Source organism: Sinohyriopsis cumingii, chromosome 6, assembly GCF_028554795.1.
Source record: "Sinohyriopsis cumingii isolate HCF-2022 chromosome 6, ASM2855479v2, whole genome shotgun sequence".
Lineage (NCBI taxonomy): Eukaryota > Metazoa > Mollusca > Bivalvia > Unionida > Unionidae > Sinohyriopsis > Sinohyriopsis cumingii.
The window spans coordinates 50,024,209-50,096,297 of NC_142966.1; the positions used below are offsets into that span (position 1 = coordinate 50,024,209).

Consider the following 72,089-nt stretch of genomic DNA (forward strand, 5'->3'; position numbering starts at 1 on the left):
GACTCGGGAATAACTAATAAATCTGTCTTCATTCCTACAACAACTAAGAAAAATTTAAACTGTACATCCTTTGGTCTAAAAAAGAAAGGCTTGCAACTTATCAATATCAATATAAGACACATCTTACCAAAGATTGATGAACTAAGACTAACGATACAAAATGAACCCAACCTTGCAGTAATTGGACTATGCGAAACGTTTCTAGATTGTAATGTATCTGACAGTGCTATCTCTATTAGCAACTTTTCTTTGGAAAGACGAGATCGATCACAAGGCATAGGAGGTGGGATAGTCATTGACGTTTCAAATAACTTAACATACAAGAGAAAAACAGATTTTGAAAATTCTATTATCGAATCAATATGGATCGAGTTGTTTCCTCAATAGCAAATCACTCTATATCTGCTCAGCATACCGACCCCCAAACTCCCTCTCCTCATGGACTGACCAATTTGAACACGAGTTAGAGGCTGCTTTATCTTCCAACAATGAAGTAATTATCATGGGAGACTTTAATATTGACCTCATCTCTGATACAAACACTAAATGGCTACATATGATACAACTGCACGACCTTACACAGGTAATATATGCTCCAACAAGAGTAACAGCCTGTACTTCTACTCTGATCGACCACATCTATACTACCCATCCAACCAATCTCTACGAGATAAACGTACCATGTTTCCCTATTAGTGATCACTATCCTATATGTACAACTCGTAAGCATCAGAGCGCAAAGAAAAACAACTTACACTCCTACATGCAATAAAAGATGTTTCAAAAACTTTTCTGAAAATGAATTTCTCTCCGAACTATCACAAAACATTAACGCAATATATTTCCCTAACATAGACCCAGATTATGACTTGTCTAACTGGAATCACTGTTTTCTTACTATCCTAAATAAACATGCCCCCATACGCATCAAGAGAATTAAACGATCAAAACAACCAGAATGGTATACTAATGAAATTGCAGAGGCACAACGCAAACGAAACTACTACCATAAACATAAAGACTTCACAAACTATCGTTTATGGCGAAACAAAGTCAAATCAATCATTGTAAAACACAAACGCTCCTTTTTCAAAGAAGCCATCACATCAAAGTCCGATAACAGATCCATCTGGAATAACTTACGAAATCTGACTTCAACGAAACTTGCGCCTCTAGCTCTATGTGAAATTATAGTCGATGGCACTAAATATATTAAAGAGATCGATATTGCAAACCAGCTGAACCATTATTTTACTAATATCTCCCAAACGCTTGACAGGTCTAAGAATACAGAGCCTAATTTAGACAAACTTACTAAATTCGTGAATGTAAGGGTACCCGATTATGTTAGTTTCAACATTCTCTTAATAAAAATAAATGACACTTTTGATATTATAAATAAACTTGACACAAACAAATCAGCTGGTCTAGATGGAATTCACCCAAAACTCTGAAAATGTCGGCTTTATCAATCTCAGAGTCGTTGAAAGAAATAATCAACTGTAGTATCACTTCCAATAAATTCCCGGAGTCATTGAAGTTAGCAAAAGTATTCGCAATTTATAAGGGAAATGAAAAGAATGACCCATCCAACTATCGACCCATATCTGTTCTATCCGTACTTTCAAAAATTATGGAAAAACATGTCAGCAAGCATATTTTCAGATATCTTGACAAGTACCAACTCCTCCATAGATCACAATCAGGTTTTCGAAAGAATCATTCATGTCAGACTGCAATGACAAAACTTATAGACCAATGGCTACTAGCAGTAGAATCAGGTGAACTTACTGGTGCAATCTTCATTGATTTTAAAAAAGCATTCGATTTGGTTAACCATTCGGTGCTCATTAAAAAACTTTCAGCCTACAAGTTTTCTCCAAACTCAGTTGCCTGGTTCACGTCGTATCTTACAAACAGACACCAGGTTGTTTGCACGGGTAAACATATATGCGAACCAAGTCATATCTTAAGTGGTGTTCCTCAAGGATCTATATTAGGGCCTCTTCTTTTTCTACTATTTATCAACGACCAAGCCTTGTATCCAGTGCACGCTAACACAGATCTTTTCACTGACGATTCGACATTGCATTTACCTGATAAATCTCTAGACTCCATTAAAAATAAACTTCAAACTGACCTCAAAAATATATCAGTTTGGTGTCATCAAAACAAAATGCATATTAACATCTCTAAAACGAAATGTTTGACAATTGGAACAAGGCAGCGTCTATCCACTAACATGGATTTACTTCTAACTCAAAATGACTTAGACGTATCTATTGTCAAAAATCAAAAACTTCTTGGTATCTACATTGATCAACACCTCAGCTGGAATGCGCATATCGATCACTTATGTGCAATGGTAGTCAAAAGAATAACTCTATCAAAATTGCTTTCAAAATTTCTACCTCCACAATTACTTGGAATTTATTTTTCGGGTTATATACTACCACTGATAGATTACGGCTGTACCATATGGGGAAACACATCAAATTATAATCTGTCCAGAATTGATAGACTCCAGAAAAGGGCAGCCCGAATAATACTGAAACTTCCTGTTATGACTCCCTCAAATATTTTGTTTTCACGTCTGAAATGGCTACCTATACAAAAACGTATTCTTTATTTTAAAGGAATCATGACATACAAGTCTTTAAACGGTCTTTCTCCAGACCATATCTCTAACAGAATTGAACTAAGATCATCAAATACTGATCGTAATCTCCGATCGACGACTAACAACAATCTTAAGATTCCTTGGTCGAAAACCAATCATTACAAAAGCTCATTTTCTGTATCAGCACCTACTGTATGGAATTCCTTACCAATGAAGATACGTACTTCAACATCCCTTGCTTCTTTTAAATTATCATTAAAGAAATTCTTTGTAGACCAGCTGGAATGATATATTAAAAGCTCTGAATAGAAAACTTTAAAATCATATCCATAATTGATATATATTTGTATGTTCTCCAGTATAGTCACACATAGTCATTCATGTCAATTATGTACAAATGAGTGCGACGATATATGGTTATGTGCATGAACTTCTATTTTTATTATTTTATTACAAAAACTGAGGACCACATGGCAGATGGGTCAGTCATGACCAAATGTGTTATCCTCGTTAAAGATAGTTTATTATTATTATTATTATTATTATTATTATTATTAAAGGGAAATAACCTTTTCTAGCTTACACGGTGATTGACTTTCAAAAAAAATATTTTTGTTCGTTTGCATCTTGACAAATCAAAATTTCTATATTTTAAGCTTCTAAACATAACGAGAGCGAAGAGAAATATCCATAATTTTAAAATTATGATTAGTAATAAATCACTTAAAGACTAAAACAGAATTCCCACGTAAGTAAATTTACTCCTCTGCTTTGCAATCTGAAACAATTTTGTTCTACGTGTGGTTAACTTAACCTACGAGAAGAAATGCTACATTGGTGTAAGTGTTAAATGTACAGGTAAATTTTACTCTGCTTTAAATTTTTAAAAAAATATAATTTACGACAATTAACATCAATATATTATTTAGTATGTATTTATAAATTTGTTTTCCTTGATAAGACTAAATGTAGTGACTATAATCTGTGTACTAAGTTCTAGAAAAAACTTTCAACTTTTGTATCCATTCTAATTCAGCATTATACATAAATTAATTCCTACTTTTTATTTCCCTTGAAAAACAAATGAATCGATCGAATAAACGGAAAAACGACAAAACAAACAAGCAAACAAATTGAATCGGTTGAGCAAATACATGTAGTGAATTTAAAAAGAAATGTAGTGACTCAAACAGGAAATCACCATTAAGTGAACTTGAGAATGTCTAAATGATTTCTGAAACGGAATTTTAGGCATTAATTTTGTAGGTGGTTTTTGTGTGCACATTTTGTATAGGTAAAGTTAACTGTCCTTTCTTAACTACAAAACACAATAAAAGTAGAATTTAATGTAACTGGCATAAAGTATGTAATTATATATAAATACTTGGATCACCAGTTGAAAGGGAAGTTTGCTTATTGAAATTAATTTTGCGTGATATTTTTAAAAGAAATTTCAAAGAATGTATCAATATTTCGTTAACATTTACACTGCCTTTGAACACCTGTTATTGTAATTCAACTGTTATATAACAGAAAAAACTGTATTGATCGTATGGAGAAATAAATTGATAAAAAAGAAGCTGCATTGAATGAAATTTCACCATAGATTAACAACTATAAAATAAGTAACATAAAGCGTATACTCGTGTGTGTGTGTGTGTGTGTGTGTGTGTGTTTCTACACAGGGGTTATTTTATCGTTGCACTGGTCAGACGGATTCGAATCAAGAAAAAGTATTAGGTAAACAATTTCCTTGTCATCTTCAGGTGATATAAATTTTGTAGACTGAAATGTTAAAGTTTTTATATGTTTTCATTAGTTATACTCGGTGTGCTTTTCCAGATTCTCTGTACCTTTCATAATCTTTCTTATACAGATAGGTGATTTCAACTGCAACAAAACGACACTTGTCACAATTCGTCTTTTCTCTAAATATGTTATAATACTGCTCTCACTTCATTATTAGTACATCGTCTGAACATTGCATTTTTCAAAGGAACTCTTTCTCTTTACGTATAAATATAGATTTAAATACATTTGCAATAATTATTCAGAAGAGTTTATGTTAATAATAATAAAGCATCACACGCATCAACATTGACTTCTACCTTCCAGTGTGCATGCCTGTACAATTCACATGACAGAGCAGGTAAAAAGCGTCGAATTTAAATGGCAAGTTGTCTGATTTTTATTTTAACATTAACAAAGGTAAATCACTGCTGGTCTTGACAGGAGGCATTAAGTTCTGTTTCTATCGATTAAAAGGTTATACTAATATGTTTTGTTTATTTCCCGACGCTATCTACTAAATTAGATGAACATTGACCGAAGCACAATCAACCTTTGAAACTAATGACAGGTTCAATTTGACTAGCACACCCTAGTCGTTCGATGGAACAATCATATTTTAAAACCAGCTCCAGCCAAATTGGCGGTTAGTCCAACCCACATGAAAGAATTCTTGATTGAGGTTAGTTTTTCTTTTTGTTCCATGAAATTTACGACTGTCACGACATTTGGATTATTTCACTTATGCAGCATTTTAAGAATGCGCCTGCTGGTACATTTGTTTCTCGTAACTTCTCTGATTCTTATTGTTTATAAGCATCATTTCATTATTTGCTAAAAATAAATGTAGACACCAGTCAGTTCTGATTGTTCCTACAAGGGACCTTGGTGGCAAAGTGGTCTTGTTGTTATAGGTTTTAACGCTATTTTTCAGCACTGGATAGGCTATACATGGCGGCCAGTATTAATGGTGGAAGAAGAACCCGTGAAAACCCGGAAAGAACCACCGACCCACGAGAAGATACCGGCAATCTTTCTCACGTACCCACATTGGCCGAGGCCGAGACTCGAACCCACGCAGACAGCGGTGAGCAAAGTGGTCTTGATCACTCTTCTTTACTGATCGCGCATACATCTCACATCTGTAAGCTTGTGTTCGAGTCTCAGTTCAACCAACATGGGTGAGTGAGAAAGCTTTCCATTGGGTTAACGTGGGCCTGTGATTCCTCCTGTCGTCTTTCTCCACCAAATTTATTGATCCACCATATAATACTCACATGTGCTGAAAAATGGCGTTACGCCCAACAAAAACCTATCAAACCTACACATGACAGTTATAATTCAATTTATTACTGTGTTATTTTTCTGACTCTGTCTTATTGAAATGTGGTGTATTGAAGTGTTAACGCAGCGGTTTGTTACCCTGAATGACATGCTATTCGGATACATTTCTGAATATGTGAGAAAGCTTGACAGAAGCCTCGCTTGGGTCGGTGGTTCTTCTCGGAATTTTCCTATCTTCTTCCTCCACAAAATTTACTGACCGTCATGCTCTATATATCATTTGCTGACAAATGGCGTTAAATCGTCATAAACAACAATAATAGCTTCACATACGTTTAAATCTTAACAAAAGTCATTGGAGCTTATTATGATTCAATCCTACATGCGGTGCATTTTTAATTAAATAAAGACAAGTTACTCGGTGCCGAAGTACCATACAGGATCATTACTATCCGATACAGATATGGCACACCGTTCACTTGGGCGAGTCCAGATTTCAATAAATGATTAGAATAGAAGTGATCTGAGTTTATGCTAAATTGACCATTTTCTGCTGAGAATTTTATCTATTTTTTGTCCTTAAATAAAATCAGTTCTTCTTCCTGAGCAGATGTATAAACAGCCTTCAAATGCAATATCTTTCTAGCTTTTGAAAAAAAAATTGTCGGTATTTTTAAACATTGTTACATGGACGGGATGGGGATAGTCTAAATTAAATTAATTTAATTTAAAAATGCATGCTTTGTTAATCGATATATCACATGCTACTGATAACATATCGATATAGCTGTAATATAAAATGAAGCATTGCTATTAAAAATATGTCCCAGAATCCTTTGGATTTTATGATCATTAACAGAGCGACGTTCATAATTTCATCTGCCTGTTGAGTCTATAACGATAAAGGTACCTAAGGTTGTGTCAGTAAAGATAAATGTACCATAGGTTGAGTCGGTAAAAATAAAAGTACATAGGTTGACTCGGTAAAGATAAAAGTACCATAGGTTGAGTCGGTAAAGATAAAAGTATATATGTTGAGTCAGTAAAGATAAAAGTACCATAGGTTGAGTGGGTAAAAATAAAGGTACCATAGGTTCATCATTTTAGAGTAATGAGTTTGCTATAGGTAAATGTGTGTTCCATTTATCGTAATTTATATCCTTTCTTTTCATTTATATCAACATCAGTCTATTCGAATTTGTACTTAGTTGTATTCCATTGGAGTACTGTATTTATTACAATGTTGCTATAAATCTGATTTAAATGACATTATATGGTCCATGGCTGATGTACATGCATGCAAAGTGAAATATAGCCCATGGCTGATGTACATGCATGCAAAGTGAGATATCGTCCATGACTGATGTACATGCATGCAAAGTGAGATATCGTCCATGGCTGATGTATATGCATGCAAAGTGAGATATCGTCCATGGCTGATGTACATGCATGCAAAGTAAGATATCGTCCATGGCTGATGTACATGCATGCAAAGTAAGATGTCGTCCATGGCTGATGTACATGCATGCAAAGTAAGATATCGTCCATGGCTGATGTGCATGCATGCAAAGTGAGATATCGTCCATGACTGATGTACAGGCATGCAAAGTGAGACATTGTCCGTGGCTGATGTACACACATGCAAAGTAAGATATCGTCCATGGCTGATGTACATGCCTGCAAAGTGAGATATCGTCCATGGCTGATGTACACGTATGCAAAGTAAGATATCGTCCATGGCTGATGTACGCGCAAAGTGGGATATCGTCCATGGCTAATGCACACGCAAAGTGGGATATCGTCCATGGCTGATGTACACGCAAAGTGGGATATCGTCCATGGCTGATGTACACGCAAAGTGGGATATCGTCCATGGCTGATGTACACGCAAAGTGGGATATCGTCCATGGCTGATGTACACGCAAAGTGGGATACTAATTGTGTACCTTGTATGTTACGTGTAATAAATGTTTGTCAGTGTCATGACTAGCCTTCCAAAGTCTAAACTTCTAGAAGAATTGCTTATTGGGATTTTGATGAAAGAGCTGATCATTTTCTCTTTCGTATTTCTCACATAGACCGAAAATAAATGCAAGAAAACATAAACCAATACATGCTCACAATATATCATCGTTGTAAATAGTACCCGTGATTTACAAGTTAGGGGCCCCGAGTGGCCGAGTGGTCTAAAGCGCTCACCGTTCCGGATCACTGCCATCTCACCTCTGTCTGCGTATGTTCGAGTCCAAGGCTCGGCTAGCGTGGGTACGTGGGAAAGCCTGCCAGTAGCTTCTCGTGGGTCGGTGGTTCTTTCCTGGATTTTCCAGGGTTCTTCCTCCACCAGTTATACTGGCCGCCATATATGGCCTATCTTGTGCTGAAAAATGGCGTTAAACCCTAAAACAACAACAACAACAACAACAATTTACAAGTTAAAAGCGAAATACTAATTCACATCGATACAGTTCATCATTTTAATTGGTCATCAACCTGGGAGATAGCTCGGATAAAAATGTTCAATCACCTGCCGTTTAAACTCATTAATGTCTCAATAAATTACGCTGTAACAGTGTTCTAAGTAGTTGTACTTGGAGAAATTATTTGATTTTATCAGTTAACTGGGCGACAGTGAGGGCCTGTTCCGGATAATGGCAATCACACGGACAATGACACGGTCTTCGTAAATTATTATTATAGAAATGCTACCTGTGTCAGATACTTCAAAGATATCTCATATCATGTATCAAAAATCACCTCAAGTTCGAGATGAATGTACCGTGTATATGTGAGTTTATTTCAACTTTTGGAAATCTAAACATTTCTATTGCAAATATTAATAATATGAACACGAAGAAGAAATTAGTAGTAATGGATGTGGTACTACTACTACTACTATTACTACTACTACTACTACTACTAATAATAATAATAATAATAATAATAATAAAACAAATACAAGAAGGAGGGGGAGAAGAGATTACATTATTCTCGTACGAAAGCTTCCTCACAACGCTAGTCATACTAACTCTTCTGGCGATATTGCTTTATTTTTTTATGCACCTTCAATATTGTATCCACAGTGATTTGATTCTTGGAAGTGCTGTAGTCCCCAAAAATATATATAACACATCACAACCTCGACTGTGTCAGTGACCTATTTTACAAAGGCGTATGTCAGTACTGCCTTCGGCTATGTCCGTTTGTGCTGTTTCAGAAAGTTTATGCTTAAATTACTTCCTAACATACATGTCATGCGAAAGTTTGAACTGTTATTATGAGTTCTAAAGTCTCAAAAATCAACACTCAAAAAGCTTTATTATTTATAAATTTGCACACACACACACACACACACACACACACACACAACTATATGTAAAGTCCTGTGTGACGTAGTGGTAGGTGTGTAGCAGCATGAACTAAACTGACATTAATTGTTCTGCAGTTACTATGAGTCGCTAGGTATTACTAATTATTAAATATTAAAGAAAAATTAATCTTCTTAGCTTGTCAGCGCTTTGAGAATCGTCATTCAATAAAATCTGAATCAAAGATAATGAAGCTATGAAATAGACCTTCGTAAATGCTGCTTTCACAAAGGTTAAATAGGTATTTATGAAGTGACGGCGTCATTTATGATGCATTCAAGTAGACTACTAATATATTTAATGTTTGTCATATGCATTCACAACCCTCCGCGATATATTATAGCCACTATAATAATAAATTAACGCTCTTCTCGGCATAATTACAAAACCTAACATCGGTCTTTATGTAAAGCAATTAATGTTTGTCAAACTTAGCGTCAGCATATCGTGATTGAGGAAAACACTGATTTCACAAACTGATGGTAATAAAGGTTCCATAGAGCACCGTTCAGCATTTGGACAGCTCCTGATCTTATCGGACTGTCGGATGGTCTGGAAACTACATCTACCATTAAATTGTGTATTTATTATGTCAAGATGATGTGATACCGTTTCTTGACTACTCTTTACAGTGGAGGTGATTTTCCACCAAGTGGCTGTCGTCAGTCTTCCACGATTAAAAAGGAAAATATTACAACTTTGAAGATTTTGATCAAAATTACTTTCACTCAAGAGTTCTGGTTCATTTGTTAGCGCAGGAGACGTTGTAAATCTTAACAAGATATTGCTATTGTGCGTTTCATTTGTGAGTTAGACTTTTTGAAAAGAAATGAATTTACAACAAATCTTGATAAAGAATCATTGCAAGAGAACTAATTGCTTGAATCATCTTAGAGAAATGATATGTGTCTGATTCCAGTTGTGACTGTATTAGTTAAATAAACGGTGCCAACATCTCATCACGGCAATTACTAATACCAAGCACATCCCATTTAGATGGAACGACGTCGGCAAACGTAATTCTTGTTAGTGAATTAAAATAAAAATCTACTGTCGATATGTCTCATTTGTTACACGCGTCATGATACAATATGCATCACCCCGTGAATGAAATCCTCTGCACCTGTGTCCCCAGTGGCAGCGTGCGAAATCTGCCAGTGTAACAATAGAATATGCACTGGCCTCGCTTGTTCATGAAGGATTGATCTTTTAATATTTGATTGAGATGTCTAAATTTTAGACAAACGCTGTAAATATAAAGGTCCTGGAAGACATGATGTGACATTGTTATGCTTTTTATGACAAATGATCAATCACCTGTATGATCAAGAGCCCTGGGAAATCAAGCGCCGGAGCGTACCTGAGCACGAGAACGCTTCATCTGTCGTTTGATGTCAGAAAAGTTGTGACAGGGTTATCTTAAATACCTAGATATGTGTTCAGTCCACTTGTAACGTGTTACAAACACCATGTTCCTGTGGAGAGAATTGTTTATCATGTAAACACCTTATCTGACATATACAGCGAATGTCATCCTAGATTCGCAGGTATTAGAGCTAATTGACGAGTGTTTGGACTTTAATATTTGGAAATGCTTGAGTACAAAGAATGTAAGAAAACGTTATCGGCTTTAATTTATTGTTTAGAAATTTACCTCGAATCTAGGGCCAAAAGAAAAAGAAGAATTTACCCTAGATTTATTGTTTGAAATGTATATGACCGAGCATGAGTAACTAACTAATCCCGAAATGGCAAATTTACATAATAATGTATCAGATTATTACTATACCATATCTCTGGGAGCAAAAACGGCTTTAAATTCCGCTGATTATTGTTTCGACTGCATATATTCCTAAATTTGTAGGAATATCGTCTTTAACGATTGACAGCTTAGCAACGCATGTCTTATGATATACAAAAAATCCCGTTAACATTATAAAAAAAAACGTACTGAGTAGCGCTGTGAAGATTAATTTAAAAAATCGAAGACTGATAAGGAAAGATAAACGATCAAACATTCGATTATGGATTTTAATAATTGATTATAACGACCAAGCATTCGATTATGAATTTTAATAATCGATTATAACGATTAGGCTTTTCTTCCTAAGAACATTTGTATCTGGAGACTATTAAACTGAATCGTAAATTGGTATGTTTCATAGATCAATCATCAATCATTACAAATACTCTCAATGAATATCGATCACCAATAGCAGCCAATACGATAAGCTGGTGACAGTAATACTTTCGTGAATCAAGGGGCAAAAATAACGTTTCCAAGTGCTGTAATGACTTTATCCAAGAAAAATATATAACACATCTCCAACCGATCAGAATTCATGCTTGACTGGTCATGATGAACCAATAATTGATCAATAAATTAGAACCAGTTCCAAAAAATAGTATTAGATGAGTTTTTCGGCTTTAAAAGAGGGAGTGAGGGAGAAAAAAAATCGTTGCTCCGTTTTAGACTGGTTAACAGCCCTTGTATAATTGTTAACAGTAAACCTTGAACAGGGACAGATATCAGACTAATTTTGCGTCTATTCTTCCGGCTATCCTTTCTCTTCTAACATTTCGAGACAAATCAAAATAAAATCATCAAATCGCGCGCAACAAAAGTGTTGTCCATGTTTCTGCATGGATTTAACGCCACTCTTCACGCCACTCTTCAACACACAGTGGGCTATATATGGCGGTCAATATAACTGGATGAAGAATTCAGTTAAATCCAGCAAAGAACCACTTATCTATGGGAAGCTTACTGGCAAGCTTTCTCACTTATCCACATTGGCCGAGCTCGAGACTCGAACCCATGCAGACAGATGTGATCGCTTTCGGCCACTCGGCCACCTGTGGCCCCCAACAAAGTGTTGCAGTGACTAAATATTATGTTACAATTACAATGTAAAGTGTGATTATATATCAGTAATATATATCATTAACATTATTTTTCAACTATGGCTATTGCATTTTATTGATACGTAACAAATATTATCTTTTATGCCAGTTAGAGCCGTCTTTTAAGATATAATGTTTGGCAGTCTTGTTTAAATAATTGATGTCCATCCAAATCGCCTATAAGCAAATCTCAAATTTATCTATAACGAAAAGCAAAAAATATAAACAAAATAGGAAAATTATAAAATAATTTAAAATAAAATAAAAATGTTTTTCGAAAAAGTGTTTATTTCTTATATTTGAAAATAAAATAAATGTTACACCGGAATGCGCAAAATATGGCTGTTGAAGTGCCCGTCTCTTTTCAGTTACTAGCGTAAGGTGGGCTACCATATTCGTGTTAAGGATTTTAGAAATATAACACAGCAATGTCTTTACCAGAAGTTAATATTCATTCCCTAAGTATAGGAGCCCCGGGTGGCCGAGTGGTCTAAAGCGCTCGTCTTTACCGATTACTGCAATCTCATCTCTGTCCGCGTGAGTTCGAGTCCCGGGACTGGCCAGTCTGAGAAAGCTGCTAGTAGCTTCCCTTGGGTCAGTGGTTCTTACCTGGGTTTTCTCCGGGTTCTTCCTCCACCAGTTATTCTGGCCGACATGTATAACCAGTCTTGCGCTTAGGCCGCTCCGGTGGCCTAAGTGGCTAGAGCGTCCGCCCCGGGTGCGGGAGGTCGCGGGTTTGAACCCCGGCCAGGTCATACCAAAGACTTAAAAATGGTACTAGCACCCGCCTCGCTAGGCGCTCAACATCAATAGGTTAGTGTTTGAACTGGTCAGCCTGGTATCAGGATAATTTGACAGGGTGGGACATGATGCTCCATATCTGTGGCATGAGGCCCTAGTACAAAACATCACTATAAACTGCCACACTGCAGACATGGTAGTGATATGACTGAAAAAATTGTTAAAGCTACGTTAAAAATCTAAATCTCTCAGAAATGGCGTTAAACACAAAACAACATCTAAGTATAACTTTAAGAAGTCTTTTAATATAACAAGAAACACGATATTTTCTTTCTTGTTTATTTAAACTTCTATTCAGGTGTAACGAATTTTTAGTCGTATGTCCTCATTTTCTAATAAAGTCACGCAAATACATCCTTCCATCGCGAGGTGTCGCGACTGAGAGAAGAACGACGCTTTCCTCACGTAACCGAAGGCGGCCACGCTATGGAAGCTTGCCACGTTTGAGGTACGTTCTGAAATACATTAAACATGCCATGTCTTGATATTACTATATTTATTTACCTTGATGCATACTCTGTTAAATATTAATGAATCTCTTTCATGATTCTTTGAATAAGGTGCTTAATTATTGTAAATTCAGCTGCATTCCGACTCGCGATGTCATTTCAGTACCACAAAATCCAGTGTGGAGGTATTGAAATTACGTCACGAGGCGGGATGCGTTACGCGTTTTCATTGGTTGACAGAGTTTCCATTAACTACCGTATTTGTATATAAATACGTTTGCATAGACAGACGAGAGTTGCTTTCACACTAGTCCGAGTTTCCTCTGACTTCTGCCACCCCATTTTTGATATTTGGACATTTATGTTGGTGTGTTGGGTCAGACTTCATTGCCTATCGAAAAGTTGGAATTCGCCGACACCATTTGGTGTCGGCATAGGGTAGCCGCTTTCTAGCCGCCTGGCAATCTTGAACGACCTTTGATCAAGATATACCTGCATGAAATCGATAGGAAAATTATTTATATTCTCAAAAATCGCGAGCATAACATTCATTATATCTTGAATCCGTTGACAATCTAGACGAAACTACAGCGTTACTGAAATTTGACCTGGATCTCGCCATTAGCATTCCTAGGCATATTTCGCAACCTACATGTCAATGACATCAGAGGTCATAAAGTCACGTGATATCAACAATACAACATTGCTAGTGTTGCTGTTGGAAAACAACTCGAACATGTCAATGAATGACACGTAATCTTTATGGAAACACGAAGAACACAAACTTTTCAAAATATTTATTCGGAAAACAATGACCGGAAATCTGTAAATATTACAGCAACTTGAAGCAATATGAAGTAAACTAGATTCACGAAGCAGAGAGCACATGTCAATGCGGAAGTTATGCCAACAAAAACAACCGACAGGATCTGGTCGTTGTTCTCAGAATAAATATATTGAGAATTAACTGTGCGTTATATTTATTTACAAATATTACGTGACTTCTATGTAATATTTTCAATTTATATGTACAACAACTTTGGAAATTTGTTTATTGTCAATATCACGTGACTATTTGACCTCTGATATGAATGACATTTAGGTTGCGAGATTTGTATAGTCATGTGACTCGGAATGCAAATGGCGAGATCCAGGTCAAATTTCAGCAGCGTTGTACTTTCGTCTCGACACGACAAATGATATGCTCGCGATTTTGAGAAAATAAATAATATTCCTATTGATTTCATGCCACAGGTATATCTCGATTAAACGTCGTTCAAGTTTGCTAGGCCGGCTAGTAAGCGGCTACTTATGCTGAAACACAGATTTAAGCGGTTGTAATAAAAGAAACATAACCCTAAACCATGGATATGGCAATGCTTCAGGTATCATTTAAGTTGAATTCAAACCACCCATAACAATATTAGATGAACTATAAATTTATCCTGTTTGGAAATACATTCCAAATTACCATATTTCTCCATCTCTGGAGACATACTCCTAAAATCTCCTCTCCAATCCTGGGTAACAGTCCCAAAGAAAATGTAATATATGTAATAATATATGTATGTGCAAAGAAGTAAAGTACGGAAATTATTAACCTTACAAGCCACAGATGCAAGGCATCTCGTCTGTCAGTTACACACACACACACACATACATACATATATATATATATATATATATATATATATATATATATATATATATATATATATATATATATATATATATATATATATATATATATATATATATATATATATATATATATATATATATGGTTCATCACACCACTTCTGTCATGGAGCCATGCACGTTTGCCGTAGGACTGCAAATGAAAACAACAGAAAATATTCATCGAAATGAATTTTAACCGTTAGTGGTACTTTGGTATTACATTAAGGTAATTGCTAGTGGTACCAAGATATTACATCATGCTAATTGCTAGTGGTACCTAGGTATTACATTATATTAATTGCTAGTGGTAACAAGATATTATAGTATAGTAATTGCTATTGTACCTATATATTACATTAAGGTAATCGCTAGTGGTACCTAGATATTACGGTATGGTAATTGTTAGTGGTACCTAGATATTGCATTATGGTAATTGCTTGTGGTACCTAGATATTACATTATGCTAATTGCTAGTGGTATCTAGGCATTATATTATAGCAATTGCTAATGTAACTAAATATTACAATAAGGTAATTGCTTTTGGTACCTAGATATTATGCTATGGTAATTGCTAGTGGTACCTAGATATTATAGTATACTAATTGCTAATATACGTAGATATTGTATTATGGCAATTGCTAGTGGTACCTAGGGCGACCGTTCCGGTGGTCTAGTGGTTATTTCGTCCGCCTCGGAAGCGGGAGGCGTTGGTTCGAACCCCGGCCGAGTCATACCAAAGATTTACAAAAATGGTACTTACAGCTGCCTCACTAGACGCTGAGCATTAAGAAGTTAGTGTTAGGACTAGTCGGCCTGGTGTCAGGATAATTTGACTGGGAGTGACATCATGAAACATGTCTGCGGCATGATCCCGAGTGCTAGACATAACTATAAATTGCCACACTAAAGACATCGTAGCTATATGACTGGAAAATTGTTAAAGCTACGTTAAATATCCTGATGACACACATGCACACACACGCACACGCACACACACACACACACAGAGTGGTCCATAGATATTACGGAATGGTAATTGCTAGTGGTACCTATATAGTATCCTAAATGCTAATATACCTAGTGTTATGTATGTTTGATTTAATTTATATTTGATTTAATTTAATTGTTTGTAAGTTTTAAAATCTTTTTTCTTTTCTTTATTCATTACATGTCAGAGTAACGTCATTTTGTTTACTAGGAATGTGATATTTTCCAGGAATTAGTTTGACCCGACTGTTTGGTTGAAAACACCTGTAAAAAAAGAACTTTGTATCTTTTTGATGACCTAGTTCCTGGCCTTGATTGAGAATCAAGTAAACAACTTTATTTTTATTGTGGGATACATAGAGTGAGATCGAGGCAATACTGGATGGAATACGTGACCTTAGATATTTAAATAGCTTATAAACTGTTCTGGAATGTGATCACGTGAGCATCATACTGGTATCTATTTGGCGCCTTATTTGACTGTATAACCTTTGTTTATAAAAAAAATTAGTTAGTAGGGCTTTTATACTGGAAAATGTTTGTTTGTGACCAGTTTGGAGTTACATTTTAATTTTTATTCAAATTATTTGAACTCTAAAAGATTAATTATTTTTCCTGGAAATCTTTGAGTACTCATACATAATTCTTGGACAAAAACATTTTTTGAAATTTTATTCGGATATTCAAACATATGAATATTGTTTGTGAATCAACAAAGAACTGTACGCACAACATCACGATACCAGCTACAGTATACGTCATATCATTCCATTTTGGAGTTTTCGTCGGGATTCGAACTTGATTTCATTAGAACATTTTATAGCTAGGACTTCTAAAGTTTGATTCGTGGATTATTCTTGGATTATCTTTGGATTTGATTCTTAAAACCGTAAGTTCTTATTTTTTCATTTTTACTTTGTTTTTCCAGGGAAATATATTGTTTGTTAAATTGTTCAAAGTTTGTTGTTTTCACTCTTTCTTTGTTACTGTTTATTAGAGCCTAAACACGTAACATGAGACCTAGATAATGCATTATGGTAATTGCTTGTGGTACCTGGATATTACGGTATGGTAATTGCTAGTGGGACCTAGATATTACGGTATGGTAATTGCTAGTGGTACCTGGCTATTTCAGTACGCTAATTTTATCTGTATTAGTTTCTACAACTTCACCCGAAATTGGCAAAGTCCAAAAAGTTTGCTTTTAACAATCCCGATAAATGTAAACGAGATACTTCATTAAAAAAAAACAATGGCGATAGATATATAGGTGAGCACGTGTAAAATAAAACAATTCCAATAAATGTATTGGAGATAACGTGTAACGAAAACAATCCCGATACATGTATAGGAGATTCCTTGTATAAAAAAAGAAAACAATCCCGATATAGGAGATAACATACATAAAAACAATCGCGATATAGGAGATAACGTGTAAAAATTATCGCGATAAATGTATAGTAGAGCACTTGCACAAAAATGTCGTCACTGATGTTACGATGAATACACTCAACGTTACAACCGAATGTCAAAGGCCTCGATTTTGGACTTTGTCAGTGTTTAGTGAAGTTTTACAAACTTATACAAAATTGCATTGAAATAAACTGAAAGCTTTCTTTGAGCTATATTGTATTAGTGTGACGAAGTTTGAATTGTAGCAAGATAGAAAATAATGTGCAGAATTAGACACTAAACATGCGGTTTTCCGTGTGGTGCTGGTTTCTATTGCCAGAATATTTCTTTTTCTTTTTCTTGTAGGACTTAAATTATTCATCTTATATTTTGGGATATAAACAATAAGTGATCGTTGCCTTTAAGTATTTACACAAAGATACAAATGCATATAAATGAATAAAAAAGATATAGATTAATTATAGGAAAATTTATTTCATCATGAACCCAACACAAGTTTTGTTCCATGAGAATACAAAAGTCTATAGCATTTATATATGCTGGCAATTTTGATAGTCACTGGATTAAATACTTTTGTCAATTATTAAAGACACAGAGAGCAACTAGTAATGCAATGTGCCTGCTGTTTACGCCATATTACTTTTGTTACGGATATACTCTTTAACCAGGTAAACATTCGCCTTCGTCAGTCAGTGATCAAGTTTCCACCAGTCGTGGCGGTGATACATTTTTTCCTTGGCATCAATTTCACCTGTATGTTATATGTATTTTCAAGGAGAAATTTAGAAATCAAAGGCTACATGGTTAACATGCGTTGTTATCTTCTCCGATAAACAATAATACCCATTATAATGAATTATAATATATTTTGTTGACACTTGATTTGTAATAATTATAATGTGCCGTAGTCGTTTTTATAAATCTGGCAATGGTCTATATAAGCTAAGAATATGAAGCTTATACGATTTCTCTGTTGTGAAAATTTGGAACTCACTGGATGACATTTTGTCATTTATCTCAGTGTACATTTACCATAAAGTGATATCAATTGTTTACGTTATATCTGCTTTTACAACGGATATGTTAAACCGAGTAAACATTAAACTGTTAGCGATCAAGATTTCACCTTCTGTGATAATGATGTTATTTACGTCTTTTGCACGATATGAATACATCACCTATAAATTACAGATATTTTTCTGATAAAATCAGCAAAATCAAAGACCATCTGGTTCACGTGCGCCGTTATCTTGTTTTGGATAAACCATAAGAACCATTACGATAAATCATAATATAAATTACAATGGGATGCTGGGTAATATATCTTCTTCACTTGTGCACTCTTTTGTAAGAAATATTATTGACCGACCATTGATGTGGCAGTAACCAGTGGGACTGTCGTTATCGTCACCCAAGTGTAAATTATATACAAACGAACTTCGTGAGTCACTCATTGTCGAAAAATGTATATCTCTTTTCACGTCAAACAATAAATATCCTGTCATTTATCTAGAAATAAGATGAGCCAATAAAAAGTCGCGATAAAGACGATACGTTAACTAATAGACGTCATGACAAATGATATGCTAAATAATGCAATTTTTAGAGTTTTCTCTTTGTTGTGTGTGTCCGTGTGTCCGTGTGTCTGTGTGTGGCGAATGATCAGGTTTCCGAAAGTTTATTGATTTGGAGGTTCGTTAGTCCGACTCTAGACTCTTTTGTCCGATCATAATTGTTCAAGGTCCACTAGTCCAAAGGTTCCCTAGAATTTAAGGGTCAATAGTCCAAAGGTTTCTTGAACCAAAGATTCATTAATCCGAAAATATTTGTTGTTGGGTTCACTGGTTCCTTGATCAGAAGATTAAACAGTCCGAAGGCTTTTTAACACTATTGGTACATGACTGTTTTATGGGTCTTCGCAGCCGATAGCATAAGGTTTAAATATTACTATAAAAAAGCCATCAGAAAAGTTTTGCGGAGATTTCACGCGGGCGGGGGGTGGTTCATTTATATTTTCATGATCTTACAAAAGATAATCAATGCAACATTTTTACTAAAATTATAACAATGGATATATGGATTAATTTAATGAGACAGGTATAAAAATAATAAGATGGAATCATGCAGATTGTTAGATACATGAATCATTTATAGGTGGATAGATTGTTGAGTAAGTATGTTTGTAGATAGAGATTGGTGTGTTGGATGGATAATAGATTGATAGATGGATTCACAAATATACATACTGATATGGATATAATTACATTGATAAACATATATACAATAGTAAGTTGGGTTGGTAGACTGGTTGATCAATAGTTAGATAAAGATGTAGGTAGATGTAAGAAGACTGATAAATAGATGGATACCAAGGTTGTTGTAAAACACACACACACACACACACACACACACACACACACACACACACACACATATATATATATATATATATATATATATATATATATATATATATATATATATATATATACAGAGTGAGACAGACATACAGACAGACAGACAGATAGACAGAGTTGTTTCCACGGCATACTATTACTCTCCAGCCTAGTAATTTCTTACAAGGAAGTTTGTTTGAAATGTTTAAGATGAAACATTTTCATATTTATCTCTTCATAACAAAACTATTTAAAGCACAACACCAGCCCACGAATGTCTAACATTCCAGTCCCCTCTGGTGGCGGGAGGATTCCTACGAGAGCAGCTCGTGCGGCTAACTCAGTGCTCTTGCGTTCATCCCTCGTTCATCGGGCGAACTGCCAGAGGTTAGGATGTGTTTGTCCTGCAGACTTGTTCAACATTTTGTGAAAACCTTTACTGTGAGGGGGTTGGAGTTGTTCTACAGTCTAGCAGCCGCTGGTGGCGCGAAAAATACAAGTTCATGCACTGTGACCATATACTCTGAAAAACGCGGAAATGTAATGCAAAGTTAAGGTTCTATGATCTGTCTGTTCTGATCCTCTAAGACATATCTCAAAGTCACGAACGACTTTATTTTGGACGAAAGCGTTGCCCTGTAGCTTTTCGGACATTGGCTTTTACGCTTTAGAATTTGTCTATAATTTGATATTGTTTTTGTCGCTCATCATACACATAACAAACGGTAATACTATATCATAATGTTGGCAAGTATTTCACTGTTATCACAGTCATAATTTATAAACAAAGTATTTGTACTTTCATTAATATCAGCCATTAAATCTAACCACGTATATAATTTATCTTCGAAATATATCATCATCATCATATTTTCATCTTTTTACTTTTATTGCAAGTTACGTCTAACAGAAAAGTCTAACAGATGATAACTTTGTAGCCATAAACGTTTTGTGCATCCAGTATCTATCTGAATTAGTTCAAACATATTATCTAAGATAATTGAATTTAGTTGATATTTGAATGTTTATCTGAGCCATAGAATGAAACAACTATGCATTTATTTAGCATCTACACTTTCTTTTAAGTTGAATTGTATGTGGGTACTTTGCCGAATAATGTAGCTAATTTATGATTACCATCATGCAGTGTACAATCATGTATACTTATTAAATCACGCCAGAAACAAAATTTTAAAATTTACTTTAGTAATTTATGTGCTTTGATTTTTCATCAAAGAATTAATTATTGGTGGCTCTGCAAACTGCTGTCCATTGACACTCTTGGGAAGAGACTGTATATTGCAGACGTCACTGAGACTTTGACTCATGCTGCATGGTAAAAGGTTTCTAAATCAGTTTCCCTAATTCCTGTGCATAGTCTCAAAGTAACCTTTAAACTCATTGTGGGAGAATCACTTGCAAGTTAATTAAAGTTCCACTGGTTGCTGTGTAGTTAATTCTCTCATTAGTAAAAGAAAGCGAATCAGTTTCTGAATTAACTGATTGTGCAGTTGATTCGGAAATAGTCGATAATAGTCGTATAGTGTTACACACAAACATTTTCCACTTCGTGGCCTGCTATAACTGCAGGGGTTTATATAGGTGTTATGTTAACTCTAAAATCCTCATGAAGGACGGAACGATACAGTAGTCTAATGATAACTGGAACCTTTTGACATCGACTGCAAACCGAATAGAGTGTCTGCCGGTGTTATGCATTGCTCCTGATTGTAACCTTTTACATCTTTTTTACGATTTGTGTCTTGCTGAATCGTGTTTGTTTCTAACTGTATCTGGTAACTATGAATATGTGTATGTAATGAAGATGTTGCACTCAATCAACTTGAAAAAGGTCATCGCTTCCATTTGATATGGTTATGTCATTCATAATCACTCCACCAAAATTATTGGTCACTGTATTGTTAGCACACACCCTTTACCGTTATATCTAACGACACAAACTATAATGTACAATCCAATTATTCAATCTTTACATAGCTTTAAAAACTTGTTTTGATTAAATACTTCTCAGTGCGTATGTGATAGAACGATTTGTTAGATTGAGGTGTTTAAATCAAGAAGTTAGGTCTCCTGGTTCTGTTTGCCTTTAGCTCTGCAGGTTTTTGCAAATGTAATTTCTCAATTATTTCATGATATCTAATTCAAGCTTTATCAGCTATTTTAAGATCAATCTGAATCGATAGTTGTTTCCAACAATTGCTGAACCTTTAACTATTGTTCTTTCAGTCATCATTGCTGCTGCATGCATAACAGGCGTAGTTACGTTTGTTTCTTGTAATTCCTAAGAGTAACATATTCGGATACATCTTCCGGATTCCATCAAATCTGATCTAGGTGATGCAGACACTTTTAAGACAACAATACATTGTTCCCTTGTACGTGTATCTTGTATACTGCCAATATATATGTCGTTTTCAAAATTCCATTATGTAAGCATCACGTTGTTTGTTTATCTCAATTCCACCCCACCCCCAAAGTAAATATAATACAAATCTTCAGTATACCAGCGGATAAAAATTGTAAAAAAGCGATATTTCATAATTTTAATAACGTATTATTGTGAAGTATATAATTATACGTCACTTGTATTCATCTGGGCCATTTGCACTATCAATTCCACAATATGTAACGATTTCATGTACCACCATCTTGAAATCGGACGGAACAGCCTTGCACCGAGATAAAACAATGCGAAGCTCGCAAAGCAATATTCAACCCGGCTCTGGATGGGTTATTTCTCATCCAGCTTCCTTTTACTTCCTCCATAAAAAGAGTTACTTCACATACCGACTCACTTGTGTGGCTTTAAATCGTTGTGCTGTAAAAATCACATAAAAAAAAACGTACTTATGCCTTCTTAATGCGCTGTCCATAATAACAAATTAATGTCCCTAGTCTGCTTCAAAGTCTGGTTCGTTCATTATCTGTTGTTTTTTGGGTTTTTTTTGTTTTTTTTTGGGGGGGGGGGGTGCGTTTGTAAATTAATATCCTCGAAACCTGCTCATCAGTTAAGCACGAATTTGGTTTAAGTGTTTTCGTACTCCATTAAAGGAACATTCAAACGATTTTTAACAAACTGTGGTGTTTAATTTTTAAAGTACCACCACGTCTTATTGGTCTGATGAAACTTTATTATTGAATTTCAATCTTGTTGTACCCTATACGACATCTCTCTCTCTCTCTCTCTCTCTCTCTCTCTCTCTCTCTCTCTCTCTCTATATATATATATATATATATATATATATATATATATATATATATATATATATATATATATATATATATATATATATACATACATACATACATACATACATACATACACACACACACACACACAAACACACACACGTGGGCGACGAATTATATCATGTTTCAAATTATGCAGAGAAATCTCCTCATTTTCATATGAATTGATACATTTGTCCTGCACAGTGCATAAACGCTTTATGTCGTCACAGAATACGCACGTGCCGATATGTGGTACATCTCCATGGCGTTTACTAATGTATGTTGACATCAATTTCCGTGCGTATGTTATCAGATTTTACATTGATTCTGTGTAGCATCTGCAGCAAGTTGAGACTTCAACTCAATTAATGACATATAAGTTTATTCCATGTTCTGTCAGATGCATATGGTTCATCCAGTGCAAGTTGTGGCCTGGACGACCTCGGGGCTTTGATGGTTGTTATACAGTACAACTGGAACCAAGACAGGTTTTCCACACGTGTTAGACTGGCAATAAAATGTGGTCTCTCCACCGTAAGTTTTCTTTCAACCAGGACGAATGAGTCCTGATCTACGTAGTATCCCGTCTATAACATGCTGTTTAATTGGTTGTTGTGGACATGCACTTGTGCACACAGCCAACTTGATGAAATCCATGGTGGCAGTGGCGTCGCTACCCCTCTCTCTCTCTCTCTCTCTCTCTCTCTCTCTCTCTCTCTCTCTCTCTCTATATATATATATATATATATATATATATATATATATATATATATATATATATATATATATAATGCAGCTTTTTTAGTTTTACTTTTGTGAAATTATGAAGAGTTCAAGCTCAATACTTGTGTGGTTGTGGTGGAAATATATTATCTCTGATTATAACTGTGACGCAGAGATCAGAAATCTCTCTCTCTCTCTCTCTCTCTCTCTGGGTGATACAAATTCCTGATTAAAAATTTCTTGCAATTACATTTTTCAAGAGCTATGTCTCCTAGTACACCCGATTCGTTCATTGTGTCATCAGCGAAATAAATCTGAAACCGCCATTTTATATGCGTAGCTTAAGGCCATAGACTAGAGCGGAAATAAAACCTGTCGTGAACAAGCAGCCGTCTATTTCTGTCCGATGACAATTAAATCCAATGAAAGGGTGTGAGAGGCTTTGTGTCAAAATGTCAAGTTCAGATCCACTAAGTAAATCTCATCTATGCAAATCCAGGAATATAAATTTTAAAATCAAATGTATAGCATGTGATTGTTTGGTCATCTGTCTAATAATTTAGCATTTTAAGATCAGTGAATAAATACGGTCTATGAATCAATAAATGAATTTCAGCATCAAAGAAGCATTGAGGAAGCCCTAAAAACGGAAATGTTTAAAAGCGACTGGTACGCTGTTTTGACTCGTAGCATATGCTAGAACTTAGCAGTAACTCGCAGCATTTATCCGTAATGGGAATTTGCCATTTTGATTACGAGGATGACGTCACATTTTCTATCATGTAATAATTTCCCTGCTTCTATATATTAATACTGATATAAAATAGTGTCCGCAAAATGACATAAAGCACACTTCTATGAATAGTACAGTGTACATTAACGTACAAATACTACAGACATAAACGTTACAGTACCAGAATAAAATCACAAACACGATCTTTAATTTCTTCACAGCACCAACACTAATAGTATCTCCTTCGAGACTTGAAAATGACTACACACTATAATAAAAGTTAATCTTTAAAATATAAGACAAAATTGATGTAAATATTATATTTAGATTGAATAGTTGAATCAATACTGGTGAGAGCGATATGCGATGCTTTATTATAAAGAACATGCAAGCAAAACACAGACGAAGTGGAATAAGGTACGCAGCGAGTTGAAAGACACGTCAGAGCGGGACAAGGAGATTTGTTGCAGTGCTCCAAGACACATCAGAGCGGGAAAAGATTTGTTGCAGCGCTCATAGACACGTCAGAGCGGGAAAAGGAGATTGGTTGCATTGCTCCAAGACACATAAGAGCGGGACAAGGAGATTTGTTGCAGTGCTCCAAGACGCATCAGAGCAGGAAAAGGAGATTTGTTTCAGCGCTCCAAGACACGCCATAGCGGGAAAATGAGATTAGTTGCATTGCTCCAAGACACATCAGAGCGGGACAAGGAGATTTGTTGCAGTCCTCCAAGACATGTCAGAGCGGGACAGGAGTATTTGTTGCAGCGCTCCAAGACACATCAGAGCGGGACAAGGAGATTTGTTACAGCGCTACAAGACACGTCAGAGCGGGACACGGATACTTGCTGCAATGCTCCAAGATATATCGGCGTGCGACAATGACACGAGTTTCAGTGCTTCAACAAATCTTGCTCACGTACAGATCAAAGACAGTTTACTTTGAACGAATCACTTCCCTCATGTAAATATTTACTTGCTCTTAAAAGTTATAATTACTATCTCGAAATATTTGTAGGCCGTTTGGGCAGAGGAAGTTGATCCTGTGCAAGATTGATATAAAGTCTCGTGTTATGTATATTTAATCTGCATTGTTTATTTTTAATTCATTATATGCTATGGAAAATAGTATTATGGAAAATAGTATTAATAGTATCATGTTGTTCCTGACTAGCGATACTGATGTTGTCTTTATTTTGTAAACAAGTAATACGTAATTAATATTTGTATAAGAGTTTTTGTTAAGTATTAGGATTGTTATCTTGCTCAGTGTGAAGGACATTATGTTTACTATGTTCTTTATTATAATTTTAGTAACCGACCTTGTCTATAGGTTGAATTGTTTAGAAAATGAACTTTTATCCTACATTCTGGCTGTTTTGTTTTTTCTTTCTTTTTTTTTTCTTTCTTTCTTCTGTTTTGGGGATTTTGGTTGGGGGTGTGTGCTGAGGGTCGTAGTTTCTTATAATCTTGTTAACTTGAGAAATTATTAATTCCTGCGATAACATCTGATGCAAAAGTAAGTCATATTGTTGTGTTCAGTATTTCATTTGGCTGGAATTATTTATTCAAATATTATTCTCTAGAATGACAAAGTGCTCAATAATATTCTTGGACAGAAACATTAATTTGGAATTATAGTGAATTCAGACAAGGATATTTTGGATTATCTTTTCGTGATTTATCAAAAGACTGCTGGCAAATCATCACACTTCAGGCAATTGGTGCATTAGTACATTCGAGACCACAGGCACATCAACATCTTTAGCGTTGGATCTTATTTGGAATACAACTGGGTTTTAATTACAGCTTTATTCAGTAGGACTGGTGATAAACCTTTTGGACTATTTGGGACTTAATTCGCGATGCTTTAAGTTCTTTGTGAATTTGCACATTGTATTCTAGTGAAATAAATTATTTATTGAATTTTACAGAACTTGTTGGTTTTCGCATTTTTCGTTAGTTTGTTTAAGACCATAGAGTCCTAATACATGTATGCAAGATTGTATTTTTCTTTTTCACTGTTTGAATTTGCCCTAGCGGTCATTGTTGACATTAGGAGTTTATGAAAAGAAAATTTGATTTTATTTCTACTATCTACAGAATGCCGTGCGGTCTTAACAAAACCGTAAATTAGATATGTCTTGAAAAAGAGAGAATTTATATCATCTATTATTGGTCGGCGATGGCCACGGCAGTACAGTCATAAGAATACCAGTTCGTACACGTACGACTTTCGTCATAATTGAACATTCTCTTTTGTGAAATGCTCGTTTGCTACATAATCAATTAAACCTGTCAGACTCCACTCCTATACATGTTCTTTCTGTAACGTAAGCCTCTTACCTGTACAGGTGACGTGCGTAATTATTTGACAGTTAAGACAAAAGACTAATTGCTGACTTATGATGCGTTCGTATACTGGTTGTGTCAATAAAATTACATCCTAATTGTTTGGGATGGGACCTTGTCACTGTGGTTACTAAAAATGTGTACTGACTGCACTTATTTCCAAGAATTCTTATTTGTTCCTTCTAATAACCGCATGCACAAAAGCTAGAAAAAGCAGTTAACAGAAGTTTATGAGGGAAATGGAAACTTTATTGTAGTGAATTGATCTGGTCTTTGTTCTTCAAAAACAAAACAACTATCTTTACCTTCAGTCTTCATTTCATAACTTGTTTGGGCCTTCAATACAAAGTGTATTTTGCGTACTTCGTTCACTGTAGAAACCTAAGCATTTCATAACTTGTTTGGGCCTTCAATTCAAAACGGATTTTCCGTACTTCGTTCACTGTAGAAACCTAAGCATTTCATAACTTGTATGGGTGTACGGTTTTTGCATACTTCGTTGACTATATTCGTTTGTACCAAACGGGACAATTTTAACACGCAGAGGCAGGACAATAATGGCTCTTCTCAGAGAAACAAAAGTCACGCAAGCGTGTCATCAAATACAGGCCTTAAATAGCTAGAAGAGACACACATCCAGTACGCGTACCATGATTTTATTTATTCCCTAATATGTTACTTTAAATAAATTTTACAGAATTTTAACAACTTTAAGTTATATGTCTTATCTAGTTGTACTTCATGTTTTTCATTTGTTTGCAAGGGTTTGTTTTCCAATGTTTATGTTCAATTCATTTTAACATTTCTCTAAATTTACCTTTAGTAGGTAACATATAGCCACTATTGTACCGAGGTGTAATAACAGTTTACATACATACATACATACAGACAGACAGACAGACAGACGAAGTCCCTCTATTCAACTAATAAAGAAAAAAATATTTATGAACGTATCATATATCAGTATCATAAAAGATATTTTAAAATTTATATCATTCAGACATTGACTTAAAAGACAGACAATTATGATGAGAGTTAAAATTAATTAAAGAAGAAATAAAAAATCCTCTATAAAATTACCTTATTCTCTTAAACATATTTCATCTTTTTGAGGCTAAAAATATTATTGGATTTATCCGTAAATTGTATTTTTATGCTCTCATTCCAAAAGTATATTGATATAGAAGTTGTTTTAAAATGATAATATATGTCATCATCACATAGTTTAATTTCATTTAAAAAATGATGTTTGTCCTCCAACTGAACTCATTTGACAAATATTTCATAATCTTTCAACATGTGATATTTTGAGTTTAGTATTATGACCGGCCACTCTCAACATGCAAGTTTAAACTTCCACTACTGAATATAAATAGTACACTCTTGATATGAATCATAGGAATTTTACAGTAGCTTTAACGAGCACGATTTTTATGATTTCTTTGTTGTCTTAAATTTTATTGATTTTCAAGCTTCTGTACAAATTTCGTACTATCATCTTATGTGATTTAATTCTTATTAATGTAAATTTAGTTTTCGCATATAAATTATTACTTTCAAGTAAATTGCAAATACCAAGGACTCTAATAAATTTTGACTCAGAACTCCATTTTGGACTGATGTGACTGAGCTGGTGCCTAGAACTAAATTGTTTGCAGTCTGAACGTATTTTGTAATCAATTTGTAGACCCAGTCCAACCTTTCATTTTGCATATTGATAATGATATCTGAAGTGAAGCTTCAAAGCTTATGGCTGTCAATTACATCGATCACGAGAAGCAACCAGTCTTAGTACGATTTGCACCGTCTTTTCTTCCAGTATAACTTGTTTTCAGTTTAGCATATGCAAAATGTATGCATGACGAGTTTACTAATAATATCCACATACTATGGAATAAAAAGGAAATAGGAATATATAAAAACAAAAACGATGACCTTGTGAATAACGTCAGACAGTAGTTATTTGATAAAGTGTTAAATATCAGACATGATGATTCATATAAATGTAGCATGGTGACTAGTATATATCAAGCATGGTGACTCACATCGCATTGTTGAAAGCGAAATTCACTCTGTATCATCGCTGCTAAATAATGGCAAAGTACCTTCAAAGATTAACTCAATGTGAAATTCTTGTCTGAGGTTATCCGGTACATTTTTTTTGAGAGGCTGGACGTTAATAAAGTATCTTGCAATGAGTCACATATTCCACTTTCGGATCGGCATCAGTACCTTAATATTCACTGTGCACTTTCTCCATAATACACACAGACTGCCACGCCATAATGCTCAAATTCTAATAATTAAACAATTACCTTTAACTCAATAACAACAATGTCTCAATCTTGCATCGCCGCCAAAATGAGATCGGAAAACTGCTCTAAAATAGACTGGGACTACATTCGTTGTAAAGACTTGTTGGAATGAATTTCATATATGCCTTGCTTGTAACCTGAAGTAAGTAAAATTATTCCTAACTAGGGGGCTAACATGCGTTTCTGTAAAACGTAAAACTTGTGCTCATTGGAGCCCTTTCTTTGTAAATTCTTCATATTCTGAGATGCGTACTTTTTGCACGTTGTTGAGCTGTTCAAATTCACGGATCAGCAAATCGTGCAAATAATCCGCACTTCCATCCTGCCTAAATAGAAGTGATCGCTTTTGAAAAACACCGAAATGTATGGAGGTTGATTGAAATTAAGTGTAATTTTACGTGGCGCAAGCATTTCTTTCTTCTTCTTTTTTTTTTAAATTACCTTTCTCGCATTTGTAATTTTTCTTTAATATAGGATTGTTTTAATTTCTTTGCGATTTATATATACCCAAGAAGACATCTTGGTGCCTGTGACTTTTACGCCATTTTAGGGTTCTCCCTGCATCCACGTTTTAATTTGGAGATCTTGTGACTGAATGTACCTGGGTGAGTTACACAATATACTGAGAGAATACGGTAATTACAGCTTGTGATGTTTATTCATCACATGAAGAAGATGAAACTAAATTCTCAGACCCAGCCTGCTGTTAAGCAAGGACAATGACGTTATGATTGTATATATTATATATATCTGAGATTGCTCTGCACATTTGGAGGTTATTTCGTTCGCCTTCATGGTGCCAAAAAAAATGACGTGTGTAGCCTTTAGGGATAATACCCACGCTAAAAAGATGACTCCTAAAAATTGGAAATAAATGTACTACCTTAACCTGATTCTGAGCAATATAGTTAAGAACACGTGTCAAATAATGATAGTCTTCGTAATAAATTCAAGTTCTACCCTCTTTCAACCGAAGAAATGCATCCCTGAATGTTTCGCTGTATTTGTTTCTATGGCAAGGTACATATTGCATGTTAGAACATTTCCATCTCATATGACTGACCAATTGACTGACCAATTGATTGACCAATTGATTGACCAGCTGAGATCAGAGAGGTAAAAGGTTCGACATGTATAACTGATCCCACCTTTGTTAACTTCTTAAATTAAATTTAAGTTAATCTAACAAAAGGAGCGTTAGGACAACTTTACTTTTGACGTGACATCAATTGAAATGTCTGTCTTTAAATCTGCAGTTGATTTGTCGCCGTGAGAATTCATTGGACGATATTATTTCGATGTTTAGAAAGCAAACACAGGGCTGAATAGAAAACAATGTGGACTGGCGAACTACAAGTAATTGATAGTCCAGGTGACCTTTCATTGTTTATTTTTGAACATGCCTGTAGGGTGTAAGTTCATTGTCTCAGCATCCTCCACTGATCACTCTAAAGTATTAAATGACACTAAAGAACCGGCAATGAAGGCAAATAAGTCTGAATCACACTCCATCCTATTTATGGAGAACAGTGTAAACAAATTCAAGAACACAAATAACTCTGCCAGAAAAGGGTGTAGTTTTCCTTGTACCCGTGCTTTTCTTAGTTATTTTAGTCTACAGACAGAACTGTAAACTTAGAGACAAAATGCAATAACTGACATTCCTCTGCGGAAATAGACGAAGTGACATACATACATACATACATACATACATACATACATACATACATACATACATACATACATACATACATACATACTTAGAGTTTGATTTGGTTTTATGGCACAGTAACACATGAAGGCGTTTCATTGTCGAGGCAGCAGGAGACCATTGCTCAATCACACCAGGGAAATCGAAGACACTGATTTACTGGTACGATTCGAACGTGCACTCTTACATTCGTGAGTCCAACACGCTACCTACTGAGCTAACGATATATATATATATATATATATATATATATATATATATATATATATATATATATATATATATATATATATATATATATATATATATATATATATATATATATATCTATAGATATATATATATATATATATATATATATATATATATATATATATATATATATATATATATATATATATATATATATATATATATATATATATATATATATATATATATATATATATATATAGATAGATAGATAGATAGATAGATAGATAGATAGATAGATAGATAGATAGATAGATAGATAGATAGATAGATGGATGGATGGGTGGATGGATGGGTGGGTGGGGGTGGGTGGGTGGTAGTAGGTAGGTAGGTAGATAGGTAGATTGATTGATTGATTGATTGATTGATATATACATAGATAGATACATAGATAGATACATAGATTGATTGATTGATTGATTGATTGATTGATTGATAAATAGATAGATAGATATATAGATGGATACATAGATAGATACATAGATAATATACAGAGTTATGGATGGAGAGGGATAGGAGAAAATGGGTAGTAAAACATTCAGCGTCAATTTGGGTTGGAATAGGAATGAAAGTCTTACTTTTTATTTATATTTCTAGCAAGCATAAAAACACAAATGTTATACATTGTTGTTTTATTCTTGCATTATTGGAGAATATTCATTGCACATTAAATATAACAGCTGTAGTCAGAGACCTGTGACTTGGAACATAAGAAAAACGTATAAAATCCACCATTGTGTGAAATCTTATTCATGTAAATTACCTATAAAATTTTGGTCAATATGTTTATGATAGATACAGCTTTGGAAACGTGCAACTTGAGTCATACTCAAGTTAATACATGTGCCCTGTAAACAACAAAGTCTTCAAAAAAAGCAAACAATGTTATTGGTAGATTAAACACATTAGGGAGAACAGCTTACAATGTTATTCTGCTTATAATTCAAATTTCATTGATTCATTTCATCTCCATAAATATATTGAATTCGTGTCCTATAACGGCCCATGCATCCATTATCTATGCCTTATGGATCAACTTACACATGAAGTACGTACCGTGTTCTAGCGACTTATAAAAACACTTGATTTGGATATAATAGAGACATTTTTGAAATCTATTGCACGTGCAGTTTGTGATGAAAAAATAGAAATAATGTAATGTCTCATAAAATTGAACTATACTTTTTTGAGTCCATATTTATCAACGTAACATTATGTTTGTCCATAAAACAAGTATTTCGTACATTTAGTAGCAAAATCAACAGGTTTCAGAATATTTACAACACAGTGGTTACTGATACATGATTCTTCATTGGTTCGCGAGTTTGAGAAGAGAATATAATCTATCCAGTCTCCGTACAGTAATAAAAAGAGACAGTAACGAAGCAATGTCATTTTCAAATCGTTTTCATGACAAATATTTGAACAGACTAATGAACCGGATGTCCTCGGTTTCTTCGTTTCCAGAAATAATTATCCCTTTAGTCAAAAGTTATCTTCTGCACAATGGTTCCTGAAAAGTAAAGATTATTATTATTATTATTATTATTATTATTATTATTGATGGTGCTGTGATATTGTTATTGTTGCTAATGCTAATGCTTTTGTAGTGTCTGTATCATGTAATTTTGAATTTTCTACGATGTGAAACTGGTATAACTTTAACATACAGTTTAGGGATAAAAGGCGGTTAAAGCAACTGTACAAATTCGTTGTGACACTCGTTGGCAATGTACGTCCCCTTATTGTCTTTGAAAACGTACGGTGTTAAAGAGCCATCTTCTATATCACATGGAAATTATTATTATGTTTTTAAATAATCCGCAGATGCAAAGTTTTGTTTATTGCAAATACACCTACCATTAGAATGTCTGACAAAAAGAAACAGAAACAAAAAGAAAGGCCAAGAAAAAACGAGATACCGTTACGATATGTATCTATTTTACAAAACTCGGAAATGGCAGAATTGGGAAATGACAGTATTGAAGAAAACAACTAGTATTACTGTGCAAAGTAAAAACGTTATATTAGTCAATAAAGAAGTATGCTCACCTGGAATTAGAGGTCTTGATTGTAGTTTTCGAGGATAATCTTTGTACTTCGTCTGAAACCTGACATCCAGAGGGATTCCTTCGTTCTTGTTAGTCGTTATAGAATTTAGTAAACTGAGCAAAACATATTCCATGACACAACAACATTTCAAAAAAGAACAAAATGCCCGCTTTCAGTATGACATAAACAATTTATCACAGATTTTGTTTTTGGTTTGCAGGAAGTAGGTTTATTCACACAACAAGATCTTTGCTTTTTGAAAATAAATCTGCATCTAATTCATCGGGGTCCAACGTGTAGCTACCAGAAGTCGTGGTGGAGACATCATCATCAACAGACCTGGTGCTTGTGCTATCATGGCGAATACGAAAAGGCACGCCACCACTTAAGAGCATGCCTGGAACTGTATATAGATTCGTCCATGTGTCCCTGTTACTGTCACAATTTCCACATTGGAGTTCTGATTTTTGACTATTTTCATATGCACTAGGATACAGAGTTTGATTCCTCATCGGGATATATGGGGGCTGGGAACTTTCAGTATTAAGTTTGCTGTGGATTCCGACCGTTGTATGTCCAGAATTTTGAGCTGTAGATAAAGTGTTGCGAAAAGAATCATTTTCGTGACTTCTGTGTGGATCGGCTTGATGCTGGGCATAGTTGTTTTGGAATGACACTTGCTTGTGGGATTTATTTTTTAATTCTGGGTATACGAATGAACTTGGGTTGTCTGAAAGTAACAATAAAAAAATTATGAATGAGTTAATTATCTTTATCATCGCGCTTTATTATTGTGTTGCGTCTTTTATAGATTACGTTACATAACAACCAACAAGCTGTTTTTTTATTTATTCTTGATATACCTTTTTGATAAATATAACGGTCCAGTGGTTACAAAATTAGTGCTTATTTCTGTTGTACTGTGCTTTTTGTTTCTAGAGTACCGTATTGATTTTTGAAGATATTTTCCCGTAATTTTAACCTTTCTTCAACTTGTTGTCAGTTTTCAATACTTATCTACAATGAATGCAATTCATACATTGTGCATGTTATTTTCACAAACATATTTTTTTCGGTACCTAATTGAAACATCCCTCAGACACTGCTATAGTTGAAACTTAAAGATATAAATTTCACTTCTTCCTACCTGCTGCCGGGGAAATGTTGGAGTCTCCATCTTCACTGCCACCCCGCCCACTATCGCAGGTAATCGTCTCCTTGGACGTCTCACTGTCATCATCGCCTGGTCTTGGATGATTCTGAAGTAGAGATATATATTGTACAAGTTGTGTTGGCAATATTGGTCATTGGAGCACAATTATAAATGAATGGAGGGGCAACATGCAGCGACCCTTTTCGTAAACGTCGCTGTCAATTTCTTTCACGAATCGCAAGTTGATGTAGTAGTAACGGTGCTTTGATGGTCACAATGACAATCTGTTGATGTGTCTCTTTACAATTCGGATCAGCTTTGTTAATGAGCGCTTACAATGGCAGCTTACAATGTCAGATTACATTCATGATATTATGCGAAATGGCTAGAAAGTATGCATGTTTTTTCTGACTCACCTGCTCTTCTTGATCGTGCCAGTCTTTGCTTTTGGATTCCCACAAGTACCTTTGTAGATTGGTGGCTTTTATCTGGCTGTGTAATTTGTCTGGAGAGAAAGTCCGTTGGAGAGCGCCGTTTTCTGAGAAGTCACTTCCAAGATACTTCTTTAATGAAAAAGACAATGTCTTAGTCTTACATGCATAAATATATATATCTTCTCTTCAAACACGTGCGTTTTTTACAAGGTTACAATGTGGGTGGCGAAGCGGTGGGGTTTTTTTTATTTTTTTTTTATGCTCACTGCATCAAATTTGAAAGAAAAGTACTCTTTCTGAAGATTTTATTTCAGGCACCCTGTTCCTTTTTAACCGTTTGGATATGTAGAATTGGTTCCTTGCAAATCTCGTCATGCAGATATATTTCTTTAATTTTCTTCTACTTCTGCTAAGTGTTTTATTTTTTATTTGTCGTCGTTGTCCACCTCCACCCCGTCCCTTCTTTTATTCCCCATGACAAAGGGCTTGTTTAGGCCAAAATATTGGTTGATCCCTATAAGATCCCATGCCGTTACCAATATAGCTTGCTATAATGATTAAAGTGTAATGGAGATAAACAAAGTCACCCATGACTCATTCCGTTTGTTTGATATAACCATTAATTTTGTTTTATTGTGATTTTATTGATCCTGATTTCATCACCGTAAATTTATTCCTACTTTTTTTGCATTTCATTCATCAGAATGTGTATGCTCATTTAAATTCGAATATGTGGCATAATGAAGCAACACCTGCAAACAGGTAGTCTTAAGCCTAGTTAGAGTGTGCAAAGCCCCTTCACTAATTAAAACACGATATGAACCAATTAATGTTGGAAAAATCTGCTACCCCCAGCAGACATTAATTTTACAAGCAATACTTAATATGTTGAAAATACATGTGAAAAAATATATGCATATAACTTATACATAATTTTTGCACTTGAAGTAAAGGTTATCCATGATCCACAAACACTGCATATGTAAATTATATAAATTTAGTGTGTGAATAACTATAATAAATTATTTGTATTAGAAAATATCACAACAAACGCTTTAATTACCTTTATCTGAAAGCCATGTTCAGATTGCGGGTTAATCACGTTTTCATCACTTCCGGTGACTCCTTTATTGACCCTGGTTTTCTCCAATGAAAAGCTGACTTCCTTTCTCTTCTGCTGAAAGCAGTTGATCTCGTCCGCGATCTCGTTTTCTTGGGTCAGGTCCAGGGATCCAGATCCAGACGATACTCCGCTGTCCGAGTACTGTGAAGGGAGACCCACTTCTGGCGCATGCTTTCTTCGGTCCAGGTTTCTCAGAAACAATATTACCCCAACTATAGCCACAGCGAATAGCACAGTTGATATGACAACAACGACGGCGATAATGATGTATTTATTGTCCTCTGTAATTCCAATCTTCATCATATCTGTGGCATTTCGGTAAACCAGTTTAATATTAAGAATGATAGTGGCATTCAAAGGTGGATTACCAAGGTCCTTCACTACGATAACAAGAGTCACGGTTCTGTCGTATTGGATATCTAATATTTTATCGACATATATCGAACCAGAGTATAGGTCAATACCGAAAATTTCAAACTCATTCCCCTGGGAAATGTAATAACGCAGAGTTCCGTTCTCCCCCTCATCAATATCGTGCGCTGAAACGTTTGCAACACTTTGTAATAATTCTGTAGGATAGAGAATGGTTACTGTGTTGTTAATGTTGTTAACATTTTGGATTATAGGTGGGTTGTCATTAACGTCCTCAACATGAACAATGACCACGGCGGTAGAAGACAACGGAGGTTTACCTTTGTCGGTAACCATGACGGTGATATCATAACGACTTTGTCTTTCTCTATCTAGAAGCTCTTTAGTTCTTAAAGATCCGCTCGGAAGGACTATAAATGGCAATGTGCCGCCTACATCCAACATTGAAAAGGTGAATTCAGAATTAATGCCAGCATCCATATCTACAGCTTCAATGAAGCCCAGATCCGTGCCGGCAGGTAGGTTTTCTGGAACGCTTTTACGGGCAGATGTCGTGATTATTTCTGGAGTATTATCATTTACGTCTTCTACTATAATTGTTACAACTGTAGTACCAGTTAGAGGCGGTTCACCTTTATCTATGGCCAAAGTCCGAAAATTAAATTCTGGGTCAGATTCTCTGTCAAAATTCGAAACAGATGTTATAATGCCTGTTTTGGCTTCGATAGCAACCTTTCCTGTATCCTCGGGGTGGACATAGTATTCGATGATGTTATTCAGTCCTATGTCTTTATCTGTTGCCGACACTTGTAATATTCGTGTACCAATGCTGACGTTCTCTTTAACATTAGCCACATATCGTTCACTGATAAAGACAGGGGCGTTATCGTTTATATCCATCACTCTCACTAAAAAGTTAACAGACGCACTCAGACTTGGTACACCCATGTCATGGCACGTCACTGTGACGTTATAAAGGTCTAGTATTTCTCTGTCTAATACGTTTCTTACAAGAATCATAAAACCTTTATTGGTGTACTCCTTGACGTCAAATAAATTGTTGGATACGTTACAGTAAACATCACCATTAGAACCTTTATCTGAATCCTCGACGTTAACATAGGCCACAAATGCATGTTCCTTTTCCTCCGTGACATTTACAAAGCCGATGTTTCCAGGAGACAAAAGGTTTACGTGGACAATCGGTGGGTTATTACCGGCATCCTTTAAGAAAACATTGATTTCTTTTTGTGTAAACTGGTACTGTAGGCCGTTGTCATATGCCTCGACAATGAATTTAAACTGTTCTTGCCCTTCGTAACGTAAGTCCTTAATAACGCTCACCTCACCAGTGGTTTTATTAACATAAAACATTTCCTTAATTTTGCTGACGTCCTTTTGAAGTTCCGCGATTCTGTAAGACACTCTGCCATTTTCACCCTGATCTGGATCAACCGCTTCAAGCTTTAGAATAACAGCTGATGGAGTCAGATTCTTTTCTATCGTTACGTCATAGCTATCAGACTGAAATTTCGGGGGATTGTCGTTAACGTCCTTGACAATTATCATTACATTCAGTGTTCCTGTCTTTGGCGGCACACCACCGTCTCTAGCGACCACAACCAAAAAATAACGATCTCTCGTTTCTCTGTCCAGCTTTTCCATAAGAATTAATTTTAGAACAAAGTTACCGTCGAGCGTTCTGGTTGATTCCAGTTTGAAGGTGGAATTCTCCTGCATAAGGTTATATGACTGAATTGAATTGTTCCCCCAAGTATCTTTGTCACTGGCACTTTTTACACGAAATTCATAACCTATATTTACTCCCTCTGATATTTCGAATTCAGTTGAATTTTCGGGAAAGACGGGTGCATTATCGTTTATATCTTCGATGGTAACGTTAACAGATATAATTGTGAAGAAGGGTCGATCCGCCGTTACGGCTACGTCCAACTCTTTCACGCAGTCTACAGAAAATTCGCACACGGTTTCCCTATCGATAACCAGAGCTGTTGTTAAAACTCCAGTCGTGTGATTGATTCTAAAGTAAGATTTGTCTGGTTTAGAATCGAGGAAATTAAATATCAAACCTGCCCTATCCTGTTGCGATATTCTCTGAAAAAGTCCTGATTTTACTGCTGTATTTCCGACTTCGTATCCTTCTGGCATCTCTTCATCAATCACGAAACTAATTTTAATAGGATCCGTCGCTGCAGCATGACAACATGGCAAATACCCCAGGGCAGCACAAAAGGCGACGACGAGGGTGACGGGGTGGACCATCTCGAAACTTGTGAGGTTGGCTTGTTTTATTCCCTTACTTAATGGACCATCACCAAAATTTGTCCTGAAACTGAACGTAAAACTTTTGATATAAAGATAAGTAAACGAAATAGAATATATATATATATATATATATATATATATATATATATATATATATATATATATATATATATATATATATATATATATATATATATATATATATATATATGGTTAATTGACTACTTAAAACAATTAAACATAATGTGAAAACTACAATCCCACTTTCGATCCATCTCAATGCACCCACACTTCAGACACGCGTTATACATGTCTTGATGTGCTCGCCTGTACTTACACTTTAGAAGAAAATTACTTACCAAAATGGGCACAAACAACTGAAAAATAACTAATTTTATCACCGAGACAAACAAAATACTGTCCGTAGACATTTACAGATCCAAAGACCAATTTGACCATGGTCCATCTAGCAGTACATTGCCCCGACTAAACGCAAGCTGGGTAATAATATCTCCCGCACCTTTGTTATGTACACCTGTCACTCCTAATAAGGATATTTACCTTTATCTCGGATTAATTCGCAATCGGTTGTACAAATTTATCAACACATTACTGGATTATTTGTGAATGTTTATAAACTGCGGGTGGATTCAAGCGTTGTTGTTGCAAGTGTAAGAGCTTTGCAAAGCTGATCAGAACGAATCCGGCACAGAAGAGAACCCATTGTTCCAGTGTTTAAAATCAACACCTCTTTGACAATAAATTTTAAATGTGTAAATATTGAATCGGAAAAGAAAGGGACGGGTACCCGGGGCACGAGGGTTATTACAATGAATGGAACCTAATACTTTTGAAAAGAGAGTTAATAAATGACTATAGTGTCCCAGTCACTCAAAGCACTGCGGAACCAGTCTCCACAAATCATTTTGAGCACACCTCTTTTTGTTTCGGAAACCTTACTTACGACGGCCGCTGTGATGTTTAATTACAGATGTTTATAGGACAGGTCGAGGCGAATTAAATTAAATTAAAATTATATCCATAAAGATTACCGCAATGTCACTTCGGAACGTGATAGCTAAAGAATTTGTTAAATCTCATTCACAACCTTAAATTTAATGTTAAGTGGAATCCTGACATTCTGTGCTCATTTGCTGGTGGGTAAGTTTGGCAAGATGCTTGAGGTAAGGTTCTTAAGATGCTGGTGGGTATAATTGGTAAGATGATGATCGGTAGGATTGGTAATATGCTAGTGGACAGGATTGGTAAGATGCTGGTGGGTAAGATTGGTAAGATGCTGGTGGGTAGGTTTGGTAAGATGCTGGCAGTTAGGATTGGTAAGACGCTAGTGGGTAGGATTAGTAAGATTGTAGTGGGTAGAACTGGTAAGATGTTGGTGGGTAGGTTTGGTAAGATGCTGATGGGTAGGATTGGTAAGACGCTGGTGGGTAGGACTGGTAAGACGCTGGTAGGTAGGTAGGTAGGTTGGTAAGATGCTGGTGGGTAGGTATGAAAAGACGCTGTTGAATAGGTTTGGTAAGATGCTGGTGGGTAGGGTTGGTAAGACACTGGTGGGTATGATTTATATGATGCTGGTGGTTAGGATTGGTAATATGCTAGTGGGTAGGGTTGGTAAGACGGTGGTGAGCAGGTTTAGTAAGATGTTGTTGGGCAGGTTTTCGACTGCCTGAGAGGGGATCTACGTCTTATACAAAATATTAATTTCAAGAATTAAGCAGAAGATACAAAATGATTTGATAGAAGAAATGAAAATTATTGCAAAGAAATGCACATCACGCCCTATTTTCAAACACGCCTGAATACTGTCTTGCTGTTATTTTCCTTCACTATTGGTGTGGCCTTCTAAATTCTTACACTGATTTAAAGTTTATTACAATGATCTTCACACGACTATTTGTTGTTGCCCTTCGACTCCTATTCTGTAAGTTAAATATATGTTTACAGCATTATTCCGAATAAACTTATTCCCCTAAGCAGCCCTATAATTTGCTATATCAATGATCGGATCTTGCCATTGTGCTCTGCTTCGATGTTGATTGTTTCGGTACCGTTGATGAAATGTCTACATTTACAGAACTATAAATTACCCATGAGATACATTCGCTCAGACAATTAAACTGTTTGAATGGCTTGGTAGACATTGTCTCCAATTTTTTATCTTCCGATCGACAGTATTACAGTGAGATATAAATCCGTAGAACCAGACAAAAAGAGTCATCGGCTGCTGACATGTGAATACATATTTTATTGACGCATTCTTAACGATATGCAAGTGCGCTCTTTGCCTGACTGGGTTACGAGACTCTGTTTGATATTACTGATAGCTATAATGTATTTTGTCCACCTAACGGTACGTAACCCATCAGATGACCCCGAACAACCCGGACCGTGGATAATACTGTGAAATGTATCATTTTTAAGGGATCTGTAAACATGTTTGCAAGTTTTGAAGCATTGCAGAGAAAAAAAGAATACAGAAATATCATTTGATAGATAACATTGATAGACATAATAAGACGGCAACTCAACACGTTGTTAAGAAATATAACATCTGAAGTCTTTTATAATGGGACGCCGATTCTACCTTCTTGATTATCTATCACTATTTCTATGCCAATACTCAGTATATAATGGTCTGGATAGACGTGTACAAAATAGCGTCATATACGAATATCTGGAGACAAGTCAAAACAGTCTCCATATTTCTTATGCTTGTAAAGTATTTTGAAATTCCCCAATGGCACTAAATGCGAATGTAAACTTTAGCGTAGACTACATTATACATTTTTAAAATGTATTGAACGTTATGTCAGTTCTGCTCTGTAGTGCTTTACAATACCCTTAGCCTGGTTCCAAACTGTAACCATTTTTATATTGTCCTCAACGATATAGATTATCTTATTGTAGCACAGTCTAGATAATGACGAATCTAACGTACAAGACCATAAGAGTGTCTTATTATTATTATATACGACCCAAGTTTATCACATTTTAGTAGGCAATTAGACACAAAGTTTGCGTCGCGCGTTTATTTATTATATCTCAGCTGATTTTTGTGTCGTATTGACTTCTTTTGCATGATTATTTGCTAAACAATCTCTTACGAACACTCCGACACAAATATCAGGAAACCTTCAAATGCCTGTTTAAATCCTTTGGTGATAGGACAGGAAATATATAACTTGTAAACTAGATTTGGCACTTTATAAAATATTTATCATTTCAGAAACCTTCTTCATTCGGGTAATTTTAGAAGTTTTTGAAATACTAATCAAAATGCCCTTAACCAAGATTTTCCCCCGTGTTTTCTACAACGCACCCCACCCCCAAAACGATATATCAAAGGAAGAAAGAAACAGAGAACAATATTTTTTCCCCCGTGATTTCTACAAAGCACCCCCACCCACGAACGAATTATAAAAGGAAGGAAGAAAAAGAGGACAATAAAAATACGAATATATCCAAGAACAAACAGCTGTACATCCACTTCTTTGAGAATAAAATGAATCGCGCTCGCGAGCGTGAGTGTGTGTTAATAAGAAAATGTATTGTTTTTAGGTTGTACAATAAATTATAAAAAAGTTGTAATTAAATGAAAAAGAAACAGGTCTTCATTTTGTGATTGATTCACATTTGGTACATATGTTTCGTCATGTTTTTATTATTACATTTGTTTGCTATCGTAGGTGCCGTTTGACGAGGTTTTCTTTGGGTAATATCGGAAAAATACTATTATTTTGGAATAATTTATAAATTTGTACATTTCAATAATTTATAAATTTGTACATTCCCTAAGAGGTATACTTAGGAGATGTGACAAACAATTGAGAGAGGAAGAGAGGGGTGAGAAAATATCACATGTTCCAAAAATGTCAGATTATTACTATTTTAAGTAATGTATGCTATATTTCACTACAGTGACGAAAGTTGATTTATTTTTTCTTTGTTTTTCAACCGATGGAATTAAAAGATATGTCAAATTGTAGCTTCCTTTAATTTAAAGCTTGATTTAATATTTGAAGAAAAAAAGTAAATATCACCCCCACCCCCAACTTTCCTGCTGTCCTTGTCACGTTGTGCAGTGTCAGCGTGATTGCTCAGGTGTCACTAATTTTAGCTAATCCGATTACTCTATACTAATGTAGCACTTGAGAAATATCAACAAATCCATCTAATATCTCTTGAAACCAAGCTTTGTGCCAGATAGCCAATAATGCAGCCGTATCAAAAGAGATAATCGGGTTCCGCTAAAATCCCAATGCCCAAACAGCTCTATAACCCTGGTCGTATTAGGGCTTGATTCTAGAAAGAAAGAAAACTATTTCTGCCCTATGATGTGTAATTCTGTACATGGACGTGCATAAAAGTCGATTCAAAGCCGTCATTTTCTGCAACGGAATTTGCTCTTTGATAAAAGTGAAATTAGAAACAGACACTGTAGTATCCGATTGATTATTATGATCGGGGCCTCCCCTTAAATAAGGAACAATCTTAACGTTGCGGTTAGATTTCATGCATTTAAAGCAAACTTTACCTGTAGAATCAATATGTACCTGGCGTTTAAATCGACTTCTAAGAACATAAAAGATCACAGCATAATGGAATTTATCTAATAGACTACTGTGCACTACGTTATAATTTAAAGGCTTGAATTTCAAAATCTTAGTTACAGAAAAATAAAATTATTTATAAATATGCATACCTCTTTAAGTCAGCAACAACTTGGTTTGCAATTAATCATTATCCAACGTATTTGGGTCATTATTACATAAATTGTACTTATAATAGGTTGTTTTCTTTCCAACGATAACATGCATGCGAAGCCATATTGATGTTCATAATAGCTTCTTTTTATCTGTGGGTGGGTGGGTAAAAAAGACCATCAATCGTGATAACCAAGCTAGTTTTGGGGGAACATTTAATCATTTATGCCAATTATTTTCCATGATCATTATGGATTGATAATATTTTTTTCTAAATATTTATTATTAATTGTCTAGATAAATATTAACTTTTTTAGTTATTCACAAGGACTTGTCAACAGATAATACCTTCTCACAATACACAAGGTCTTTCACAATACATGAATCCAAGTCATAATATACAAATCCAAGTCACAATACACAAATCCAAGTCACAATATTCAAATTCACGTCACAATACACAAATCCACGTCACAATACACAATTCGAGTCACAATATTTTTCATTAATGATCTAGTGTGATATTTTGAATGTTCCTTACATACTCGCCTAATTCGCCGGTAGATGGGGCCCCGAGTGGCCGAGTGGTCTAAAGCGCTATTCGTCACGGATCACTGCCATCTCGCCTCTGTGTGCGTGGGTTCGAGTCTCGGATTCGGCTAATGTGGGTATGTAAGAAAGCTTGCCAGTAGCTTCTCTTGGGTCGGTGGTTCTTTCCGGGGTTTTCCCGGATTCTTCCTCCACCATTAATGCTGGCCACCATGTATAGCCTATTGTGTGCTGAAAAATGGCGTTAAACCCCACAACAACAACAACAACAAAAGCGCCGGTATATCTGGGTCTGTGTGTGTTAGGAGTAATCAGTAGAACAAAGAACGATAGACCCTGATATGCAGATGCATTATGCTACGGTAGTCTAATGGCAGACACTGATTTAAAAAAAAAAAAAATATTACTGGAATATTATGACTTAAGTTACTGTATCTTAAATTTAAGTTACTGTATCTTAAATTATTTCAGATTTCAACCCACACAGGTGCCCCCATCACCACGTTCAGAAATTTTATCGGATTTTAAGACAATAACCCATAAAAATACGAACATATTACATTTACTTGGACCACGTTTTCAAGGAATCTGTAGTTTTGTGTTCTATACACCGAGTACGCCCATAGTGAATATGTTTTTTGTGCATAAAACACCTTAGTCTGTCAAATATATATGGCATGTATACGTTTAAATACACCAATAAAGGGGAGTTATGCTAATGCGTACTACAAATCGAATTCCTCGCTTTCACAGTCTAAGGATCCCGAAAAAAAAGAGGCCAATTCAAATAAACTTTACGTTAATGGGATACTGCAGCCAGTAAAGTCCTTGACCTCTCTAGCCGGATACGTTTGGGATTTTATTCAATGCATCGTTGTTATACAAATGTTTCTAAAATGATTTGGTCATTGTTTACAATTACATACAGATATAAACAAAATATTTAATCACAAGTTTGTGCATTACTAGAGAAAACGAGGTTTTCAACTACAAAAATGTTAATTACATAAATGCAGACTTTGATGGACATTCAAACTGTAAACAGTTTTAAACAAAGCTTTCAATAGATTTTTCATATGATCACTCTGTGCCCAATCACGTCTCATATAAATTATTTCTGTTTTAATTTCATAAAATTAAAAAAATGATTAGTCAAGATTTATATATTTATCATTTCACTTTTGAAACTAATCTAGTGAATATCTGATTCTAGCAAGAAACGTCTTTCGACTTCATAGTTATAGGAGAATAGGGGATATCACGGTTAATTATGAATATCCAATCACTGGTAAGCGGCCTTTAGTTTAATAACTGTACGCTCAATCACCATAAGTGACACGTGTATTAAATTCAAGCAAATTCACAACAAATAATTGAGTGATTTAATACAAAATATGTATTGGCGCCTAAACTGTCATATTTTCATACTGGTTCAATTAAAATATTTTTTTTTTAATTCAATGCGCTTTTTTTCTGCAGCCTAGAGTGGCCTACGACAATCAAGCGATGATAGACGTTATCTTATTTGAATCAAATATGATGATTTTCAAGCTACAGATAAATAGAAAAATTACTCACGGTAAATCTGACACGTTTCAAAGCGAATTTCAATTAGAATTACCAAAACAGGTATCTGGTTTCCACAAACTTTCCTTCATATTACAGGGCAGTGCATCTACTGAGTTCATCGAGATTTGTTAGGTTTGTGTAGCTTCTCTCGAATTTATACAAACTTCGTTTATGGCTTTTCATTCGATTGCTCTCTAAAATAAGAGGGATTAGGAACTGTTTCCTTGTTGGAGCCCAATTCTGTATTAAACCTTATCCCCTCCTACTATTATAGCATCTTATCTAACTTCCCATCATTTGTTTGACCTCCCCACTTTCCTTTGATCGTTGAGTAGGAAAGCACGTGCCGGATTGTAAATATATATGGAGAGGAAACTTGGAATTTCTTCAATAAGTGAAGGGATTTAGCATAATCCAACATAAAAGGAACTCCAATGTTGTTAATGTCTCTGCAATAGGAATATGCATACCAGTTTAAGGTAATTAAATCATCCTTTTACATCAACGCTAACAAAACCATGTTTAGAAACGCAACCGTATTTTTTAAAAGAAATGACATTTTAAGGCTTTAAAAGAAACGCATGAACGTAATACGAGAAAATGTTGTGAAAAGTATGCAGGATCTTACAAAAGATGACCCTTGTTTTAAAATAAGAATAAATGCTTTTAATATCCCCTAATGTTTCTACACGTATGGCTAGATTGACCAGAAGCTGTTACAATTGTAACATGTTATTACGTAGCATCACTCCGGCATTATTTCAAGAAGCATATCTTGTTCTCCCTTTAAATTTTAAAAATGCTAAATATATTAATTTTAACTTCGTTGTCATAGAATATTGTTAATGTATGGGGTATTATTGTTTATTTGTATGTGTGGATTTTCTTTTCTTCTATTTTCTTGCCTTTGTGATAAATGTGTTTTACTTATTTTGGGGTGGGGGATAACAAATCATAGTTCCAACATATAAAATGTGCTTCAAATAGAATTAAAAATATCGTGTAGATAAAGCAAACCGTTTTATTCGAACTTTTCCATTTGCATTTAAAATGCAAACTATAAAGAAAATAGATAGACATACACAGTTCAAAAAGATGCTTGCAATGTATTTGGTCAATCAATACCCTTAGCATCATTAAATAATTCTATCCGAATAAATTTGAATACATCCAAATGTTTCAACATGAATTGGTGTTTATAATAAGTTTTTACTTATTCTTCAGTTGGCACGTGTAAGACATTCCTGTTGCCGATCAAAACCAAAATAATCTTACATTTTATATGTAGAGAACACATTTATGCCGCAAGCAACACTTTCAAGAGAGGCAGCATTCTTCATTGTTGCTTTCGAAAAGTAACTGGACTAATTTTAGGCAATTTTGTTTGTTAGGATATTATGTGATTTCAACCTTCCCTTAACTTATACGCATTCACTCACTTTGTGGTGGATTTTGTGTGCACTATGATCAACACCAGTTACACGGGATTTAGGAACATTAGGGTCACATCTTTAACACCGGGTTTTGGTTTATTATATCAAAAAGAGCGGCATCGGAGTTTAGTGTATTATGGTCATACCAATGACACGGGATTTTGGTGTAGTATGATCAACATGAGTGACACCTGAATTTGGTGCATTATTATCGCGCCAATGACAACGCTTTTTATTTTGTTTATCCTTCCATTTTTTAAAGTAAAAATATTACTTTGCAAGATTTGGGTGCATCGGTACGAAAGCGTATTAGTGCCAGCAAAGGAAAGCATATTTTCGTTATTTTCGCAGCATGAGGAAATAAAGATTTTCTTGATTTCGAAAAGATTTTAGTAATTTCTAGAATATATTTTTGAAAATATTATTCACTTATTGGCGGCAGTACACTTCATTCATCAAGAAACCGAAAATCTACTTATTTTAATAACCACCATTTAATCTCAGTTAACGAAAAAAGACAAAAGTCTCCTTTTGTAGTAAACACACTATGATAGGCAATAAAATTATACGCATGAAAATGCATATGACAAAGAAACAACTCAAATTTAAGGTTAAAAAAATGAATCTTTGCTATAACAAAATCACAATTTTCTCATATTAAAAAATCATTTGAAGTCGGCAAAAGGTTTTGAGCTTCTATCAAAAGATTTTAGTAATATATTTGTGACGAATTTCTCGAGACCCCATTATCAGCAGGAAAATATAGATTTTTTGAGAAGATAGAAGGGAGAAACATTTGTAAAAGCCACACAAATGTCAAGACTTTTCTCGCCGTTATTTGCATCAGGATTGAATAAACTACCCGGGAGAGGATATTCACTTTAGAACTGGATAATGGCGCTGACCTCCCCCCAAAAGGGTTATTATCTTTCCCGTTGACAGCAGCTCAGGCAGGATAATGGACGGCCTTCGTGATAAGAAGTAAACGAGGCGTCACTATTCGTAATGTCCCATCATATTTTTGATTTTACAATAATTTTTCCTGATGTACACACAGTTTTTGACAGTGCGTATTAGTTAATAGTTCTGTATAAATACTAAGGGAGAATCCTTTTTAAAAATATTTTTATATCGTCGACTCAAATATAAATAAATTATTTATACCTTCATTTTAGGAACTTGACGTGCCATGCTACGGTTGATTAAATTTTAGTGGAATTTTATGAGGGAAATCAACTACATTGCATTTCAGCTATGAACGACAAAATAAATAAAAAATATCACTGAGAAAGAGAGACATACAGACTAAGGACTACATGGCAGATGGGTAAGCCATGACCAAATGTGTTATCCTCGTTAAATATAGTTTATCATTATTATTATTATTACAGACAGACAAAGAGGCGTCTCAGAAAGAAATTATGTTAAGCATAAACTTACATTTAAAAGAAAACTGATTTAAAAAAAGGAATAATTTTTTTTCGCATGTTCGTAGAGATGATGTTGCATGGTATATGTACATTTTGTTTCATTAATTGCACATGGATGAAGGCGTAGAACCGAGTCATGTGTCTCTACATTCAGGGCTCCAGCCACTAATTCATTTTCCGCAGACATCAATGTTAGCGTTTGAGAAATACGGTTTTTTATTCACTAGATGGACTATTACAGAACATTCTGAATTTCTTGAATGAAGTAAGTGCAAAATTTCGAAACACTCAACATAGGGTGTTCTGTAGCATTTATTCTTGCTGAGATAAATGTCTCTAAGCGGCATAACAGTTAAAGCAACCTAAGTCGACATGCTTGCACCGAAACGACGCTTTATAATTTTAGTCTTCACAAAAAATTGAAACCGTGTCAGTCCACAGACCAAAAAGAATTGACAAAAATATCAGAAAATTAAATAAGAGAACTCCACGTTCATATTTCAGCTAATATCCGACCTAGAAGCAGGCCAGGCCCTAGGATGTGCGTGGCCCAAGGCAGCAAGCGATGAGCACGGGGCCCCAAGCAAAAAATTACATTGCCTGAAAGCGCGTGCCCAAGACGGTTGCCTCGTTCGCCTTGCCCTAGGACCGGGCCTGCCTAGAAGTATTAATTATGGTATCCAATGTTCCCCATGTAATTCGAAACCTTTTTTTTTTTTTTTGATAAAGGTTTGACCGCACAGACTTAGCAAAGATCCGTACCTTTCAACCCATTTTGGAATGAAGTCTGCATTGGAAGAAAAGTAATTAGAAATTTGTCTGAAGCATTACACTGATAATTTCCGAAATTAGTTTTAAAAAATCACAATCACACATCAAGATACCAGACCCAAATAATCTCTTTCCTTCGAATGTTCGTTGATATCCACTAAGACACTAACCCTGGGTCAGCTTGAACTGGTACAGAGACAGCTAAAGAGATCCACGTTCGAAAACACCGGTCATCTTGTCGTGTATCTGTATTTCGATCTCCCCTTGCATGTAATATTTTTTTGTCTGGTGGATCCTCTAGTTGACAGAGGTTTTATAAAGACCGGCTGTTTAGATATGTCCGTCTTACCAGAAATACAAATGTAAAATCAAATCTTAACAAAGTCGTTGGCCTCACATCGAAAATAGATTTTAACATCTTTAACCGTTATTAGTCGCTCGCATCTGACTCAGTTTTTACTGGATCATAATTTAGTACAAACCTATAAACAATGAAGAATGCAGAAATGGGAATTAAAGAGAAAACTGTTCTCTTAAGATTTAGATGAAACTAAAGCCTGCAGGATGTTTCTCTACCGTTGAAAAACTTTTCATAATTCGGAAAAGATGCCTTTCTTCCTGGTTTTATGAAGAGAAAGCCTGCAAATACCAGATTATTCTGCCGTGGCAGCAACGGAAAACTGGAACAAATGAAATGACTCCCTATCTCAAATAACCACATTCTTTATTGCATATTACACCTCCTTTCATATTCTGGCCCTCGTACTCACTTCACATCCCCATACAGGGACCCTGAGTCGTAATAAATGAAAATCCGTGAAAATGGGATTCGTCTCCAGGCTTTGACTGCACACACAACGTAGTTAAAAAAAAATATGACTGAAGCTGACATTAGTGTTTATCTGTCCTTTAATCCCCTCCAAGGGACTCCAGTGGGAGTTGAAAAGATGACAGCCACCCACCCACCCACCCTCTTACGGATGATAACCCCAGGAGGAACATGACCACGAAGTTTTGTGAATATTCATTCAACGGTTTCTCTGGAAACGTGGTTGGGGGCAGAGGGACGGATTGTTGTTGTTGTCATTATCAGCACATGACAGGATATACGTGGTGGTCTGTATATTTTGGTGGAGAAAGGACCTGGAAAAACCCGTGAAGAACCCGCTACCCACGGGAAGCTGCTGACATGTTTTCTTACATACTCACCCACATGGCTAAATCTGGGACTCGAGCCCACGTTAACAAAGGTGAGATGTGTGAAGGATCTGAAAAGGCGAGTGCCTTAGACCATTTGGCAATCGGGGACTCCGAGGATGGACTGACAAACACAGGGTATCAAAATTTCACGCTTTAGAGCGTGGGTAGAATAAAGTGGATTTACAATATATGCGTCTAGTCAAAAAGGACAGTAATCCACTAAAGTTGGTCAATATTTATGTGGCATATAGTAAGACCCAAACCTGGCTGACAAATATTTTTAAAAAAAGCTATGAGCATTCGTAACTTTACTCTGTCTGAAATTCTTTCATTACAAAATAATACATGCATGTTCTAATTTCAATCGTACAATTATTTTTTAAGTATTTGAAAAAACACCTTTCTGTCACGTTAAAGGCATGTTTCTAATCACATATCAGACTTTTTAAAATATCTTTTTGTGCATTGTTTTAAACCCGGTCTATTTTTAAATAGTATGTAGTTCCTTAAATGTTCATGCGTTGGAGGCGACACGTTTTGTTATCAAATATATGAAGAGATCATGTGTCGCCGCATCTTTGTAATGTTGACTGGTCCATTTTGTCCATACTGATAGCAATCTTTCGCCTCCTTTGGTTCCGTATAGTGATATATTTCGAACAGCTAAATTGTTTTGTTTTTAACATCCCGCGTGGCGAGAACCTAGCATTGTCTGTTTAATTGTTTGGTGATTCATTCTGAGGTGTTAAGCTGTCAGTGTGTTAAATCTTTTGGATATGACTAACGGGAGATTCTTGGAAGATAAAATATTACGCGTTATTCTTCCGATACAAAAGTATGGATACATGTTTAAAACAATAATGGATAATAAAGATGAATGATATCTTCCCTTGTTTGACTCCAAATTAATAAAGCTTATAATTTCTCAAAACTGAAAATAGCAAACTAACAATGAGCAAGCAAATTATCAAAAGTTGAATTTTTATGAAATATGACTTGCCAAAGGGTCTCTTTGTTATTTTAAGACAGAAACATCAATAGAAAAAGTAAGTGAGCTAGACGAAAATTGCAACAATGTGTGGCTGATCAAAGAGGAAGCGTAACATACATTAACTAGATGGTGATGGAAGAGGTACTTGGAATTTTGTCACCCATCATAATCTGTTAAGTTCACATTAATTAAATATACACAACTACACAATACATATAAATTATGAAAATATCTATAAAAATGACATACAATTTAAAGATTCTACTTATTGGTCTTTTTCCTGGGAAGGGGGAGGGGGATATGCCAGGCACGCAATTCTTGTCAGTAAAATTGGTCTCCTATAATCAAACCTAAAACTTATGAACTTAGTATTGCTGATATAATATTTTAAATTGAGACTTGTCTTTATATCGTGACTTGTTTTATATGGTGATTTGTTTTTTTTTAAAGTATAGTCTGAAACAGCATGTTTTGTAAAGGCTACTACATTTGTTTAAAATCACTAGTCGTGTTCTAATAACTTATGATTTTCTAACATGTTTTTTCTTATGAATCAAGAAATGTGAAAACAATGCGTCTTGAAACACATTTCTTGCACACAGTACGATCCGAGATATACAGACATAAACATTAACACAGTACGATGTGTGAGATTCATAGATATAATTGTTAGCACAGTAAAGTCCAAGATTTATAGACATAAACATTAACATAGTACAGTAACATTAACACAGTACGACATAAATATTAACACAGTACGGTAACATTAACACAGTACGACATAAACATTAACACAGTACGGTAACATTAACACAGTACGACATAAATATTAACACAGTACGATCCGAAATTCATAGATATAAATATGAGCACAGTACGGTCAAAGATTTATAGACATAAACATTAACACAGTACGGTCCGAGATTCATAGACATAAACATTAACATAGCACAGCCCAATATTTATAGACATACAGATTAACACAGTACGGTCCAAGATTTATATACATAAACATTAACATAGTACCATCCGAAATTCATAGATATATACATTAATACAGCTCGGTCCGAGATTCATAGACATATACATTAATACAGCACGGTCCGAGAATCATAGACATAAACATTAACACAGTACGGTCCGAGATTCATAGACATAAACATTAACACGGTGCGGTCCGAGAATCATAGACTAGTAGGTGTAGTAGTAGTAGTAGTAGTAGCAATGGCAGTAGTAGTTGTAGTAGTGTTAGAATTAACCTCAGCAACAGTAATATTAGCAGCAGCGAGAGCCAAACAGACGATGTATTAATCTTAGCGGTGTTATAATAATAATAATAATAATAATAATAATAATAAATTCTAAAAAATAAATAAATCATGAAAAATAAATAAACATTTAAACAGCACAATAAATGTATCATTTATTAAATGATAAATAAATTTGAGCAGACACCATAATCACTTTACTTGTATAATTATTTATATCGCAAAAATATCATGATGAAAAGGGCAACTTTTAACAATTTAGTAAAAATGAAAACAAATGAGAAGTGTCTTTTCGTCTAGCTCCATGGAACGCCACATATATGGTGGATGATATTTAGAATGTGATACTGCGGTTGATTCTTAGATGCTAACCTGTTAAGTATATATTAATACCTTCAGTACGAAAAAAAAAAACAATAACAAAAAATAAACGCACTAAAACGACATAACTTACCTGCAGGTTAAAATCGGCGTAGTAGAAAGAATCCAGGTGAGAATGAGATAGACATCGGATATCCGAATATACCAGTTGTCTTATGATACTAGGACGACTACACCACTACTATGCACTGTCACAAGTCAAGTCTTTCTAACCATTGACCTAAAATGCTACATCATATATTTTCCTTAATCAATGGAGTAACAGGGACTATTGACAATTCCAACCAATAATAGACGCATCGCATGTCACGTGATGGATGGAGGCTTGTAATCTACTCACCTGTGTGCAGAAAACTGACAGCACGTGGTCGTGATTGACGACAGCTAGGTCAAAACTATGTGTTACATAGCAGGTTAATTTTTAATATCTACGTACATGTGTTAAGGAGAATATATATCATCCTGTCTTTGGTGAATAAACACCTGAATCACCTGGGCAGATTAACCTTATGATTTCTATTAACCTCATCAGCTTTCCTATCGGATGTTAATCACATTTCATTAAATTGCTCTGGTCAATGAATTAAGATATAGACGTGAATAATAAAGACAAGAACAAAATAATAATAAGAGCTGCTTAGTATAACAATGATGACTTCTACGACGGCGGCAGCGGCAATGATGATGACGACGATTATCATGATAGGGAGGGGTTTGGTGACGACAACGATGACATATAGATTATAAAGTGACCATAAGGGTGAATTTAAAAAATATAAATATCAATTAATGTAGTAACTAAAATCTTAGAGTGACACTCAGTACGATAGCGATACCTATGAACCAATATTGAAGTAATAAAAAAGTGTGGTGACTAACAAAGTGTGTAAGGCGATATATTGTTATGATTTAGGGTCTGCTTTGATTTTGGCTCTCCTTTATAACCTACAATGTAAACGATCATTAGTTTTTATCTTAATGTCATCTCTCGCAAAATTTCTGCAACTGTGTCCTTGGTTATACCTTAAGAGTATTAATTGATACTTATTCTTGAAAAATTTGAGCTGACGTTGCTTTGATAATCGATGAAAGATAACTTCATATTTCCCGTCAGATTTAATGTATTAGTTAGATGAATCCTTTGTAGAAAACAAAATCTTTATATGCTACCCGTTCTTCACATTCTTAGTGTAATGAAATCCAAGCCTCGCAGCAAGAAGAATTGAATTTTAATCTCGTTGTGTCGGCATGTCGGTGCTAAATGCAGTCAAATGTCTATAACTGACAGTTACTTTAAATTGGTTGATCATTTATGTAGCACCAAATAAAATATGTTCTTAATAAGAACTGAATAATGAGACCGCTTCTGTGCGGATCCCGATCTTATCGAGATATTTCATAGCCAGATATCATTGGAGTATGAAAATTTATCTATACACTTTCCAATAAAGTGCCCCTGTTAATATTATCGCCGTTTTATATTTCAATTAAAAGGTATAAAGTTTCTTAATATACAAAGAACCCACCAGCTCGGAAGGCCAGCTGTAGTTTTTATTAGAGGGATAAACTGGTACAAACTCATAATACACACATATAGCCCAGTCAGACGCCTGACCTCTATTCTGCAAAGAGTCGACGAAACGTGTTGTCAAAGAGAGCAGAAACCATCTGTTAATACGGACACATTAACCTGCAAAGAGGCAGAACTTTCACGACGTCTTTACCATAAATATTGTAGAGTATGGTCATTTATTATTTACTAAAAGGATCTGGACATATCGTTTAGTTTCCTTTTTTGCGGCTGTATATGTATGTATGTATGTATGAATGCATGCATGCATGCATGCACGCACGCACGCACGTACGGATGGATGAATGTATGCACAGACGGAATGTACGCATGAAGAGATGGAATGATAGATATCGATGATGATGGTCGCACTGTTTGGTGTTAGAAATATCCATATGATACAATTGGCCAGTTATACTTTCATGTTTAAAATTTACCTGCGTGATGATAAAGGCAATAGAATGCGTGGACAGGTAACATTGATGAAATGGTTTATAAAGGCTAGTATGCATCCAATATCTGCCATTAAATTAACTTATATGGGTTCTCTATTGCTTGGTACTTAACTTTGAACTGGTGCAGATGGACATTTTTCTGACGTAATTCTAACTCCTGCAACTTTAAGGTCATACGCAGTACAAAATGAATTTACAAACATTATAGTTTAAGGATTTTATAGTTTAAAAATATGCAAAAGACAAGAATCTTGTAATACATATGACAGATCGAGTGAGATACCACATGAACTGGCTGATTACACTGGACAACAAATTTTTACAAAAGTCATGTTACTGAAATAAAATTAGTCAATTCTTATCAATTTTTTATGTGCTGAACACGAATATGACAGTCAAATTGCAAAATTGGCTCTAGTTTTTTTGTAATCTGCAAGAAATTAATGTTTACATAACGAAATGCATTCCAATAGTAAAAGGTCAACTGTAATAGCCTACCTATAAAAAATCAAGTCATTGACTACATCTTAGATTTCTTCGCCTGTCTCTTGTACAGCTGTTCGGGAGCATCTCTGAGGAGTGTCCAGCAGTAGTCAGCCAGCATTGTAGTGGACCATTTTCCCTGGTATCTTTGTTCCATTGTTGCGATATCTTGATGAAAACGTTCGCCGTGTTCATCACTAACAATACCACAGTTGCTAGGAAAGAAATCCAAATGGGAATGAAGGAAGTGAATCTTTAGAGACATATTGCAGCCAAGTTTCTTATACTTCATCAACATGTCTTCTACTAGTTCCTTATAGTTTTCTGCCCTAACATTTCCGAGGAAGTTTGTAGAAACTAGGCGAAAAGCATTCCATGCTTGTTTCGCGTCACCTTCCAGCAACTTGTTGAACCGGTCATCTTTGAAAAGCTCTCGAATCTGAGGACCCACAAAAACTCCCTCTTTAATCTTTGCTTCGCTGAGTCGAGGGAATTTTTCATGCAGGTATCGGAATGCTGGCAAAGTCCGGTCAATGGCTTTCACGAAGTTCTTCATCAAACCTAGTTTGATGTGAAGGGGTGGTAGCAAGATTTTCTGAGCCTCAACCAGAGCTGGGTGTTGGATATTCTTCTCTCCAATGGCTACATTCTGCCTGTGAGTCCATTCCTTCCTCATGTAGTGCATTTCCCTTGCTCGGCTATCCCACTCGCATAAGAAACACATGTATTTTGTATATCCTTGCTGCAGTCCCATTAAAGGGGCAACTACCTTCAAATCACCACAGAGGTGCCAGCTGTACTTGTTATACTCAATGGAATTCAGTAGCTGCCTTAAGTTATCGTATGTCTCTTTCATGTGGACAGCATACGCTACTGGAATAGATGGAAGAATGTTTCCATTGTGCAAAAGCACAGCCTTGAGACTCAGTTTCGAAGAGTCCACAAATAGTCTCCATTCTTGTGGGTCATGAGTGATTTTTAAAGCATTCATGAGGCCCTCAATATCGGAACAGAATATCAGATTACTTTCCTTTCTGAAGAAAGGCTCCAATTGCTGGTGGCGCTTTCGATATGCAGTAATTGTGACATCTTCTACTAGAAGATTCCATTGTTGGAGTCTTGATCCTAGCAATTCTGCCTTGTTCTTTGATAAGTCCAAATCACGAATCAGGTCATTTAGTTCTTCCTGTGTTATTCTGTGTGGGGTTGATGATGCACCACAGTGAAAATCTGGATCACTGCATGCTGATGGACCAGGAGAAGAACAGGTCGACTCACCTTTGTCTTCGTCAGATGAATCAAGAGAATATTCTGCTGGAGGTTCTGGAATAGGAAGTCCCTCACCATGTGGAACTGGTCTCAATGCAGACGGAATGTTTGGGTAGACTATTCTCGACTTCTTTCGCTTCGTTATTCCGCCGGAAAGAGGAGGAACCAAGCAGAAGTAACAGTCATTTAGGTGGTTGCTTGGCTCTCTCCACACCATTGGGACTGCAAACGGCATTGATGACCTTTTGCAATTCAACCACTGTGAAAGCTGTGTTGTACATGTAGCACAGCATATATGCGGAGCCCAAGGCTTGTCTTGGTCACCAACCTTGCATCCGAAGTAAAGATGATATGCCTTCTTCACTTGAGAATTGATACTTTTCTTCTGGTTGGCAAATGTCACTTCCCCACAAATATAGCAAAAATTGTCCGCGGTATTAACACACTTTCGAGGCATTACTGTTCTTTATTGTACGTAAATGGATAAAATAATAAGTTTTACGTAACAGTAGCTTGAACTGTCTCGCACAACGTCTAAAATATTTTAAATGCTGAACCTATCTGATTGGGCTTTATATAGTACACTGCTTACGTCAGCTTCAGCAGCCGCCTGGCATTAGTATAATAGGCCTACACATGTATAGTACACTGCTGACGTCAACTTACTTCAGCAGCCGCATGGCATTAGTATTGCATTGCATCAGAAAATGATGCAATCAACTGTGGATGATGTGAGCATGATGGTATTATGCAATGTTACATCATTATTCCGGATGTTGCTGCAGTCCTACTGGAGAAATTTACACAGTGAAACATAGAAAATGAGGTATATGAATATCTTCAAAACGAGAGCCAATACAAATTTTTCACGGTTATATTCGTGTTCGGCACACCAAAATACTACAGATTAGGGCCTTTTCAAGTCAGTAATGATTTCACTGTTGACCAGTGTTATTTAGTTTTAATTTGTATTATTACGTTTTATTTTACATCCACTATGCTCATGGTGCGGATTTGAGAGAAGTATCTTCTCTCCCATTCCCTGCTTTGTGCATTTGTAATAACAGAATAATATTTTACAGGTGTACTCCACACAACAACATACCCTTAGTATTCTTTTTATAAACTTTGTGATTTCTGTCAATGTTGTATTTAATACTTGATACTGGTCTGCATATTCCACCCTAAAATGTTCCCCCGAACAATTTCATCTTGCTGACTTTATTTTTCCCTTGTTTTCTTCTTCTCTAATTTGTTTCTTGCATTATTATTTATTACAGGCTAATGTTAATCCATTAATGAATATATCATGGTATATTGCTTTCCATATTGAATGTGTTACACAGCATGCGCAGTGTTTGGAAGAACTTCGTGTAATGCTGAAAAAAGCGGCAAATCTACGTCACGTGCTTATTTGTGATATCTAAATAGGCTAACTATATTTCCCAGTGGAACTAGGGTGTGAAAGTTTGATAGAAATAATTCCATATGTGTACAATATTATTTCAGGGAATGTAATTCTAATGAAAATATTCACTCATTTAATTGTATTGCTTATGCTCTACAAGTCACAGAACATAAATATTTGGTCAAGCCATTAGAATTATCGTCTTTACAAGAAACAAAACGCTCCCTGCGGACATATAAAAGGAAATAAAAATGTTACTATTGATACAACATGTCAGAAAGTTTTTGGCAGGGGTACATGACGGCTGTATTCTTCTATCTAGCAAGGTTCATTCTTCAAATTCTGACTTCTTTTTATTACCTGTCGAGCTGCCGGTGAGATACAGGTAACTTTCCCCCCAACGTCTTTCCAATATCACCTGAGTTATATCCTCGGGTGAGGAGAATCGCAAAATCTGGGGATCTCTTCTGCCAAAAATGTTGGATTGCACAACTCTCGTTCGCTCATACACCGATATCATCAATAATGTTTTGGGAGGAATCCGTCTTGTCCAGTGGAGGACTGAGGACGAAAAAAGACTTGGACACATTACGTATCAGATATGATAAAAGCAATGAAGACATAACACGTAAAGGCCTTCGGTTAAACGGATAAGGTGCGGTTTTTTTTATAATACTAAATATTATTTATCTTTCACGGTGCAGGCCAAAGGTGTCATAAAATGGAAGTGTAATCAGAATCAAGTTCATGAATTTCCACAAAAGTGAAAGACTTTCAACATGATTTTTGAAGTTTGAAATCAATATTGAAAACCTGAAAATGCATATTGCGGAGACTTTGCATGTCCCGAATATTTTTTATATTAGACCAAACGGCGGAACCAATACCTTTACAACGCCAGGAATACAGTAGTTCCTTCACGACAACATTTCCCAAGTAATCTCCATTATTTGATTTTTTTATTATTTTTTTTAACCGTAAAAAGTCTATCCTAGTTGAATTATGCAAATTTGACGATTTGCTATCTTGTTTTCGTTTTAGGTTTATAGTGTTTGCCTATCTCTATTATCAGAATTAAAAACTAAATTAAAAATTACAAGTCCTCCTCACTCAGAATTGTCGCCTGATTATTTCCGTGCGTTCTTCATTATAATATGGAAATCAATTGGGAACCAATTAAGAACATCTCACAATAAGGAGCCAATAATGCCTGTTTGCAGAAAAGGTCGACATATACGACATCACCCACGGTTAATATTGCTCGGTCCCTTTCTCAGTCTGTTGATAAAGTAATGACATAAATATCAAGTTCTGAGGCAGTTCTGGTCCTACATCGTCTGCGAAATGCATTAGATAGTGCAAAGTCAACATATCTATGTCATAAATATGTCAGTCTGTGTATTCGTACGCATTGCAATGTTTGTACATTAAAATGGCACCATTGATATGAACAAATATAATTAATCATATAAGAATTTGATGGATTCGGATACTATTAACAGAAGTGAAGATCTCCAGTCTGTTATCGATCACCAAAGAACGATATGTTTCCTTATAACATTAATATCAGGGTGATTGCTTTGTAATTAATTCTTTTCAGAGAAAATCTATCCTGTTGTCTTTCATTCTTAAAATCACAACAATTTGTATTGAAATCACGCTGATTCTAATACGTGTTTGAAACTCTTACACAAATGCGTCGGGTTTCTGGCAACATATATATCGCCCCAACTACGAGCTCTGCATAATTGAAAACTGGCCGTCATTGTCAAAGGGATGGCTCTCTACGGTTTTGTACGTTCATATATTCGGATAAATTTTCATATCAAGAAAGGGCAAATAATCGAGATGGCTGTACACAGTGAACGCGTAGAAAAAGATTGACTATTTCGTCATTTTGATTTAAATATTCTTGCTCATACGGTTTTCCTTTGTCCATCATCGTTCAGGTCAAGGGTCGTGACAATACTTTTTGCTGTATAATGATTTAAATTAAGTCCTTTCCGATATTTCTAAACTTACACGCACATTTGTTATGTTCCTTTTCAAGATCAAAATCTACGAAACGATAATTATTTGTTCTTGAAAAAAAAGTTTTAAAATTACATTAGTTTTGATTGGAAAATAATCCTTCTTTTAGAGACATTTGTTCAGCATCTTTTCGTGACGTTCCGTAACGAATGTCAGCGAACAATTGCGCACGATAGATAGAAGCTGAATTTTCAAGGATTAAGCGGAGGAATCGAATAATAAAATTTCTACCAAATTACATCCTGCCAGAAATTGATCAGAACGACAGAAATTCATCTTGTTGGTGTAACAGTTATTGTTAACTTACTATTTTTGTAGAAAAAAAAATATATGTCCTATATTTACAGGCATAAAAATCTTCTAAAATCATGTCAAAGAACAAACAAAAATGTAAATGATGAAGAAGAACAAATTTTAACTTATTAATTGCATTAAGTTTGATAACAAAGACAAAACATCACTTTCACACACACACACACACACACACACACACACACACTCTCTCTCTCTCTCTCTCTCTCTCTCTCTCTCTCTCTCTCTCCAAGAGTCTTCAGAGTAAGTGAAAATAAATTTGATCACCTTGATTGACAATTTGATACCATATACCCTTTCAAACAGGTTTCAAAATGTTACTGGTTTAGAAATAGACCATTTTCTTTTGAATACTTCACTTTTACGAGCACTAGTAATTGCGTCTGATACCGGAACGTTTCCATTGTGCAAATTGTTTGTTCGATAAATTTTAAGAAACTTCCAAACCAACACCTCTCACTTTAACGAATTTAGTGTTCTCTGTAACCTTAATGAACCGCAAAATATTTGACTTTGATTAAGTCTGAAGTGAAGAAGTAGAGGGCGATTAGGCGTGTTATTGCCCCTTAATAACCAGTATCATGGGTCCGGTGGTTTTCCGGGGTACCTGCTTCATTAACTCCTCTTTCAGAATGACCAGGAACCGGAAGCAGGAATGAGGTGACAGGTCAACAAGCAGTCAGTACCACAGTAAAATCCAGCCTCTGCGCCGGAGACAAACTTGAGCATGCCATATATTATTTATTTACATATGAGGTTACATTTTCTTATTTTGAGTCAATATTTTGACTGGAGCATAGAAGCTACTTACCAGAAAATTATTCATGTGCTATAAGTAATTTGTGCTTTAATCGCGAAAGTGTAAGTTTTAAATATATGAACGAATTTAATACGTATAACACTGAAAAGAAGAAGTCCTCGTGGTGTGAGGAATTCAAGGGCTTTCTAAAAATGTTCACTTTGTATTTTAATGATAAAGTAGGGCATGCCTGTCAGATGAAACTGAAACTATGACCATTTAGAAAAGGTGTAGACAAGATAATGCCAACTTTGTCCAGATCTCAGATGCCTGTTCTATAATAAATGACATGCAGCTGGAAATTAAATTACCATCTTCATTTAAATCATGACAAATTTATACCGAAAGCAATGCCTTCAGTGTTGCGTACTATATATTTTTATGTGTGCAGTGGCTACGCGAGAGTTCGAGGTGCCCAGGGGCAATGTTCTTCATTGGCACCCCTATCTTATCACAAAGAACAGATTTTATGTAGGATGCCAGACTCCTTCCTCTTCCTCTCTCTCTCTTTACACACACACACACACACACACACTTACAGCTATATTACAATGTATTTACACTTTCGAATTCCAGAGTTACAATCATGAGATGAGTGGGTAACACGCATAATACAAGAGTTGTTTCGTTACACGGTACATAATAAGCCATTCCACGCCTTCTTGTTTCAATTGTTCGGTTTTCTAACACGGACAGACTTAACTAATCAACCAAGATATTTTAATGAAGTTGTCGATCAAACTTTACGTTTGAATTGCCATGCCATGTCATTTGTTAGGATTACTCCAAACCAGTAAAAAAAATGTAAAAAATCTGTTCTCACTTCTTTAGAAACAACGATTGATTTTTTCCGCCACAAACAAATCATGACAACAATTTTTCACAAGGTACATGGGTCTTAAATTCATGTTTTACAAAGTGTACTCACTCGCATGTAGAAAACGGTCAAAGGCTGAGCCAATTATACCCAGAATGTATGTCATAGTGGAATCTGTCAATGTTTTCTTCCAATGAAATGAACAAATGCCCCGCCAACAAAACACACGCTCGCACGTGTACTTACCTACTTTAAATAATGCAGACTAGCATATTGTCATACAATTAAGGAACGGAAAAGGAAAATCAAGCAACGACAACACGGTATTAAGGTTGGTTTTTAATTCGTAAGAATGAAATTTGAGATTGAAATTTGTTTCGGTTTTCGGAGTTAAGGGTTTGGTTAACTGGGGAAAACATGATGAGTATTCGATATATATATATATATATATATATATATATATATATATATATATATATATATATATATATATATATATATATATATATATAATATGTACGATTTATGCTGAAATGTATGTACCTTTGTATAGAATATTGTCCATATGTGTTTATGTTTCTCAGTATAGTCACACATAGTAATTCATATTAAATATGTATGAATGTGTGTGCGACGACACCTCATTACGTACATGTTTTTTTTTTTTTTTTTTTTTTTTTAAAATTAACATAGAAAATTACAAAAACTGAGGACCACCGGGCAGATGGGTCAGTCAGGACCAAATCTGTTATCCTCGTTATTTAAAGTTTATTATTATTGGACAAGGAAACTTCGGGATCTCTACAAAAATCAATCTTGATATGATTCGAGTATACTGATGATTCGATTTTCAGGAGTTGCGTTATACAATGTAGACTGGCATGACAATCAAACACCATTGAGCTTAAATTAAACAAAATAAACCAGACAGCAATGCGCTCAAAACATGCCCTTGTACAGAATGTTATGAAACTATCAATATATCGATACAATGTATGAAGTGGTTGTTACAAATTAAAGACGGTGTATTTACCAAATATAGTTATTACCGTTATGTCATGAAATTATAGTTATTACCGTTATGTCATGAAAATATATTAGCGAACTTGTACAATGTGTGTTGTATCCGGTTTCGACTTTTCATGAATGTGCAGTAGTTTGAACTATGTATGCCTTGCTGTAGAATGAAACAAAGCTCGTTTTCTTCTATTAACTATTCATAATCGGTGAATAATTTAAATTTGGGAAGGACTTTAAGCATAACCTTCTTAACGGGAGATTAATTTGAGGTTTCTTCCTGAATGGTTATGCAAACGTTCATTAACTTATGAAGATCTGAAATCCTCTGTTCGTTAAGGCTTTCTGTCATTCTCACTTTTTTAGTTCATTTTTCGTCTGGCTTATGTTTTAAAAGACTTCAAAATTCGCGCATATTAATGCATACATCACATGCTTGGAATTTCAGTCCCTGTCCTGTTTAACTTGAAAAACCAGTTTTGCATCTTCCATTCCATAGTGTCCAAACGATGATGCGAAAACACTCGAAGGAATGAAGCATTAATATATTACCAACTTTCTGTCGAGTGAGAAAGCTTGCTCGTAGCTTCTCGTGGATCGGTGTACAGCGACGGTATTTGGTCGGTGACTCATACGTCGGCACTTGTTATAGTTTGAGTGATATGACAATCCTGCTGTCCAATGGCCTATGATGTACATTACTTAAAAACAGCGACCAGCAATCATGAAGGTTTCGTTTGATCTACCAATTATATGGATCAATCACCCGTGCTCACTTTAATGAAACACCTTCATATCTCAATGCACCTACTTTCAACATCTATCAATCTATATATCTATCGTACGTTAGTCCGTCTGTCTGTCTTTATAAGTGCCTGTCTGCATAGACATATATCTGAGGAAGGCCAGGGACACTAATCAGACTGAACATTACTATTCAGTTAGATTTACTCGGTGTCTTAGGGCCTATACATTCTTATCGTTGACTGCAAAAACCATTTTACTGAAGTTTTTACATTTGTAATATTATGTTTAATTTTGCATTGTTCCAATTCTGACATTCGCATTTTATTCCTGTGACGTTTGACTCAAAAGATAAAAAAGATTAAATCGGAAAGGAAAATTCGAAATTACGGCAATTTTCCCCCGCCCATATCTTTTTAATTTGTTTTTCGTCTGGTCTGCAATTTTCCTGACCCACAAGATACAAAGGGCGGAACTGGAACAAACTTTGCCAGCGTTGTTATGGCTTTCTTCGCTGTCACTGGGCCATTCGCCATTTAATAATCCTTGAGGACGGAATACTGCCAAAAGGAATCTCAGAAAATGAACGTCACCTCCATGCTTTAATTTCGGCATTAAAAGTCCAATGCCTCCGTATTTTCGGAACTGTGAAAAGTGGCACACATTTGGTTGACTTTAGTTGAAAACTGTATGAGGAAACAATATAAAATTTAGATATTTGAGGATTTGGGTGAAAATAGTATTTTGGGACCAATTTTAGATTATGGAGTGTCAGATGCGGTCCAAAAACTACAATAATGGTAAAAAAAAAAGTACAAACACACTTCGCTAAATGCATTTTTGGAAGCGAGGACTCGTGTTGCAAACACTCTCCCCAAATATCTGCAATCTGGAAGCCACGTAATATTCTCTCCTCCACCAGAATGGCAGACACCGGAACAAAGACTTTTTAACAAACAAACAAGCAAATCCCCTCCCTCACCAATCACACTTACAAAATGGTTTTCCCTTCCTCTAACGACACCCTTGCGTTTTGCAATCACGTCATGCTACTAATAAATCGTTCTCAAACCACTCAACCAAGCAGACAAGTAGAAGGAGATAACCTTCAAACGCTGGTCCGTATGTTATTGTTTACCTTTCTAACTCTCTTCCACCGACAGCATAGACTCCTAGACTTATAACTTCTCAACTTCTGGCAAATTTTATGCATATATTATTGTGTACGACCATGAGCACCAATTTCAACTAACGCGGGAACTTTCACTTAACTAAACCCTCCAACTGTTAGAATTGAAGCATGAAACACCACGACATTGAGGACGCACACGGAACGCAACGTAAACACGGTGACTGATCCCAACCCAAATCTTGTAAAGAAAAAGTGATAGTAGTTTGCACGTCAAGTTTGCCAAGCATTCAACAATACAAACGCCACCTCGGCAAAGCCCGATAAGAATATTTTGCTGGTGCCAAGGGAGAGCACCTGACACATTTGACTAAGAAGTCAGAGCCGCAAATAAATGTCAAGTACTTATATGCATCTTAGTTATTGAGAGGCAAAAGAGTGGTGTTCAGACCATCTTCGGAAATTAATATTTTGTTTGGTGGCAAAACGGGCGTTTCCCAATGCAGCAAATCTTCTGTCAGCTAGTAAATTATTCTCTGAAACTATTCTTTGAATTTCGACATGCTAAAATTTTGTCTCTCCAAACATTTAGATTTTATATCTGTACTAGAAGACTCCAACCATCATACAGGGACTGACAACAAACTCAGCACTGGTAACTAATTTGTTTTAAATAATCAGGACTCAGAACTCCAAACGCTTCGTTTACATCCACTGAGCAAAATTGCAAAATTTGTCCAAATACAAAGAATTCGTAATAGGAAGACACATAAGGTAAAATGTCACCGGTTTTATGGGCCAGTCAGTTAATATTTGGGCGATAATTACATGATTTAGAATAGTATCAACCGGGCCGGATCAGGTAATGTATTGGAGATGGGGTGGGTTTCAAAATGTCAAAAGGGTCCTGATTTTCCCTGAAAGGGCGCCAAGTCAAAAGTCTCTGTGTCTATTTACTCAAAGTGTGCATAATACCCAATAAACATTAGCAAGAATAAAACTATTCTCAAATTTCAAGCGACAGTACGTTTGTATTATGAATACGTGTTTAGGGGGTGTTTTGTTTTAACCGGGGGTATCCGGAAACCTCAGACCCGGCTCAATCCGGCCCTAATCAGCCTCTTTCAGAACCAATTAATCATTATACAGTATTGGAAGTACGACGTGAACTTTGAGCACGACCTCTACTGACCAAAAGATAGAAGAAAAGGAGAAAAATTCTGAATTAATCGTTTAGGAGCTGAAATTAGTGTTACAGTTCTACCGAATGTGTAACATCGATTGAAGTCTTGTGAAATTTATTATTATTATTGTTATTATTAATATTATTATTATTATTATTTCTTTTTCAAATGTATTTTTCTTTTACTAAACATTGTACGGGGTAATTAGGAAGCTAGACAGTGTCAGTTTTAACTATATAAAGATCTAACGTGATCTGTCTGCCAGTCAAAATCTATATATCTATCCGTCTGGTCGAAAAACAGGCCACTCCGCGTTTCCCGCCCGCCACCTCCCCAGATGTACGTATATACCTCACTCACAGTATCTGATGCACACGATACATTTCCTCTTCCACCAATAAGACCTCTACACTTTGGCAAATATCCATTCTATATTTCTATTTATATACGGTCCACGGTCTGCTAAAACCACGGTCTGCTAAAACCACGGTCTGTTAAAACCATGGTCTGCTAAAAGTGCCAATAGTTCATCTCAGAAATGACAGGTTGATCGATAGCTCGACAGCACGTGCCATATTTTCAAATAGTTTTTATATATGTTACAATCTTTTATGTATCTAGTCTATTTCACAATGAACCTTCTTTGTTCCTTCGTAGTAGCTTTGTTTGTACAGTCTGAGGCATGTGGAACTTATCTATAAGGAAAATAAATGGTAAAGTTACATCTGTTTGTCGTCATTGGACTATAATACATACAAATTCTTCCTCCGATTATCCAAAAAGGTTAACATTACAATTAATGCTTATCGAAGTTTTTTCCCCCAAGAGAATGTTTGTTAAAATTGTATATTTCTATTGTTTAAAACAATCTTTATGTGTTATATTTATCACAAGATACAGTCTTATGAAGGCATTTTCAATTAAAGATCTTTGTGAGAATGCGTTAAAATTGTGATAATGACCGATTGTAGCCAAATGTATAAATTATCAATCATTGTGACCAGAAATCGGAAATTATTTGAAACATGATATTTGGAGAAAATATTAGCCTAAATGATATCCATTTCAGCCTTTTAGGGTTCCACGGTTATATATCGTCTGCTGAATATGTACAATGTCTGCCGCGGGGAAAAAACCGGATTGATTAAGGGTGAGAGGGATCTTTCGTATTTATTCAGCAACTCACAATTTCAAATAAATAAGCTCGCGGTGGAGACATCTTCAAAGATGATTAAAATAAATATTAAGCCGACATAAAGTCGACAGGCTTCTAATATAAAGAACTATGAAAAGAAGGCTCAAATTAAACAACATGACTGTTTGCCGACTTTCTAGAACCAGGTGAAGGGAGTAGCTGAACATATTTGGTAGAACTGTAACAAAGCCAATAAAACTGGGTTCCATTCAAAAGGACGTACAAATTGAATACTTAATGGATTTTATATATGTTAATAAAACTCATAAAACTATCAAAGAACTATCTCTGGTTTGTAGAAAACGAGACGCGCGACAGACTAGCTACACAATAAAACTTCTGGTGACCTAAGTGCAGAGCGATATATCTATAGATTCGTTCTTTGGTCCTCGCGGGAACAATCTAACGTTTCTACATAGTTTGAAACTCGAGTAGCGAAAGCATACTATGGAGCAGTTAGCCCATGCAGGAGCATTTTCAGTTTCTATATACATAATATCAGGATGTCTGATAAAATGTATTGGAAGAGAAACTCCTCGCTGTTAAGCACTTCTCATGGTTTCGGTTTAACAAACCATAGTGTTCTAAACCGTCGAGCGGTCTGGTACTTTATACAAACGTCTAACCTGTTTGACTGGTCACGTTAAACCTCATTTGAAATGAACACCTCTCCGAGAAACCCACTGTTTCAATGTTTCTGAAACCACTGTATTATCCTTTTAAATATGATTGCAGTCATATGATTTTATTTCAGAAATTATCCAGAGATAGGTACTGACAATCATTTCAACTATCAGCATTAGTAACGACAATAAACTGTTTTTTAAAACAAAACTTGTTGAAGAAAAGAAAAATGATGTAACTTTGCAAAATGTGTGTTCATTTTCCAGACATTTGTGCCTGTCATGCCAACATGATTTGATAAAATAACATGAAATTTCATTTCCGATTTCTCTGTGTTTGAATAAAATGATGTGCTTAACGTTCCCTTTGTAAAGGGATAACCCGATGACTTCAAAGGTTCTATCATGGATTTAAAGTTACGTAACATATTGTTATCAAAATGTATTCTATAAAAAATTTAACTTTCAGCAAAATTTAAAATGTCTACTGGGGTTCGACAAGGTTCCCTTTAAGACCCTTACTGTTTTTGTTTATTTATATCACTGATACTGCATATGTTTTTAATTCTCTTGTTGTGTTATTTGGGAATCATACTTTATTGGAACTTCTATGACATATCTTGTAGAGTTATCTGCGGATGATATTTTTCTGGGAACTTTTTTAAAATTCTTTTGCATGGATTTTTCGCGAGTGATATTTTACTTGGAACTGTTTGGAAATTTCTTGTTGGGTTATTTGTGGATGATATTTGTCTTGAAAATTCTTGGTCAAATTCTCTGTCAAGCTTATTCCATGGATCTGTTATTGATAATCCTTTTTAATCAGATAGATTACCAATTAGAAACAGACAAAATTATATTTTCTTTCTGAACGTTTCTGTTAATAATATCATTCTGCATCCTGCTGAAAACCATGGACAACTAGAATTAGCATTACCATCTTGTGTTAAATTGACCAGTTCTATTAGTAAAGTTAATCCGAACGCATCTTAAGATGTATACATGTTTCCAGCGACAAACACGTCTTTTAATAGAATAGTTCTAGCTAAACGCAGTAAATTATTAATCCGCCTAAAGTTAGAATCTATGAGTGAAGTCTGGACTATTTGTTCAAACAAGATAAGGGGCCCCGAGTGGCCGAGTGGTCTAAAGCGCTCACCGTTCCGGATCACTGCCATCTCACCTCTGCCTGCGTGGGTTCGAGTCCAAGGCTCGGCTAGCGTGGGTACGTGGGAAAGCCTGCCAGTAGCTTCTCGTGGGTCGGTGGTTCTTCCCTGGGTTTTCCAGGGTTCTTCCTCCACCAGCTATACTGGCCGCCATGTATAGCCTATATTGTGCTGAAAAATGGCGTTAAACCCGAGAACAACAACAATCAAACAAGATAATGAAAGCTTGAAAAATAATTCAAAAGAAATGCGAATCGTTACAGGTCTACCTGTTTATTGTCATAGAGATTATCTTTGTGCGATAACTGGTTGTCAAAAGAAAGAGAGGTGATAAGATTATTGATGATGTAATGGATCAGGAAGAACCAACTGTTCAAGTTGTGTTCTTCCATAAAGAAGATAACAAGCATCTAATTATCGACTAGGAAAGTAACGCAACTCTCCAAACATCACACCAATCGCTACCAGACTTTATGATCTAAAGTCAGAGGCGGCGCGATGGTTGGAGGCGCCCGTGGACATTGTTTTTTTGTTGTTTTTTTTTTTTTATAGTTACGCCCCTACTTTAATACAGAGTAAGGTTTCTACGACAGTTGCCAACCTACTTCCTCATCCCCCACCCCAAAACATACTTATTGTGAAGAATTGTCCCCGTTACACTCAGCTGAAGGTAAAATACTATGAACATTTCAGCTGCATACAAGGCATAATTAGTAACAATCAACTATTTCCGAAAAAACTAAACTGTGGCTGCGAACAAATTTATACATTTTATACTTAAACTAGTAGTTTTAGCATGAACTAACATCTCTCTCTGTCTCTCTCTCTCTCTCTCTCTCTCTCATTATTATCATCATCATCCTGGGAAAGAAGCGTAGATCTTAGTCTATACGGTTTGTGAGGTCTAATCAGTAGAAGAAACAACATCGACCTTGATCTGCCGGCGCATGATGATGTCACTCGAATATGGTAATTCACATTTTGGAGCTTGCTAGAAAACATTACAGACCTTGTACCAACGTAAACAAATGTGAGAAGAATATATTATTTATCAACATAATCGCGAATATTTCATCAGCAAACCAACGCGAGGTTAAGAATGATGGAGAAGCTGTAAAAACAAAATAATAAATACCTGATTTCACTCAGGCCTACCAAACCCTTTAAGCAACCAATTTAGCTTGAAATAGTTTGTCTGTTGGTTTGATGCAGATTTTGTCTGTTGGTTTGATGCAGACTTTGTCTATTGGTTCGATGCAGATTCAGCACAGGGTGTGATTGGTGGAATAAGCTAATTTATGCAAAAGCTATTGTCGATGCCATTATACTATGTAACAAAAGGTGACGACTTTTAAACCTTTGCCTGAGGTCAGGTCTCCTGACTGGGTTATGCATGCTACTAATTTGTGAAGTCACAGTAAGAAAGAAAAAAAGCTCACTGGAGTTTATGGAAAACCCTTGAAGGTGAGAAAAGCACAGAGAAAACTGTTTGTTCTTCAACTCAAACGATGCAAAGAAAATTAGCACGCATTTAAACATTTTTCACCTATCTGGATGAAGATTAGGTTTTGATAATTGTCAGAAAAACTATCCGCTGTTTAAAGTAGACAGATCTTTGTCAGAAAATAACAAGTCTATAAGCTGCTACTACCTTATTCGGCTGTATGTTTATCGTGTTCATGTACAGTTTTAAATATATACTTGTAGCATTTGGCTGCCCTTAATGTAGACTTGTGTTGCTTACATATGCTTTGGATGTTCCTCTATTTCTATATACATTTAATTGTCATATGCCTCCCATGCATGAGCACTTATTATTTTGGGCATAGTTTTGTCCTTGAAAATTTATTTGTATATTTAAAATCGGTATGGATGTAAATAGTGTTTTAATGATGTATTGGCAAGTCAGTACTTTAATCAGTGTATTTAATATAGTATGTAATGCAGAGTAAATTCTTATTCGTGTGAACTGACTTCTCTGCTTTCACGTTATAAGCAGAAATTATCAATTTTGTCGAGGGGAATAATCTTAGGAGTGTAATGACCAGCCATTACGCACGTGTCTTTAAATATTGCGTGTAATTGGAGAGAGAGAGAGAGAGAGAGAGAGAGAGAGAGAGAGCATAATATTGTCACATAAAACGATTGTCCTGCGTGAATAACTAAAATATAAGTTCTAAATTGGGCGGGGATTGAAATTTTTAGCAAAGAATCATAATTTAATAACTACAAAAAATGTATATAACTGTTAAGTATAAAACATTATTTAAATAATTTTTTATATTATTGGTTATGGTTGGTAAAATAGTTCCAATATAATATTTCTTATCATGTAACGAAACTCTCTTTAGAAATACAATGTTTCTACTGTTTACTGTTAAGGCCCGATGACGACATCTGCTTTCAGGTACTGAGTAAACTAACTTTGCCGTCCTTATCATAAGAATATTTACTGTGTATTCAGTGTATGAAAATAGGGAAATAGGGCGACACTTCATTACTAAATTTTTAACATTGTACAAAACTGCGAAATTCATGAGGTCACATTAGTTACATCCTTTGCGTGCAAGGGATTCCGAAAACGATGTCAAACGCCGTTTTTTTCTGTTGGCCCCTTTTAATGCTTATAAAACCGAACTCCGTTAGTCTGCATTTCAATGCACTCATAGGGACCATGGGTGGCTGAATGGTTTAAGGCGCTCACCTTGACAAATCTCACACTTTCGTCTGCGTGAGTTCGAATCTGTCCAACAAACGTGAGTATGTGGGAAAACTTGTCAGTAATAACATCCACTGGGTCAATGATTTTTCCTAAGGTCTTCCCGGTTTCTTCCTCCAGCAGACATACTGGCCGCCATGTATAGTCTATCGCTTGTTGAAAAAGCAATGTAATTAAATTCCTAAACATCAATTCAAGTCACTCCTGGTGTAGACTGATTGATGAAAATGAGGTGAAAGTAAATAACTAAAGCAAGACTAAACTATTTATATTTTCACGTAAATATATTCGCGAAACTGAATGATTTAGTACTTTGACTTATATAGTGGGACATTCTACAACGTCGGATAAATAAAATGGATGAGATTGGCTGTAACCACTTAAATCTCTCTCTCTCTCTCTCTCTC

The 72,089-nt window shown here is 35.5% G+C and overlaps 1 protein-coding gene across 1 annotated transcript; it reads right to left on the reverse strand.

Annotated features, from left to right (window-relative positions):
• Positions 1–31,642: 31,642 nt before the first annotated feature.
• Positions 31,643–53,060, reverse strand: LOC149796905 (protocadherin gamma-A4-like). The gene is made up of 6 exons (XM_089961562.1): positions 52,835–53,060; positions 35,728–38,512; positions 34,647–34,793; positions 34,225–34,336; positions 33,078–33,807; positions 31,643–32,538 (listed from the first exon to the last, which is right to left on the reverse strand). Exons 2-5 carry the CDS (start codon positions 38,440–38,442, stop codon positions 33,311–33,313), a joined length of 3,471 nt encoding a protein of 1,156 aa, XP_089817688.1. The 5' UTR covers positions 38,443–38,512; positions 52,835–53,060; the 3' UTR covers positions 31,643–32,538; positions 33,078–33,310.
• Positions 53,061–72,089: the final 19,029 nt, after the last annotated feature.

Excerpts from the sequence above, each read along its gene's own strand:
- LOC149796905 (XM_089961562.1), bottom strand. The coding sequence starts at position 38,442 with ATGGTCCACCCCGTCACCCTCGTCGTCGCCTTTTGTGCTGCCCTGGGG. Across the intron at positions 34,794-35,727 it reads AACATGGCTTTCAGATAAAG|AAGTATCTTGGAAGTGACTT; the intron begins GTAATTAAAGCG and ends TTTTCATTAAAG. Across the intron at positions 33,808-34,224 it reads CAACATTTCCCCGGCAGCAG|ACAACCCAAGTTCATTCGTA; the intron begins GTAGGAAGAAGT and ends TGTTACTTTCAG.